Source organism: Sciurus vulgaris, assembly GCF_902686455.1.
Source record: "Sciurus vulgaris genome assembly, chromosome: 3".
In the NCBI taxonomy this organism is placed as follows: domain Eukaryota; kingdom Metazoa; phylum Chordata; class Mammalia; order Rodentia; family Sciuridae; genus Sciurus; species Sciurus vulgaris.
The window spans coordinates 162,624,306-162,696,394 of record NC_136463.1 but is presented as its reverse complement, the minus strand read 5'-3'; the positions used below and the strand labels follow the sequence as shown (position 1 = coordinate 162,696,394).

The window sequence follows — 72,089 nt, the reverse complement described above, 5'->3', positions numbered from 1 at the left end:
ATGCACTAATAAATAAATTAATCTTTGATACAGCCAAACCTGTAACTGCTGAGAACAGTGCTATTGAACTTAAAGGAATAAAGGAGAAAAGTCCAGTGTGTTTGCTCCTAGGTTTCCCTTATGTTAATGTTATTAATAAAGTGAGATTGAAAGTTCCTTAATAAAATGTTTTCTACTTTAAAAAACAATGTAAGACAAATCTGCAGAAAAATAATATAGGGACATAGAAGATAGTAGGAATAAATGGGTGCCATGAACATGCATTAACTTATTTACCAACAATAGAGAGACCAAAAGAACAATGAAAAGAACGAAAGCTAATATTTTAATAAATAATTGATAAAGAGGAAGAAAAGCCTAACATCAAAAAAGATAGTAAAGAAAGGAACTGGAAATTACTATATTAGAGAAAGAAAAATCAGAGTCTTTACTGTATGGCTGAAGTGTATCATTTAAAACCTTTCCCAATGAAGTGGCTTGAGTTGATTTTTGAAGGACAAGTAAGAGTGAAGAATGAAAAGCACATTGAAGATAGAAAGACTTGCATAACATTCAAAGGGTAATAATGGTAGAGGGTAACCAGGGTTGGAATCTCCAAGGGCTTTGTGCAGTAGAGTTTTGCTTTAACCTGAAAACTCCTGAAGAAATGTAAATAGAGAGGTGATACCAGATATGTAGAAATCACAAGATACGTAGAAAAATCACAAAAGAAGGACATACAGGAATGTGGTCAGAGAAGAGACAGAAAATAATATAAATGAGAACTGACAATGTTGAACTTAGGCACTAAGAAAGAGGGAAAGACAATAGATCCAAGAGGCATGAGGAAACAGACAGAGTGTGCCTTGTAATTGGATGAAGAGAGAGAGAGAGAGAGAAAGAGAGGCATATAAAATATGCCATCCATGTGTAAGATTTGCTCAATAGGAAGCTGGTTTTGTTTTCCTAAAATATGGTCACCAGGAGAAAGAAGAGGTCCACAGAGAAGACAGTGCATTCAGTTTTGATAATGCTCAATTTGAGCTGCCTGAGAATGATCAGCAATGTCAGAAGGCAATTGATTGGTGAATCTGCAATTCACCTTAGTTCATGATGTTATGACTCACATAGAATAAGACCTTGAGAAATACTTTAGCTGGAGGATTACATAAATGGGCAAAAATTGTCAAGAATTATTGAAATTGCAATATATAAGTGAGACTGATATACAAGGTAAGATATATACCCCGAACTGTATCAGTCAGTTTAAAGTTTAGTCAATTGCTCTTCCTCATTGAAGAATTTATATTGACCCTCAACCAGGATGGCTCCAGGAATAACTTGTCTAATAGTGTCTCTATTTGTTCTAGGCATAGCCCATTACTACCTTTTTCCCATCAGGTTTGACCACAGTTTGATATGAGTTTAAGTTTTGCTTATAGAGTCATAAAAATCTTTGAATACTGAGCCTACTTCATCAACTCCCCTGGAAGTCTGTCCAGTGATTCTGCTGTTTCCAACCTGAGCCTTTCTGGCTCTTGGGTTGTTCTATTGAGATTATCTTTCTTGTCTAGCACAGGCTGTATTCCTTCTCTTTTTAGTGGTTACAGTCTCTTCATGATATGTCTGCTGAAGGGCCCTCAAAGCCCTAAAGCCCTTATCTTCCTTCTCCATTCCCCATTTGCAACATTATAATATTCTCCTGGAAATAGTTTAATCAGAGAATGGTTGCTGTCTTCTTTTCTCATGGCCAATATCACATGAATTACATTAAGAACACATTGAACTAGGCAAAGTGAATTGTTGCCTCTTTCCTCTAGCCTTTTGTTGGCTAAAAGAAGTTAGGGTGGGCTGGGGATATGACTCAGTTGGTAGAGTGCTTGCTTCATATGCACAAGGCCCTGGGTTCAATCCCCAGCACCGCCAAAAATAAAAAATAAAAATAAAAAAGAAGTTAGGGCATGGCTAGTGGGAAAAAGCTCCCAAATGCCATTTGTTAGAGTTTGATATAGTGCCTTCAGTCCCCAACCCCTTTCAGGTAAATGCACAAGTTAATTAAAAAAAAAAAAAAAAAAAAGTGCTGGTTGCAGCAGCACATCCCTGTAATCCCAGCTGTTTGGGAGACTGAGGCAGGAGGCAAGTTCAAAGTCAACCTCAGCAACTTAGTGAGGCCCTTAGCAACGTACCAGGACCCTATCTCTAAATAAGTATTAAAAAGGGCTGTAGATGTGACTCAGTGGTTAAGCAGCCCTGGGTTCAATCACTGGTTAAAAAAAAAAAAAAGAAAGAAAGAAAGAGAGAGAGGGAGGGAGAAAGGAACGAAGGAAGAGAGGAAGGGAGGGAGGGAGGGAGGAAGGAAGGAAGAAACCGACAAGGATCATCCTTCCAATTGTTTGCTTCCTAAACTTATTTGGGATTGTGTAGTCACTGATGCCTGTCACAATTAGGAAGGGTGTTTCCCCCCACCCCCTACTCTTTATTGCTTCACCAATAAGAAGTATTCTACGATGTACATAGATCCCCCAGAAGGTGGAAGAGCGGAGCTTGTAGCATCTGCTCAATCTTATATCAAAAGAAATACAGTACATTAACAGGAAATACATCCTTTCTTAATGATTATTTAAGTGAAGAATCTATTCTTTTTTGTATGTGACTTCAATCCCTAACCTTTTAGAATCTAGATTTAGATTACCTGGACTCAGAGGGTTGGCCCAGTTACTTTTCAGCTGTGTGAACTTGAGCAAGTTGCTTAATTCTGGTTTTGCTCAATTTCTCGACTGTAAAATGGAGGTAATAATAGGACCTAGCTTTCGACATTGAAATGAGGATTTAGTGACATATGTCATGTACTTATGACAACACACATAGTAAGCACTTGATATGGAGTAAGTACTGAATAAACATTAGCTATTAATATAGAAAACACTGTTTCTTGTGGTTCTTGGGTTTTGCATGATTTGGAGTTGGGAGTTGGTTGTTTTGTTCTTTAATAAAATAGAAACCTGATGCTGCCAGATGGAAATCAGAGAAGAGTAAACGAGGGGTCTTCACGGGTGGACACACACCATGCTTTGCTCCACATTCCAGGCAGTGACCCATCAGTATATGTCACTCAGGGAGGAAGAAAACACAGTGGTATGTCCTGGCACCAAGAGCCTAGCATCTCCCTGAACCACAAACAGCTGGGCTGGAACAAAGCCAAGGGAGGAATGTAATCTCTTTGAAAAAAAAAAAAAAAAAAAATCACAACACATCTTCCTATTTTGACAGTCCAGGGAAAAGAGGCTGCTTTATAGAATAAAACTGCAAGTGTGCTTTGAGATCTTCCAATGAAAGGAGCAGAGAAGCACACCCTATTATCGTGCAAACCCCTACTTATGTGTATGCTAAGAGCTTTGGCCCTCACCCCAATTGTACTATAAAGAGTAAAGGATTCTGACTGTTTTTCCCTGATAGGGCATAAAATTCTTTCTTTCTTCCTGAATTTGGCTGGTGCTGCTTCAGCTGTTAAGAACAAACATAACATTGCAGAGCAAGTCCTCTGAATAAGAATTTCCTTTTGTGACCTGAATATGTTTGCTCTTCTCAGAATGTTGTATTGGAACCCATGATGGAATTCTTGACATTTTTATCAACAGGTAAGGAAATAAAATTTAACCCACACTTAGTTCATTATAATCAGATTAAAAATAATAGAGGCAGAAACCTAAAGGGGAGAAAGGAAGGAAGAGAGAGTCCACCAATAAAAAATAAGGGAGAGAGAAAAGGAAAGGGATACACACCAGGTGGAAGTAAGACGAAAAATGTGAACTAATATTTATGCAAGGGCGTTCACCTTCTCTCTCCCTTCAGACACCAAAACGTTTATTTAATGAGATTCTCTCTATCAACTTGTCAGGCATAACAGCTGCACCTTCTGAGTTAAAGTGTTATGTCCCCACAAAGCTTCCTAAACGGGGTATCTCAAGTATATTGCACAGGGAAAAGAAAATTCCCAAATAACCAGAATCTCCTCCCTACCAAAAATTGCCTGCGCCATCTAGTGGCAGAAAGTAATATAACCTTCGATCGGTCATCAGTGGAGTCACCAGATCTGTTGACTTTGTCTGCAGAGTGGGAAGACTTAGATCAGCCACCTCGTCACAGAATGTCAGAGTTAAGAGAGACCTTAGGGAAACCAATGATCACCACTCTGGCTACACAAAACAATCGCATGGGAAGCTTTTTAAAAATACATCAGTGCGTGGGTATCATGCCAAATAAAAGAAGTCAGAAATTCTAGAAGTCAGCTAAGGAATTGGGATTTTTTTTTTTTTTTTTTAAAGCTCTTCAGGTCACTTAAGGTTTGAGAAACACTGAGCTTCAACCTTTCCTTGTTTTAAAGTGTAGAAAGGAGGAAAGAGCAGCACCCTTTCTCACTCAGTTGCTGGAGGAACAGAGAAGGAAGCTAGTTCTCACTCAGATCTTGCATTCTCATTTAACCAAGGTGAAAGCCAAGAGACTGTGAAGGGGCAGGACAGGAGCCAGGCAAGAAGGACCCGTGACTTCCCTTTAGAGTAGAGTCCCTTTGCTCTTTTCCTTATTTCTTTTCTCCCCTGTCCTGAAAGCTACCCCCAAATTGTTCAATTTTAGTTTGATTTATCAACTTACTCATGCTATGTTTTTTAAAAAGAAAAAAAAAAAAAAGATGTTTTGATGTTTTATATTATAATGAAAAAGGTATAAAGCACCGAAGATAAAGAGAATGCAGGTCTTTTTGGAATTTGTTTTACATCTTACACATTATACTACTAAACATTTTGACAGGTTCAAATTTTGCTGGCGATAAGAGGTATAAAAATGAACTCTTGTTTATAACTTGCCTTAATTCCAAAAAAGACTTAGAAGAAAAGTAGAAATAAAACAATACTGGACTGAGGATGTGGCTTATCAGTGGTTGAGTGTTCTCTGAGCATGCATGAGACCCTGGGTTTGATCCCCAGCACCACACATAAATAATAATAATGATAATAATAATAATAATAACAGTAACAACACCTTTTTAAAATTTTAAAATCGGAGTGAAAAGTCAAGATGACCATATATTAAGATGAAATCAGGAAGAGTTAGAATAGAGGAACACATTCCTTTATTAAATCTTACACATATTTTGCTGAGCTTATAAGAGCTAATGAAAAGAAAAGGGGAGATATCATCAATTACAAGATTTTCATTCCCTATTTGGTAAAAACAGATCAGTTGCTCAGAACAAGAGTAGTATTCTTTGGCAGAAAGTAAGATAAATAAGTCACACATAGTATCAGATAGTGATAAGTGCTAGGAAGGAAAATAAAGCAAGGAAGATAGAGTTTAAGCATTAAGTAGAGTGACCAGGAAAGATGTTGCTGAGAAAGTGAGGTGCCAAGCCATGTTGTCCTGGGTGACAGGCATCCCATGCAGAGAGAATAGCAATTATCAAGGCCCTGAGGAAGGAACATGCCTGGCATGTTCAAGGAATAGCAAGGAAACTAGCTTGAGAGCAGTTGCAACTAGGATTAAATTTTATTTAGACTACATCACTTCTCTGTTCAGAATCCTCCAATGGCTTCCTGTCTCATTTTGGGAGATAGGCAAAGTACTTCCAATGATCTGTAGAATAGATTCTACACCATCTCACCTCTAAGAATTCATTGTCCTTCCTTATCTCCTGAAGGTTTACATGAACTGCTTATGTTCAGACATCTTTGCACAGGGTCTCCCTGAAAGAACTCAGTCTGTCTATTGGCTCTCATTTGTAGCCAGAGGAAAAGTAAAGTCTTATTCAAGGACACCTGAGGAACAGAAGCAGGAAATATTAATAACAAGATGTCAGCTGATCCTACACAAGAGAGTTTTTCTGAGAGAAGGGGAGCAGAAGCACACTCTCAATTATCCACCTCCTCCAACCACACCCTAACTGCCTGCAGTTACCACTCAGTTAACCCTATCAGGGGATTAAATCACTGGTTGAATTAAAGATCTCATAACCCAATCATTTTGCCTCTAAACTTTCTTGCATTATCTCACACATAAGTTTTTGGGGGGACAACTTATATCTAAACAGTAACACACATACCTTAAGTGAGTAGTGAATTCTACTCTTAGTGAAAAAGAAGAGAGGTAAGACAAAAGAAAAATTAAAGTTGCCAGAAATGTTAAAACACTGGGTATATCACTGGAAATTGCTTTCCTCATTTAATAATTCATGTTGAGATCTCTATATGTTCCTATTTACAAATCTGCTCATATTTTAACCATTATAGGGCATTCCATTGCATGAATGAATCTTCATCTATTTTTCCATTCCCCTTTTGATGGATGTGTAGGCTATTTATGAATGTGTAGTATTCTAGACACTGATATATTTCCTTTCAGATGTTTCCTTGTGCATAAATGCAAATATTCCTTTAGTGCAACTAATAAAAATGAAATTGCTAAAGAAAAATTGAAAGTTGCTTGCTAAACACTTCTTCATATATCTATTTCCAAAAGTCTAAGCCTGATTTGAGGAAATGAAAAGACAATTCTCCTGAGTAGATTAAGTATGCAAGACAGAAACATGAAAGGAGAAAGATTTTCCCTGGTTTGAGATTTCCCTAAAGTAGAAGAGATAGGCAGAAAAAAGTGGTCTGCATGTTACTGGAAATTTGTTTCCTACCACTACTTCCTGGTGATGCAGGGTGTTGTCCTCTTTTTATTTAAAATTTTGATATTTTGTTCATTGTGGATTTTTTGCATCAATTTGGATTTTGGTAATTTTAAATTAAAATACAAATTATGTGGTTACTGAGTTTCGTAGCTTACATTAATCCTGGTCCTAATCCCTGAGTAGAGACACATGACAGGAAGATGCTGGTTCTCCAAGTATACCATTCTTGTAGACCCAAAATGCCATACTATTAGGAGGCCAGACTCCTCAATGGAGAAATAACTTACAAAAGTGATTCACCTTTTCCTCAAAATTTTACACTGTGGTATGATTCAAATCTGAAATGAAATGTCCCCCAAAGTTTCCTGTGTTGAAGGCTTGGTCTCCAGTGCAGCAAGTTCAGAGGTGGGTTTTGGGGGATTGATTGAATCATGAAGGTTCCAATCTCATCAATGGATTAATACATTCATGAATTCATAGCTAAATGGACTATTAGGAGGTGGTGGGAACTATAGCCACCTCATCTCTGTCACCTTACTGGCTGCAATAGGGTAAGCTGCTTTCCTCCCCCACACTCTTCTGCCACTGGCCCAAAATAAGGGAGACATCCAAGCACAGTTAGAATCTGTAAGACAAATCAATCTTTCCTCCTTTACATTGTTCTTCTTAGGTGTTGTCACAGCAACAAAAATCTAACACACAATGTATAACAACTTTTCACTATAGAGTTAGGTGAATCATAAGAAAGAATGAGGTTAATAACAAAATTGAAGTTGGGAACAAAAAATTAAGTTGAGTTGTATTTCTTGCCAATTTGAGTTCATGGTCTGATATTTACATCCATTTTTTCCAAAAATTTTGAACCCTAACTGCACATAGAATCCCCTGGAGTGCTTTTAATTCATGGCAAATATAGCTTCTGGCCAATAATAATAACAACAACAGCAAAACATACCAAAGATAGAGCCCTACCCAAAGATGCAGCAACTTAACTGGCATATTTTACAAACTCATGAATTTATTCTAATGTACAGCTGGAGCTAAACTACATCATCTTATGCTATCAAACATCAATGCTGCATGCCATGTACACTCTGGCAATTGAGCCTAATAGAAACCCAACCATCAGGACAGCCTCCTTCACTACCTTCCCAATCTTCCCTTCTTATATGATTTCAAAATAAATTTCATTGCATACTGTAAAGAAATATAAAACAAAACTGAGTTCATTCCAAAAACTAGAGAGCATGGGAAAATAATTAACATAATAAATTATAGAATCCATTCACCTATAGCCCATACAGTGTCAATTCTTTAAAAAATAGGTTTGCATTTATGTGATCATTTTTTCAAGATGCCAAAACCATTTTATAGGCAGAAAAATGAGGAAAATGTGCTTTTAGAATAAGATGGCACAAAACTTATTTTGGTTCTTTATTATGAAATTAACTTATCATGACTTAAATATTTCCTTTCACTATTCAACTGCATGAAAGCAGCAGACCCTCTTTACCTCTCAAAGCATAGGAGTAAAGCATTGCTTTCTACCCTGTGTGGCTATAGACCTGGTTTAGATTAGGTTTAACCCTGGTTTTCAAGGTGCGTGTAATCTAATAGACTCTTAGTAGTTGAGTATTCAGCATCATGACACCATGATGGATGTCCCTGAAAGAGCCTGTGAACCAGTTTACAACTTCTGACAGCTTTATTAACCCATCTGTTCACTCCTATGAATGAAATCATGCCTCTATAAACTACAAATGACTATCACCTCAAATGACAACACTGCAAATGAGATGTTCAACTTGAAGGAATAGTTGCTTGTCCCCAGGGAAATGTTACTGCCAGGATAAGTAGAACCAGGAACAAACAGAAAAAGAACCACTTCCCCATTTGCCAAATAAAACCAACAGCTGACTTATGATAGTAAAGAGTCACAGCCAATCAAGAGGTGATTCAAAGGTTTCTATAACAGCTCAAATTATTCTTTTACCTATTAACCCAAATGACAAGGAGCCCCAAATCCATCATTGGCACTAGATTCCTTTAGTTTAAATAGTTCTGTCTTCCTGTAGAATACATGTAAATATACATAATATGCCTATGTGAAGGCAAAAATGTTGTCACTTAACAATTACATCCAGCTAACTTTTTCATAACACTCAAAAGCACTGAACACCTAACTTGGAGGAAGATTATTCAGAAAGCATGGTGAGTGTAACAGAAAAAAAAAAGTTACCACTTTATAATTTTATCTAGGATTTACTCAAACAGTGTTCTTACTGCGATCTTCTGCTGATTTCAATCAGTTCTCCTCCAAAGAACCCACCAGTTTGCCCCCATTTGAGAATCTATTCAAAACCACTATTAGAACACTACCTGAGAGAAGCAGTTGATGAAAAATGACTTGGAAATTCAACAAAGGAGTTCTTAATCTTGAACTCACAGAGAGGGATCCAGTGATTGAATTCAAGGAATCCATGAACTTGAATTTTAAAAATAAATTCCATTATTCACTTTCACTAACAACTGAAATTTAGTGTTCTATTCAAACATAAATACAGGGGTGAGAAAACCTTGATAGTATTAGCTGTACCTGTGACTTCGTCACAGATAGAATTTACAGATATTTTTATTTCTCATTGCAGTTACACACATCTTCAAAAACTATAAGCAATATTATTTGGGGTTTATGATGATTATTATATTCTGTTATGTAATATGTAACACTGGATTCTATAAGTAAGTACATATATTACTGTATCACAATATTTTGTAACTGTTTCAATGTGATATTTTTTCTTTGAATCCTTCATATATTGTGCATTTAAAAGTATTCTGAGAAGGAACTGACACGCTTCACCAGTCAATTGTGACACAAAAAAATTTAAGAAACTTTACTTTCAGAAGACTTCTCTTTTCATCCTACTTAGTGATAAATTTTTGTGTGGTCTTAATACATATCCTAATTACATAATTTTTCTCTGGGAGCTTGTAGATCCTAAAATTCATATTAGGAAGATAGGAAAGAAGCAAAAGTTTCTTCTACTAGATTCTGTGCTACCAGCCATCTGGTAGCACAGAAAAGACAGTTATCCTTTATGCTTCATTCCAAATAATACATTAAAAATTTATTTTCTGCAGATGATCAAGCTTCAATGATGTGAAATGCTTTCACCTACATTTCTTAAAAAAGAAAAGATACAGTATCCATTACAGTAGCTATCTGATTTCTGACTTGTATAGTGACTTGCTGGAGGACTATGGCAATTAACTTAAACTTTTGTAACCTCTTCTCTTCCATATATAAGAAGTATAAAGCTGTGGGTCATAAAACTGTGTATGTCTAAAGGTTCTTCAGCCATCAAATGCTACTATTGCTTTTAATGTCTTTTGAGATTTCCAAATGATGAATGTTATAAAATTATAAAGTGGTATTGCAGAGAAAAAGAATTCTGGACGTATAGTGAAACCTAATTCTTATCTATTGGTACATCATATCTAAACTCATATCTATCAATTAAACTCATATCCATCAACTTTGTGGTTCCTGCCCTGTCACCAAGTTCTTGGACTATCTAGCCACTCTTCATACCATAGTGTTGGTTGCAGACAATGGTTCAGTGGTACTCTGTTTCCTGAGCCTCAGTGCTACCCACTTAAATCTTCACTGAAGTCCCTGCTAAGTAATGGAGGTGGAACCAAGAGAGTGAAATGATATGACAATTCCTCAGGTTAACAGGTTCAAGGGAAAGCTTGGTTCTCCAACTGGCAGGACACCACCAAGCTCCCAGCAGAGGATTCCTAAGACAGAGGCATCTGCAACTCTTTTTATGGGGAAAGAGGTAGCAATCTGATACCTTAATAATGGAGGTGAGGCAGTCACTTACCATTATCACAAGACACTTGGAATGCCAGGGAGAACCACACAAATCCACAGCTCTCAAAAGCATGCTTTCACAATGCTCACGATTCTAAATATCCAACATCTAAATTGTTCCTGTAGGAACTCAATACAGGCGATAATTACATCTTACAAAGAAACAAAACAAAAACAAAACACTGTCTTATAACCAATTAAACTCATTCAAGTCAATTATTCAAACAATTCCTGCCAATATACAATTCAAACCTTCACTTCAAAACAATTTGTTTACAAACCTACTAATCGCCTCCAGAAATTAGCATCCCAGAAGCATCTGCAGTATCTCACTCTGAAGCATCACAGTCCTGGGTGGAATTGTCCATCTTTGTTCCCAGAGCATTCTGCATCTGACAGATGAGGAATCCAGGGACCATGGAGTTTGAAAGGACTTTTCTGAGTCAAGAGATTTCCAAGAATGAGACAGAAGCTAGGAGTCTGTGGACAATATTCTTATCTTATACAAATAAATATAAATTAGCCTTTTCAAAACCTACATAAATAACAAGTGAGGGGAGGGGTGGCATTGTTGAAAATGTGTGAATAAAATGTCTGGAGCAAATACTGTACTTATGAAGAGTAGAGAATAATTGACTAGGAAAATACGAAAAAATGACTTTCTAATTTAGGGGGGAGAAAGCCATCTTTGTGGTGATCCCAATGTAGCAAGTTGTAAAGAAATATACAATAGTAGCAAATAGCAGCTAAGTTACTAATAAGAAAAGGTGGGGTCTTGGAAAAGGAGGATGTTAGAGAAGGACAGGAATCTATAGATTGAAATGGTAGAGTATAAAATCAAAACCAGATAACTAAGGAGAGGAAGACAGAACAGGATGGAAGTTTCAAGAATATGGAAGACAGGGCATGGTGGCACACACCTATCATCCTAGTGACAGGAGACTGAGGCAGGAGGATCACAAGTTCAAAATCAGCCTCTGCAACTTAGCCAGGCCCTAAGCAAAATAGTGAAAACCCGTTTCAAAACTTGAAAAAGTTTATTTTAATAAGAGCTCAGTGGTTAAGTGCCTCTGGATTCAATCCCCGGTACCAAAAATAAAATAAAATGAAAGAATGTGGGAGATCTGGGAGTGGTGGTGGGTGCTTTTAGACCCAGCTAATCCAGAGGCTGAGGCAAGAGAACCACAAGTTTGAGGCCAATCTGAGCAACATAGCAAAATCCTAACTCAAAAAAAAAAAAAATATATATATATATATATAACACTGGGATATAGCTCAGGGGTAGAGCACTGACCTGGCATTTGCAAGGTCCTGGGGTTGGTCCCCAGCAGCAAACACACAAACATACACACACACAAAGTGGGACAAACCAGAAGGCTGCAGGTCTAGATGAGGTTGAAAATAACTGCACTGGGAGTAACTGAGTAAGGTAGCTATGAGGGATTGAAGGTGTAGTGAAAAAGTGGGTCACTGAATTTCTTACGTTGGAAAAAAATGAATTCTGAGTGATGTAGAAAGCTGTGGGGAGGACATTGGAGTAAATAACTTATGTGGAGTAAGAATAAAATTCATGGAGATGATATCAGATCATTAAAAGGGTGAGTTTTTTATAAATAATTCAGCAGACTTTGAATTAACTTAGAATTAGGGTTAACTGTACATTGCAGTTTGATTTGGAAACTTGTAAGCATTAATACTGAAGTATGCCTTATGTCCCCTCCTCTTTTCTCCTTTTGGCAAAGCAGAAGCTGGTCCATTTGATGGTGGCCCTCAGGTTGTTAGGCCTTCATTCTTCTCATTCTTTTTCTTTCCACTCCATAGACTGGAAGATGCCATTTGTCCTGACCACGTGTTCCCTCGTTCCACCTTCTGCCTGTCAAATCTGCTGTTGATTCTCTCTCGTGACTTTTTAAAATTCCATTTATTGTGTATCCAGCACCAGGAACTCCATTTAGTTCCCTTTGGCATTTCTATTTCTTGGCTGATATTATTATCATTATTATTTTGCGTAGACATTATTTGCCTTTTTCTCTTCACATTCTTTCTCCGTGTTTTCCTTTAGCTCTTTGAGTATATTTAAGGGAATTTCAAAATCTTTGTCTTAGCAACAATAGGTGTTGGCGAGGATGTGGGGAGAAAGGTACACTCATACGTTGCTGGTACAGTTGCAAATTAGTGCAGCCACTCTGGAAAGCAGTGTGGAGATTCCTTAGAAAACTTGGAATGGCCCCACCATTTGACCCAGCTATCCCACTCCTTGGCCTATATCCAAAGGACTTAAAATCAGCACACTACAGAGATACAGCCACATCAATGTTCATAGCTGCTCAATTCACAATAGCCAGACTGTGGAACCAACCTAGATGCCCCTCAATTGATGAATGGATAAAGAAACTATGGTATATATATTGTATAATATATATATATATATATATATATATACGTGCACACAATGGAATATTACTCAGCCATAAAGAATAATAAAACTATGGCATTTGCAGGCAAATGGATGAAATTGGAGAATATTATGCTAAGTGAGATAAGCCAATCTCAAAAAACCAAAGGATGAATGATCTTGCTGATAAGCAGATGATGTGACATAATGGGGGGTGGGAGGGGGGCAAGAATGGAGGAAGGAGGAACTGTATAGAGGGAAAAGAGGGGTGGGAGGGGTGGGGGGAAGGAAAAATAGCAGAATGAATCAAAAACTATTACCCTGTGTAATTATATGATTACACAAATGGTATGCCTCTACTTCATGTACAAACAGAGAAACAAGATGTATCCCATTTGTTCACAATAAAAATGAATTAAAAAAAAATCTTTGTCTTGCACTTCTGATGTCTCAACTTCTTCATGGATGGCTTCTGTCAAAACTGAATGGGCCAAACCTTCCTGTTTCTTTGTATGCTTTGTAAGTTTCTTATTGAAATGGACATTTGAATACTATAATATGTTAACTCTATATATCAGATTCATACCCAGAGTTTGCTGTTTTACTTTGTTTAATTGTTGAAGACTGTAATAGTCCACCTGTCTATTGATTTTCCAAACTATATTTGAAGAGATTGTATCCCTTGTCATGTGTCATCACTAAAATCTGTTTCTTGGTTTATTTTCTGATAGTTATTTGACAGAAATTTCCTTGGATGCTAGAAGCCAAAAATAAAAATCAAATACATTCTCCAGGTCTTCGAGAAAAAAAAAATTTATGCTAATAGACCAACTGAATCATGTATATGTACTGTATGGTCCAAATCTTAGATGCCAGTTTAATGGTAAAAATTGAATAGTACTATTTTTAATGTTCCAAGAACGTTAAATTGTAGTCATGGCTTGCCACCGAAAGAAGAGAACCTCTCTTCTAGTCCCAGGTTTAATATGCCCTGTCAACATTCACTAGGTCAGTCATTTCCCTTCCTCCTCTTCCCACCACCTTCCACAAACATGCTGGCATCCCCTTGTCTGCAGATGAAACGTACTTAACTTCACATCTGAAATGGGAGCTCAAACTGCAGTGGAAAGTCTAGATGTCAAGAGCATAGTGTTTAAATTTTCAATTTTCCAATTAAAATGGTATTTTAAAATCACGTAGGTCATAATTCTTGATTTATTTATTAGGGACATATGCATGTATCAGATGCAAAGTTATATCATACAATGCTGAAATTGATCTATTAAAATTGTGTAGATTCACACTGACAAACCCACCATGGCTGTGCAAGGGAAAAAAAAAAGAAGAAGTTATGTCTAATTAAAAACTATGTCAGATATAAGTTTAGGAGAATATAAATACATATTTCTATCATCTTGCAGAATATTACTGCTAGCACGAAGGCTCAAGCTCTATGAGATTCCCTAAATTGTGTTCCTGAGCAGCCACAGATAATGAGTCTCCCTCCAAGAGTGAAATATTTTTCTTCTTTTCTCTTTGTCCCTTCCTTCATTCTTTCCTTTCCTCTTTTCTTTTATTCTTAAGATAGCATGGATAAAAGCAGATATGACTTGCTTGTGGCTGTCACTCTATTTTATGATTTGGGGTGGGGGGGGCTTCAATTGCCATATCTTTGTTCCTTACCTAGTATTAATTTACTTGTTTCTATGACCTCCAAATTGGAAACGTCAGAATGCCAGCGGGTATATGAATCAGGAAAGGAAAATTCCCTCCTATTCACACATAAAACTGGGGTAGTCTTATTTCTGGGTCACTCCCCTACAGTAAAGTCGTTGTGTAAGGAGGAAAATATTAATTTCTGGGATGTGTTTGGTAAGGTCCAAGCACCAACAAATATCCACCTTTATTACACCCAAGGAAAAGCATTTCTATCTTCCAAAAGAGCTCAGTAGACAAGAATTCAAAACAAAGTCAGTAGCAGTTGACTACCTTACACATCAAATTGAACTGATTCTAGGTAAAAAAGAATATCTGTTGGGAGATAGAAAGGAGGAGCTGTTGCCCTTTAAGCCCTGGAATTTACACCCTTGAGAACAAAAGGTAAGTCAAATTCAAGATTTCTTTCTTCACAGTTGTTTGCCCTGACCCCTTTCAGACAAGTCTTTCCATCATCTATAAATTTGCAGTGTGGGTCCTTCAAAAAATTTTTCAGATATTAAAATAAATAGTTTCCTTACCCAAGCTCTGCAGTGAACAAATTTTAATAATTCTTTATAATCTCTTACATCTCTAATTTCCAAGATTCATATAAAAGTAAGCATATATATATATATATATCTACATATATGTACATATATATGTACTCTATTATATATATTTGTAAAATAGAAGGTGTTATGGTTTGTATGTGAGGTGTCCCTCAAAAGCTCATGTGTGAGACAATGTAAAAATGTTTAGAGAAAAGACTGGGTTTTGTGAGCCTTAACCCAATTAGTGAATTAATCACCTGATAAGATTGAGTGGTAATTGAAGGCAGGTAGGGTATGGTTAGAGGAGGTGGGGCATTGGGGAAGTGACTTTGAGGTAGATATTTGTATTTGACAAGTGGAATCTCTCTCTCTGATTTCAGATCAACATGTGAGCTGCTTCCCTCTACCACACTCTTCTGCCATGATGTTCTGCCTCACCTTGAGCCCGATGTATGGAGCCTGCTGTCTATGGATTGAGACCTCTGGAACCATGAGCCCCCAAAATAAACTTTTTTGCCTCCAAAATTGTTCTTGGGGTCTTTCAGTCACAACAGTGAAAAAGCTGACTAAAACAGAAATTGATGCCAAGAAGTGGGGTCATTGCTGTAACAAACCTAACCATGTGGTTCATACATTTTTAGATTATTTTGGAACTGGTTGGAGGAATTTTGAGATGCTTAGCAGTGCAAGCTAGAAATGCTTTGGATTGTTGTTAAGTGAAATTTAATGGCTGATTCTGGTGGGAACTCAGAAGACCAAAATGCCAATAGCACCATTGACTCTGAAGACAGGGCTCAAAGAGTTTAGAGGAAAAGTAGGACACTATTGGTAATTGGACTAGAGGCCACTTATGTTATGTTCTGACTGAGAAGTTATTCTCATTTTTCCCATGTCCTGAGACTTTCTGTGATGCTGATTTTAAAAGTAATGGACTTCTTAAACTGGCAGAAGAAATTTCTATACAGCATAGCATTCAGGAAGTGGCACCGGTATTACTGGCAGCTTTTAGCCAAGTTTATTGTGATAATCAGGAGCAAAAAGCAGAGCAGAAATGTTTGAAAAAATTGGACTTGAAAGGCAGGAGTAAAACTGGGCCTAAGGAAGTTGCAGTTGTTAAAGACATTATGGCCACTAAAGAAATGCTAAAGACACTCCCAAAGAGAGACATTGAGAAAGATGGCTTGAAGGCATCTCAGGAGTTGGTAAGACCACACCCATCTCAGGCTCAAGGGAGTAAAAGTGAAAATTCTCTTGAGATGAGACTAGCAGGGAATCCTTCTTGCACAAGGAAAGTTTTTCAATGTGCTCAGTCACCCAGACACTCAGAGGCTACTGCAGATAGGATCCCTGGAGGTTTTACTACTGCTGCAGATGGTGACAGACCTTGGCATCAAACACATGGTACTGGTTCTACAGGAATGCAGGATGCTGGAGTTAGGGGGTCATGGAGGTTTCTACCAAGTGTTCAAAGGGAGATCTGGGAGGCCAGACAAAGTGCAACAGAGTGGGAGTCCCTGTGGACATCCCCTGAGAGGGTGATGCATGGAGATGTGAGGAGGAAGCCAAAGCTGCAGTGACTCCCAAGATTAAGAAATGCCAGTACCAGGGAACGTACCCTAAAGAAGGCTGCAGGAATTGAGCTAAGCCAACAAAGAAGCCACTTGGGCTGCAACCAACAGGGCCACAGGGATGGAGCCACACAAGCCATTTGAACAGAATATCACCATGCCATGTGCCCCAGATGCTGGACAGGGAACTACAGGACTTGTTTACCCGACTGGATTTCAGTTTTGCTTTGGTCCTATCCCTTCTTTCTATGCTCCTATTTTTCTGAATGGAAATGTTTACTCTGTACTATTATATATTGGATACTTGAAAAAAATTGTTTTTGATTTTTATAGGAACTCACAATGCAAGTTTACCCTGAGTCTCAGAAGAGACTTTGGGCGTGAATTTTGAGCAATCTTGGAACTGTTGAAGTTATGAGGACTCTTGGGAATGGACTAAATGTATTTTACTTTGTTAGATGATTGTGAGCTTTTGGGGGCCAGGAGCAGAATGTTAAGGTTTGGATATGAGGTATCCCAGAAAAACTCAAATGTGAAACAATGTAAGAAGGTTTAGAGGAGAAATGACTGGGTTATGAGAGCCTTCACCCAATCAGTATGTCAATCACCTGATGGGATTAAGTGGTAACTGAAGGCAGGTAGGGTGTGGCTAGAGGAGTTAGGGCATTACGGGATTGGCTTTGGCGTATATATTTCTTTATTTGTTCTGCCTGACCTTGAGCCTGAGGTAGGAAGCCTGCTATCTATGGATTGAGACCTCTGAAACCATGAGCCCCGAAATAAAATTTTTCTCCTCCACAATTGTGCTGGTTGGGTCCTTTAGTCAAAGCAGTGAAAAAGATAACTAAAACAGAAATCTATTCATAAAGAGCATATAAATCTGCAGTACATTAAAACTTCTGGACTTCCTAGAAAAATATCAGTAAACCTACTAGGGGGAAATTCTCACTTTTTTTTCCTCCTGTAGTTTATTTTAGAATAACCTCTCTACTCTTTTCCTGGCTGTGGAATGCAATTATAAATCAAAAATAGAAGGAATAAGGCAGTGGGAAAAGGGTGGTAGGCAGTTATAAATATAAGGTTTTAGCCCACAATTCTCAGAAACCAAACGACAACAAAAAATTACTTTCTCAAGAGGGATTTTTCAGTTATTGTCCAAAAGATGGGTGGAATTTGTGTAGTTTTTGATAAATCCATTGGTTTATTTCTGCTCGCACTGAGCCCTTAATCTCTGAAGGCAGTGGTACCTATATACACAAAACATTCACTATCAGAGCAGGTGCAGTGAAAGCAGATAGAGGGGGCAGGCAGCATGCTAATAAGCAGACAGCTGAAAAACCACAATCTGTCATGGCCTGGAAAAGAAATGTGGTCATGAGCAAATTCAGCCTACAATCAGACAGTTTTCACAGTATGGGTCTGAATGATAATCATGGACCCAGATGTATGTTATCCTTTCTTGCTTTCGAAATAGAAAGGATGTTTTAGATTCAACTGTGGCATCGGAGATGTAATAATATTTTGCATTGACAACTCGCTTGCCTCCCTTCTATACCAGAAGAGGTGTGTTCGCTCCTCTAATATAAAAGGAAAAGTTACACCCAGGATCTGAAAAGTATGATTTGGTTCTAGTTTCCTCTTCCTTTTTTCTTTCTTCTCATTTAAACTTGGTGAATATCCAATTTCTGCAGCTTTAAAAAAAAGAATAATGCAAGCAAGGCACAGAGAAAGGATGTAGAGCAAAACAGAGATTGAATAAAAAAAGGAAAAGGCCATTGCAATGCAGATTCAATTAGTTTCAAGTCCAAAGGTTTCCCATAGGTCCCCAACACAGAGTTATACTGAATGAGATGAAGATACCTTTTTTTTTTTTTAAAGAACTAGGACACATCCCCATGGTCCATGACACAGGCAGGAAAACTGATTTAGTGGCCTAATTCCATTCTCAAAATTTGAAGCTCAAGTATTGCATTGGTGCCTTCTGGGCATTTTCCTGACATTTCACTGATGCTAAACTGTTCTCTATTTCACTTTCCACAAATTGATACATATGGCTGGGAGCACAAACATGTGTAAAGGTAAAGTTACTATCCAAATGCTTGAATGAGAAAAACCAAACTGTGGGGAAAAGAATTCATAAAAGAGAGATATCAGATTTAGTTTTAAACCAAAAAAGGAGTATCACAATGCAATAAACAGCCTATAAAATAATATTAAACATAAAAACAAGAAGTCATTCAAACAATACCAATGTCAAGGGGTGACTTGTAGAACAATCCTGTAATTTCCATCAACTTCCTTTCTCCTCATTCCTTAATATGCACAACTGATGCTTTTCTATCTTAGGTGTTTTGCAAATTCAGGTTCAGACAACCCCATTGGGTTCTCCACCCTATAACAGCTGCCTGAGTCATTCCCATTTGTAAATTACTAAACTGCCACAAAATTCAGATGAATCAGATTGAATCTGTGACATATGAAGTCCATCTATCATTTCTATTCTCTAGATATAAGACAGCAGAGAACAATTCCTCCTGCTGAATATCAAAAAGTTTGAGGCCAAAAGGCCATAGGGTAATACAGAAAAGATAGGGTGGGGACACCACAGATAGAGTCATGTGAATAGAAAACAGTAGAATGCGGTTACTTAAATCCTTCTAAGAAAGTTATTCATAGCTTCTTTAAGGAAATGAGAGGATAGAAGAATAAGAGCATTCTTAATTTAGACTTCATTTTCTAGAAATGGTATTGAGGGACAAAATAAATATGTGCTTCTGTATACATTTTTCTGTGTATAGAAAGCAGAAATTTTGAAGCAAACAAAAATAGACACAAGTCAACATTATTGGCTTGGCTCCTGGAAACTGACTTGAGGTGGATGCTTGCATGGAAGAAGTCATGGTAGAGCATCCTCTGGTATGAGAGCCATTAAGAGGCAGATCAAGTGAATGGAGAAGTTGATCCTTAATGCATTTGCACAAGAGTTCCACCCCATCCCATGAAGAACATTGGACCTAAGATGTTCCTTCAGAGTGGTTCCAGACTGAAACAAGGGACCTACACACTTGCTATTCTGTAGAGGAACAGTCATTACATCCTATTCAAAGGCAGAGTTAATCAAATGAAAAGACAAGCCACAGCCTTTGGGAAACATTTACAAATTACATCTCTTAAGACTTATGTTCAGAATCTGTAAAGAATTCTCAATGTTATGATGGAAACACATTAGTGGAGTGGGAAGGCAAATGATTTGAATAGACATATCACAAAAAAAAGGATATGTGGTTGACAAATAAGCAGTAAAAGGGTTTTAATAGCATAGGAAAATAAAGATTAAAACCACAGTGAGGGGGTGATCCGAGATGGCGGACTAGAGGGTGACTGCATCTCTAGTCGCTCCAGAACCCAGGATTCAAGAAGGGGAGGCATTGAGAGACGCGGACTAAAATAGAACCACGGGGTGAATCTCACCCACCCAGTGAAGCTCAGCTGGGCGGCAGGCCTGGATTCGGGCAGCTTATTAGAGTAGGACAGGGCAGATAGAGTTTCCCCCAGGCAGCTCTGAGCACTCTGGCGGTGGGCTCCTCCCACAGGGCCAGATTCTCCAGCTTCATGGAGCAGGCCACAGTGAGAACCTTTCTGCACAGAAGCAGCATGTGGCCAACTCCAGCCCGCCCCGCAGGTTGCTTCAGAGACCAGCACAGGGCAGCCAGGGACTTCCCCAAGCAGCCCAGCCCCCGCCGGCGGGAAGAGTCTTTCTAGGCTAGCTTCTCCGGGCAGACCGCCCAGTGAGAGCCTGTCTACACAGAGCCAGCTACAAGTCCACAAGCCAGTGGAGACCTCCAACCTGCAAGCAGCCTCTGGGACCAGGGCTGGGCAGCAAGAGACTTCTCCAGGTCTCTCTCCCTGGAACCAGTAGCGGGCTAGGGGCAGCATTCTTTGGAAGCACTGCATTATCAAGTTAATCCAAGACTTCAGGCTACTGAAGGCTGGTAGGTGAGACACTGGAAATCTACAGGGACACTATAAGCCAATAGAGGAAATCTACAATATCACAGAGTCCCACTGACATCTGACCAATATGAGAAAACAAGGGAAGAAAATGTCCGAAACAAACCTAGATACTATATCAATAAAACCCAATGACAGGAGGTTTCAAGATGGTGGCCTAGAGGGTGGCTGCATTTCATGTTGCTCCAGGACTCAGGATTCAAAAGAGGAGGTACTGAGACACTTGGGACCAACTCAAAGCAGCCCGGTGACTCTCACCCATTGGGAAGGCATCCCGGATGGGACGGTGGTCCCGGAACGCAGGGAACTTTTTGAAGTAGAGCTGCCGGCGAGACACCCCTCCCCCGCTGGAGCAGTGAACGCGGACAACTGGGAGCGCCGTAAAGGAGGCCGCTTTGGCACAGCGCTGGGACTCGGAGCAACCACTGGGGCTCCAGCGGCTGCCCAGGGGAGGAGTGGCGAGGAGAGCACAGGGGAGGTGTGGACTCAGAACACCGGGGTCTGCCCTGAGGAGGAGGAGGAGGAACGTGGCCACTTGGATTCGGAGTGACTGCACCAGAGCTACAGGCGGTTGCCAGAGGAGAAGCTGCGCGGCGAGCTGTTTGGACTCTAAGCGACCGCTTCTGAACACCGGGGCCTGCCCTGAGGAAGAGGAGGAGGAAGAGGAGCGCGGCCGCTTGGATTCGGGGTGACTACATCAGAGCTACAGGCGGTTGCCAGAGGAGGGGCTGCGTGGCGAGCTGTTTGAACTCAGACCACTTCTGAACCCCGGGGCCTGCCCGGAGGAGTAGGAGGAGGAGGAGGAGGAGCACGGCGGGTCGTTTGGACTTGCAGTGACTGCATTAGCGCTCCAGGCGGCTGCTCAGAGGAGAAGGCGAGTGGTGAGTTGTTTGGACTTAAAGTGACAGCGCCTGAACACAGGGGGGCTGCCTGGAGGATAAGCGTGGTGGGTCGCTTGGTCTTGAGTGGCCGCACCAGAGCTCCGGGCGGTTGCCCAGAGGACCCGTGCAGCGGGTCACGTGGATTCAGAGCCACTCAGAGCAACCGCTCTTGAACACCCGGGGGGTTATCTGGAGAAGGAGGAGGAACGGGGAGGGTCACTTGGACTTGGAGTGAGTGATTGCCCAGGGCTACGGGTGGTTGGTGGGAGGAGGAGGCACGAAGTGAGTTTCTTGGACTCCTAGTGACCACACCAGAATACTGGGCGGCTGTCTGGAGGAAGAGGCCTGTGGCGGGTCTCTGGGACTCAGAGCAATTGTTCGGGGCCCCAGGTGGCTGCTCAGAGGAGGGGCCACATAGCCAGGTGATTAGGTGCAGAGCAGGGTCCCAGGATCTAGGAGGCTTCTGGGTGGAAGAGCCGCACAGAGACAGGCTTAGAGGGGAGTGAAGGTTCCAGGCCTGCAGGCAGATTCTCTGAGGAGGGGCAGCCTAAGGAGATTCATCTGCGAAGGGTGAGGCTCCCAGGCCCAGGAGGCAGGGCCCCCTGGGAACTTTGCAGAGGAAGGCAGCCCAGCCCAGGTGGTAGCTGTAAATTGAGGGGAACCTCTAGGAGGGAACTGACCAACGAGACCTCCCCACCGGGTGAGTCTTCCCTGCTGGGTGAGGTTTCCCCACAAGGACGGTAAAACCAGAGACTCAGGCCCAAACAGGCCTTGCCTCAGCCCGCAGCCTAGGTCCCCTTTGGATGACCATTGGTCAACAAGTGGAGGCACCTCTGCCCACTAGCAGGGATTATACCCCACCTGAAGGACACCACTCCTAGAGAGGCAGCTTCTTTGTGGAGCACTGCATTATCAACTTCCTCCAAGACTTCAGCCTACTGAAGGCTAAGGGGGGATATATATAGAAATCTTCAGGGACATTGTAAGTCAATAGAGGAAATCTGCAATATCTCAGCAGTCCACTGATACCTGAACAATATGAGAAAACAAGGAAAGAAAATGTTGTAAACAAATCTAGATGTTACATCAATAAAACCCAATGACAGCATGGCAGAAGAAATGACAGAAAAGGAGTTCAGAATGTACATAATTAAAATGATCAGAGAAGCAAACGATGAGATGAAAGAGCAAATGCAAGCATTGAATGATTGCACCAATCGACAGTTAAAAGAGCAAATACAGGAAGCAAAGATCATTTCAATAAAGAGTTAGAGATATTGAAAAAAAAACAAACAGAAATCCTTGACATGAAGGAAACAATAAACCAAATTAAGAACTCCATAGAAAGCATATCCAATAGGATAGAACACCTGGAAGACAGAACCTCAGACATTGAAGACAAAATATTTAACCTTGAAAACAAAGCTGAACAAACAGAGAAGATGGTAAGAAATCATGAACAGAATCTACAAGAACTATGGGATATCATGAAAAGGCCAAATTTAAGAATTATCAGGATTGAGGAAGGTCTAGAGAAACAAGCCAAAGGAATGAACAATTTATTCAATGAAATAATATCAGAAAATTTCCCAAATCTGAAGAATGAAATGGAAAATCAAGTTCAAGAGGCTTATAGGACTCCAAATACACAAAATTCCAACAGACCCACACCAAGGCACATTATAATGAAAATACATAACATACAAAATAAAGACAGAATTTTAAAGGCTGTGAGAGAAAAGAACCAAATTACATTCAGGGGGAAACCAATACAGATATCAGCAGATTTTTCAATCCAGACCCTAAAAGCTAGAAGAGCCTGGAACAACATGTTTCAAGCCCTGAAAGAAAATGGATGCCAACCAAGAATCTTATACCCAGCAAAACTTACCTTCAAATTTGACGATGAAATAAAATCCTTCCATGATAAACAAAAGCTAAAAGAATTTACAAAAAGAAAGCCAGCATTACAGAACATTCTCAGCAAAATATTCCATGAGGAAGAGATGAAAAACAAAGAAGCAAATCAGCAAAGGGAGGAATTATCCTAAAGGAATTGTCAAATAAAGGAGGAAACAAGTTGTGTCAAACAAATAAATAAACAAAATTTTAAAAATGAACCAAATGACCGGGAAATCAAATCATTTCTCTATAATAATCCTGAATGTTAATGGCCTGAATTCATCAATCAAAAGACATAGACTGGCAGACTGGATTAAAAAGAAAGATCCAACAATATGTTGCCTGCAAGAGACTCACCTCATAGAAAAAGATACCCATAGACTAAAGGGGAAAGGATGGGGAAAAACATACCATGCACATGGACTCAGCAAAAAAGCTGGAGTATCCATCCTCATTTCAGATAATGTGGACTTCAAGCCAAAGTTAGTCAGAAGGGATAAAGAAGGACATTTCATACTTCTTAAGGGAAGCATAAATCAGCAAGATATAACAATCATAAACATCTATGCCCCAAACAGTGGCTCATCCATGTATGTCAAACAAATCCTTCTCAATTTCAGAAACCAAATAGACCATAACACAATAATACTAGGTGATTTTAACACACCTCTCTCACCACTGGTCAGATCTTCCAGACAAAAATTGAACAAAGAAACCATGGATCTCAATAACACAATCAATAATTTAGACTTAACGGACATTTATAGAATATACCATCCAACCAAGAGCGAATACACTTTCTTCTCAGCAGCACATGGATCCTTCTCTAAAATAGACCATATATTATGCCACAAAGCTAATATTAGCAAATACAAGAAGATAGAGACACTAGCATGTATTCTATCAGATCATAATGGATTGAAGTTAGAAATAAATGAAAGAGTAAAACACAGAAACTATTCCAACATCTGGAGATTAAACAATATGCTATTATATGATGAATGGATAACAGAAGATATTAGGAAGGAAATTAAAAAATTCTTAGAGGTAAATGAGAACAAAGAAACATCATATCAAAATCTCTGGGACACTATGAAAGCAGTACTTAGAGGGAAATTTATTTCATGGAGCGCATTTAATAAAAGAAGTAAAACTCACCAAATAAACGACCTAACACTACAGCTCAAAGCCCTAGAAAAAGAAGAACAGAACAGCACCAAAAGTAGTAGAAGACAGGAAATAGTTAAACTCAGAGCTGAAATCAATGAAATTGAAACAAAAGAAACAATACAAAAAATTGACAAAATAAATAGTTGGTTCTTCGAAAAAATAAACAAAATTGATAAACCTTTAGCCACACTAACAAAGAGAAGACGAGAGAAAACCCAAATCACTAAAATTCGGAATGAACAAGGAAATATCACAACAGACAGGATTGAAATACAAAACATAATTAGAAGTTATTTTGAAAATCTATACTCCAACAAAATAGAAAATTTCGAAGACATCAACAGGTTTCTAGAGACATATGAATTGCCTAAACTGAACGAGGAGGACATAAACAATTTAAATAGACCAATTTCAAGTACTGAAATAGAAGAAGTCATCAAAAACCTACCAACAAAGAAAAGTCCGGGACCAGATGGGTTCTCAGCCGAGTTCTACAAAACCTTTAAAGAAGAGCTCATTCCAATACTTCTCAAAGTATTCCATAAAATAGAAGAGGAGGGAACCCTCCCAAACTCATTCTATGAAGCCAATATCACACTGTTACCTAAACCAGACAGAGACTCATCAAGGAAAGAAAATTTCAGACCAATATCCTTAATGAACATCAACACAAAAATTCTCAACAAAATTTTAGCAAATCGCATACTAAAACATATTAAAAAGATAGTGCACCATAATCAAGTGGGTTTCATCCCAGAAATGCAAGGTTGGTTCAACATCAGGAAATCAATAAACGTAATTCACCATATTAATAGACTTAAAGTCAAGAATCACATGATTATTTCAATAGATGCAGAAAAAGCATTTGATAAAATAGAGCATCCCTTCATGCTCAAAACACTAGAAAAAATAGGGATAGTGGGAACATTCCTCAACATTGTAAAGGCCATTTATGCTAAGCCCATGGCTAATATCATTCTAAATGGTGAAAAACTGAAAGCATTCCCCCTAAAAACGGGAACAAGGCAGGGATGCCCTCTTTCACCACTTCTATTCAACATCGTTCTTGAGACTCTGGCCAGAGCAATTAGACAAACCAAAGAAATTAAAGGGAAACGAATTGGAAAAGAAGAACTCAAACTATCCCTGTTCGCTGATGACATGATTATATATTTAGAGGAACCTGGAAATTCCACCAGAAAACTCTGAGAACTCATAAGTGAATTCAGTAAAGTAGCAGGTTACAAGATCAATGCCCATAAATCCAACGCATTTTTATACGTAAGTGATGAATCTTCAGAAACAGAAATTAGGAAAACTACCCCATTCAAAGTAGCCTCGAAAAAAATAAAATACTTGTGAATCAATCTCACAAAAGAGGTGAAAGACCTCTACAATGAGAACTATACAACACTAAAGAAAGAAATTAAAGAACACCTTAGAAGATGGAAAGATCTTCCATGTTCTTGGATAGGAAGAATTAATATTGTCAAAATGGCCATACTACCAAAAGTGCTATATAGATTCAATGCAATTCCAATTAAAATCCCAATGATGTACCTTACAGAAATAGAGCAAGCAATTATGAAATTCATCTGGAAGAATAAGAAACCCAGAATAGCTAAAGCAATCCTTAGCAGGAAGAGTGAAACAGGGGGTATTGCAATACCAGATCTTCAACTCTACTACAAAGCAATAGTAACAAAAACGGCATGGTATTGGTATCAAAATAGAAAGGTAGATCAATGGTACAGAATAGAGGACACAGACACAAACCCAAATAAATACAATTTTCTCATACTAGACAAAGGGGCCAAAAATATGCAATGGAGAAAAGATAGCCTCTTCAACAAATGGTGCTGGGAGAATTGGAAATCCTTATGCAACAGAATGAAACTAAACCCATATCTCTCACCATGCACGAAACTAAACTCAAAATGGATTAAGGACCTTGGAATCAGACCAGAGACCCTGCAAATTATAGAAGAAAAAGTAGGTCCAAATCTTCACCTTTTTAGTCTAGGATCAGACTTCCTTAACAGGACTCCCATAGCACAAGAAATAAAAGCTAGAATCAACCACTGGGATAGATTCAAACTAAAAAGCTTTCTCTCAGCAAAGGAAACTATCAGCAATGCGAAGAAAGAGCCTACAGAGTGGGAGAATATCTTTGCCAATCATACTTCAGATAGAGCACTAATCTCCAGAATCTATAAAGAACTCAAAAAACTCTACTCCAAGAATTCAAATAATCCAGTCGATAAATGGGCTAAGGAAATGAATAGACACTTCACAGAAGAAGATCTACAAGCAATCAACAAACATATGGAAAAATGCTCAACATCTCTAGTAATAAGAGAAATGCAAATCAAAACCACCCTAAGATTCCATCTCACCCCAATTAGAATGGCGATTATCAAGAATACGAGCAACAACAGGTGTTGGCGAGGATGTGGGGAGAAAGGTACACTCATACATTGCTGGTGGGGCTGCAAATTAGTGCAGCCACTCTGGAAAGCAGTGTGGAGATTCCTTAGAAAACTTGGAATAGACCCTCCATTTGACCCAGCTATCCCACTCCTTGGCCTATACCCAAAGGACTTAAAATCAGCATACTACAGAGATACAGCCACATCAATGTTCATAGCTGCTCAATTCACAATAGCCAGACTGTGGAACCAACCTAGATGCCCTTCAATTGATGAGTGGATAAAGAAACTGTGGTATATATATACAATGGAATATTACTCAGCCCTAAAGAATAATAAAATTATGGCATTTGCAGGCAAATGGATGAAATTGGAGAATATCATGCTAAGTGAGATAAGCCAATCTCAAAAAGCCAAAGGACGAATGATATCATTAATAAGTGGAGGATGACACATAATGGGGGGAGGGAAGGGTTAGTGTTAGGGTTAGAGTTAGGGTTAGGGAGGGGGGCAAGTATGGAGGAAGGAAGTACTGTATAGAGGGTAAAGAAGGGTGGGAGGGGTGGGGGGAAGGGAAAAAATAACAGAATGAATCAAACAACATTACTCTATGTAAATTTATGATTACACAAATGGTATGCCTTTGCGCCATGTACAAACAGAGAAACAACATGTATCCCATTTGTTTACAATAAAAAAATTAAAAAAAAAAAACCCAATGACAGCACAGCAGAAGAAATGTCAGAAAGGGAGTTCAGAATGTACATAATTAAAACAATCAGGGAAGCAAACGAGGAGATGAAAGAACAAATTCAGGCATTAAATGATCGCACCAATCAACAGTTAAAAGAGCAAATACAGGAAGCAAAAGAGCATTTCAATAAAGAATTAGAGATACTGAAAAAACAAACAAACAGAAGTCCTTGAAATGAAGGAAACAATAAACCAAGTTAAAAAACTCCATAGAAAGCATAACCAATAGGATAGATCACCTGGAAGACAGAACCTCAGATATTGAAGACAAAATATTTAATCTTGAAAACAAAGTTGACCAAACAGAAAAGATGGTAAGAAATCATGAACAGAATCTACAAGAATTATGGGACATCATGAAGAGGCCAAATTTAAGAATTATTGGGAATGAGGAAGGCTTAGAGAAACAAACCAAAGGAATGAACAATCTATTCAATGAAATAATATCAGAAAATTTTCCAAATCTGAAGAATGAAATGGAAATCCAAGTACAAGAGGCTTATAGGACTCCAAATATACAAAATTACAACAGACCTACACCAAGGCACATTATTATGAAAATACCTAACATATAAAATAAAGACAGAATTTTAAAGGCCACGAGAGAAAAGAATCAGATTACATTCAGGGGGAAACCAATAAGAATATCAGCAGATTTTTCAATCAAGACCCTAAAAGCTAGAAGGGCCTGGAACAACATTTACCAAGCCCTGAAAGAAAATGGATGCCAACCAAGAATTTTATACCCAGCAAAACTTACTTTCAGTGTTGACGATAAGATCCTTCCATGATAAACAAAAGCTAAAGGAATTTACAAAAAGAAAGCCTGCATTACAGAACATTCTCAGCAAAATATTCCATGAGGAACAGATGAAAAACAACGATGTAAATCAGCAACAGGAGGAACTAGCCTAAAGGAATAGCCAAATAAAGGAGAAACCAAATCATGTCAAAAAACAAAAATGAGTCCAATGACTAGGAATACAAATCGTATCACAATAATGACCGTGAATGTTAATGGCCTGAACTCATCAATCAAAAGACATAGACTGGCAGATTGGATTAAAAAGAAAAACCCAACAATATGCTGCCTACAAGAGACTCATCTCATAGAAAGAGATACCCACAGACCAAAGGTGAAAGGATGGGAAAAAACATAACATGCACATGGACACAGCAAAAAAGCTGGAGTATCCATCCTCATTTCAGATAATGTGGACTTCAAGCCAAAACTAGTCAGAAGAGATAAAGAAGGACATTACATACGGCTTAAGGGAAGCATAAATCAGCAAGACATAACAATCATAAATATCTATGCCCCGAACATTGGCTCATCCATGAACGTCAAAGAAATCCTTCTCAATCCCAGAAATCAAATAGACCACAACACAATAGTACTAGGTGATTTTAACACACCTCTCTCACCGCTGGATAGATCGTCCAAACAAAATTTGAATAAAGAAACCATAGATCTCAATAACACAATCAACAATTTAGGCTTAACCAACTTATATAGAATATACCATCCAACAAAAAACGAATACACTTTCTTCTCAGCAGCACATGGATCCTTCTCTAAAATAGACCATGTTTTATGCCACAAAGCTACTGTTAGCAAATACAAGAAGATATACTACCTTGTACTCTAGCAGATCATAATGGACTGAAATTAGAAATAAATGACAGAATAAAAAACAGAAACTTCTCCAATACTTGGAGATTAAATAATACACTATTATATGATGAATGGCTAACAGAAGTCATTGGGAGGGAAATTAAAAAATTCTTAGAAGTAAATGAACACAAAGACACATCATATCAAAACCTCTGGGACACTATGAAAGCAGTACTTAGAGGAAGATTTATTTCATGGGGCGCATTCAACAAAAGAAGTAGAAATCAACAAATAAACGACTTAACATTGCAGCTCAAAGCCCTAGAAAAAGAAGAGCAGACCAACACCAAAAGTAGTAGAAGACAGGAAATAGTTAAAATCAGAGCCAAAATCAACGAAATTGAAACAAAAGAAACAATCAGAAAAATTAACAAAATAAATAGTTGGTTCTTTGAAAAAATAAGCAAAATTGATAAACCCTTAGCCACACTAACTGAGAGAAAGAGGGAGAAAACTCAAATTACTAAAATTCAGAATGAACCAGGAAATATCACAACAGACAGGATTGAAATACAAAACATAATTAGAAGCTATTTTGAAAATCTATACTCCAACAAAACAGAAAACCTCGAAGACATCAACAAGTTTCTAGAGACATATGAATTACCTAAACTGAACGAGGAGGACATACACAACTTAAATAAATCAATTTCAAGCGATGAAATAGAAGAGGTCATCAAAAGCCTACCAACAAAGAAAAGTCCGGGACCAGATGGGTTCTCAGCCGAGTTCTACAAAACCTTTAAAGAAGAGCTCATTCCAATACTTCTCAAAGTATTCCATAAAATAGAAGAGGAGGGAACCCTCCCAAACTCATTCTATGAAGCCAATATCACCCTGATACCTAAACCAGACAGAGATACATCGAGGAAAGAAAATTTCAGACCAATATCCTTAATGAACATCGATGCAAAAATTCTCAACAAAATTTTACCAAATTGCATAAAAAAATATTAAAAATAATAGTTCACCACGATCAAGTGGGTTTTATCCCAGGGATGCAAGGTTGGTTCAACATCCGGAAATCAATAAATGTCATTCACCATATCAACAGACTAAAAGTTAAGAATCCCATGATTATTTCAATAGATGCAGAAAAAGCATTCGATAAAATACAGCATCCCTTCATGCTCAAAACACTAGAAAAAAATTGAGGTAGTGGGATCATTCCTTAACATTGTGAAGGTCATCTACACTAAGCCCATGGCCAATATCATTGTAAATGGTGAAAAACTGAAAGCATTCCCCCTAAAAACTGGAACAAGGCAGGGATGCCCTCTTTCCCCACTTCTATTCAACATTGTTCTTGAGACTCTAGCCAGAGCAATTAGACAAACCAAAGAAATTAAAGGGATACGAATTGGAAAAGAGGAACTCAAACTATTCCTGTTCACTGATGACATGATTATATATTTAGAGGAACCTGGAAATTCCACCAGAAAACTCTGAGAACTCATAAGTGTATTCAGTAAAGTAGCGGGTTACAAGATCAATGCTCATAAATCCAATGCATTTTTATACGTAAGTGATGAATCTTCAGAAAGAGAAATTAGGAAAACTACCCCATTCACAATAGCATCAAAAAAAACCAAAATACTTGGGAATCAATCTCACAAAAGAGGTGAAAGACCTCTACAATGAGAACTACAGAACACTAAAGAAAGAAATTAAAGAAAACCTTAGAAGATGGAAAGATCTCCCATGTTCATGGATAGGAAGAATTAATATTGTCAAAATGGCCATACTACCAAAAGTGCTATATAGATTCAATGCAATTCCAATTAAAATCCCAATGATGTACCTTACAGAAATAGAGCAAGCAATTATGAAATTCATCTGGAAGAATAAGAAACCCAGAATAGCTAAAGCAATCCTTAGCAGGAAGAGTGAAACAGGGAGTATTGCAATACCAGATCTTCAACTCTACTACAAAGCAATAGTAACAAAAACGGCATGGTATTGGTATCAAAATAGAAAGGTAGATCAATGGTACAGAATAGAGGACACAGACACAAACCCAAATAAATACAATTTTCTCATACTAGACAAAGGGGCCAAAAATATGCAATGGAGAAAAGATAGCCTCTTCAACAAATGGTGCTGGGAGAATTGGAAATCCTTATGCAACAGAATGAAACTAAACCCATATCTCTCACCATGCACGAAACTAAACTCAAAATGGATTAAGGACCTTGGAATCAGACCAGAGACCCTGCAAATTATAGAAGAAAAAGTAGGTCCAAATCTTCACCTTTTTAGTCTAGGATCAGACTTCCTTAACAGGACTCCCATAGCACAAGAAATAAAAGCTAGAATCAACCACTGGGATAGATTCAAACTAAAAAGCTTTCTCTCAGCAAAGGAAACTATCAGCAATGCGAAGAAAGAGCCTACAGAGTGGGAGAATATCTTTGCCAATCATACTTCAGATAGAGCACTAATCTCCAGAATCTATAAAGAACTCAAAAAACTCTACTCCAAGAATTCAAATAATCCAGTCGATAAATGGGCTAAGGAAATGAACAGACACTTCACAGAAGAAGATGGACAAGCAATCAACAGATATATGAAAAAATGTTCAACATCTCTAGTAATAAGATAAATGCAAATCAAAACTACCCTAAGATTTCATCTCATCCCAATTAGAATGGCGATTATCAAGAACACAAGCAACAATAGGTGTTGGCGAGGATGTGGGGAAAAAGGTACACTCATACATTGCTGGTGGGGTTGCAAATTAGTGCAGCTACTCTGGAAAGCAGTATGAAGATTCCTCAGAAAGCTTGGAATGGAACCACCATTTGACCCAGCTATCCCACTCCTTGGCCTATACCCAAAGGACTTAAAATCAGCATACTATAGAGATACAGCCACATCAATGTTCATAGCTGCTCAATTCACCATAGCCAGAGTGTGGAACCAACCTAGATGCCCTTCAATTGATGAATGGATAAAGAAACTGTGGCATATATATACAATGGAATATTACTCCGCCATGAAGAATGATGAAATTATGGCATTTGCAGGCAAATGGATGAAATTGGAGGATATCATGCTAAGTGAGATAAGCCAATCTCAAAAAACTAAAGGATGAATGATCTCGCTGATAAGCGGATGAGGACATATAATGGGAGGTAGGAGGGGTTAGCGCTAGTGCTAGGGTTAGGTTTAGGGTTAGGGATAAGGAGGGTGGTAAGAATGGAGGAAGGAAGGACTGCATAGAGGGAAAAGAGGGGTGGGAGGGGTGGGGGGAAGGGAACAAAATAACAGAGTGAATCAAACAACATTGCCCTATGTAAATTTATGATTTTTAATAAAAAAAGGAAAAAAAATAAAATAAATGGGAAGATAAATTTTAATCTCTCTTCAACATTAAATTTCAAATTAGTAGAATATCAACACATTTCTTGAAGAACAAATGTCAGTGAATTCTTTAATAAATTTTATTTTATTATAAAAAAAAAACCACAGTGAGATACTACTACAAATCCACTAGGTGTCCAAAATTAAAAGAACTGAACACAATACATATTGGTAAGCATGTGGAGGAACTAGAACTCTTAAATCCTGCTAGTAAGAGTATGAAACGGTACAATCACTTTGTTAAACAGTTTATTAATTTCTTAAAGTTAACATACAGTTGACATACTACCCAGCCACTTCTGAGAGAATGTGAATCTCAAGAGCAACAAAAGCATGTAGTCATGCAAAGACTTGTACGCATTACAAGAAGTTTTTTTGATAATGGCCAATGACAGGAAACAACCTAAATGTTTAATAATGGGTGATTAGATAAATTGTGATATACCCATACAATGGGAACAACTAAACATTAAATAATGATGGCTTGTTCCCTAACTCATTAGGTGAGCAATTTGTCATGATATGCTCTCTCTCCAGTGGCCTAATGCTAGTGGGTTCACTTAATCATGGACTAGAATCTTCAAAATCATCAGCCAAAATAAAGCTTTCCTATCTGTCAGTTAAAAGGGTCAGGTATTTCACTATAGCAATAGAAAGCTGACTAACACAAAAGAATTGGTGCCAAAGAGAGTGACAGTCTTTGTGTTATTATATACCTTACGATGTGGAGGAGCCTTGTAGATTTGGTTTATGGAAGGAGTTTGGAAGAGTTTGGAGAATCAGGCTACAGAAAGCTGGGAATGTTGTAAAACAAACTTAATGAGGGATTCTGATGAGGACTGAGAAGACCAGCATGCTGATAGGAATGTGAACAGTAAGCATCTTCAGATGGAAATGAGGACTCTATTGGAAACTGGACTAGAAGTCATCATTACTAAGCCATGACCAAGAATGTGTCTGCATTTTTTTTATGTCTTGAGACTTTGTAAGAGGCAGGAGTAAAGGTGTTGGGTAAGTTTATTGGTGAGTCCCACCCTAGTGACATACTTCCTCCAACTAGGCCTCACCTCCTAAAGGTTGTACCACTCCTAATAATGTCACAGGCTGGCAACTAAGCCTTTGGCATGTGGCATTCAATGATATTTCAGATCCAAACCATAACAACCATGTACCTCTCCATCAGTTTATTTGAATTCTACTCAAATATTAAGAGCAAGGGAAATACAGCTTTAAAGCAGAAAGAATGACTAAGGAATTTGTAATGAGTGATGGCAATTGTGGGAGGTCCTATGCAGTGGCCCAAGAGCCCCGATGTCAACAGGGGGCCTGAATGGGGAAGGGGACATGGAAGGTCAGAGCCTTCTGGACTGAGACAGGGGGATAAGGACTATTACACATACTAGTTCTAAAGTCAAAAGGTCTGATGTCACCACTTGCATGATGGTGACATCACATGTAAAAGTAGGATAATACATGGTGCTACTCAGGAGACTTTCCAAGGATGGAGGGAACAGTGGTATAGTGCCTGGTGACCGTTAAGGCCCTCTGAATAGTAGATGCTGCCCGTGGGAAGAGGCTGTGCACCAATCTCACATTCTCAGTCTTTTTGTGTTCCCATCAACTACATCAATTGCTCTAGAAGGTTTCTGAGACTCAGAGTGACAGCAAACCTCCTGGTACCCTCAGCGTCTGTCTGCCTAGCCACTGGCTAGATGGTGTACAGTTTTATTAAAGAGATTTGGCCCATTGAGAAAAGGTGTAAAATAAAATTATTATATCTGAAGATCAAATTTAAGTTTGAAAATTTATAAAAGACTTGTCCTGACTAGTTGCTCACTGTTTTAGTCCGCTTTTTCACTCCTGTGACTAAAGAACCCAGCCAGCACAATTATAGAAGAGGAAGGATTTATTTGAGAACTAACAGTTTCAAAGATCTTAGTCCAAAAAAGGCTGACTCCATTCCCGAGGTGAGACTGAACATCACAGTGGGACGGGGTGTCAGAAGGAGGGAGCTCACATCACAGTGATCAGGAAGTAGACAGAGACTCCACTCTCCAGATAGAAAATATATACCCCATAGCCACGCCCCAATTTCCATATCCTCCAGTCACATCCTACCACTTCAATTAATCCCATCAAAGGTTAATTCACTGATTGGGTTAAGACTCTTACAATCCAATCATTTCTCCTCTGAACCTTCCTGCATTGTCTCACATGTGAGCTTTGGGGGGACACCTCACATCCAAACCATAACACTCACCCTGCTCAAAACGTATTTAAACTTGTAGTTGAGAGACATTTAAATCAGCTCTAAGAAAGGAATCCTGGAAAATGAGGGTCTATAAAACATCCTAATTGGTTGCCAAAAGAGTGATGAATGTTGTTTCTCTGAAAATATATGGACAAAATAGCTACACATTGGCTTAGGTAGAGTGGACAGATATTTCTTCTTATTTTCTTATTTTTTTTTAATTGTAGTCGAGAAAGCACTTGAGGAACTACAATGTACTAACTGTAAATTGGAAGGCATAATAATTCACAGAAGTTCAGTCTGTTATCACTTAGAGTCATGCGTTTATATTAAGGATTTTTTTCCTCCCTCTCTAAAACTAACATATATCAAACTCTAGTCTGCAAGAGAATCATACAAAGATTCAACCTAGTCTGCAGGACCCTAATCTGAAAGAGAGTCATATGAAGATTTTTTAAATGTAGATTCAACCCAAACCTTCCCAAATCAGAATCTCTAGCAGTGAAGTGAGTATATCTGTATCTTGAATAAGCTTCTGAATCAAAATAATATGTGCGTATCACTGGTCTGGAAGGGGGAATTAACCAGGAAACAACTTTTGTCTGAGTCCTAGGACTACAAGTCCTAAACTTCAGAAGACAGGAAATCAGATCTGAGAATTTCATCCTCACTCTCCCAGCCAGGTCTGAAGACAGGCTGGATGCAGGCTTTGACACTCAGCCCAGGTGCAGTAAAGACAAAGGACGCAGTCCTTCCCTGCAGCTGTGACCTAGCTATTCCTTCCTCTCCCTGCACTGCAGACAGACCAGTAATGTGTTCTGTTCAAGATGATGCCACAGCGTGGTAGCAGGCTGAACCAGCTGGATTCCAAGTGCCCTTCTAGATCTGTAAACTCCACCACTAAATCCATATTGCCCTGGTGAAGCAGCTTCTCCCACCTCTTATTATAAACTATTATGGACTCACAGATACTCACCTCTACATTTGAACTCTCTCCTCTTGTGGCCAATGAAAAAGAAACATGGAGTACTAATAATGTGGCTACGAGGCAAGTTGGAAATTTTTGAAGGTTCTCTTTTAAACAATTGAAAATTACCTGATGTTAGGCAATTCCAGTACTCAGGAGAAATACCATAAGGGCCAGTGTCTCTGTTGGCTACTTTTCCCTTCCAGAAGACTGGACATCAATACTGAAGAACTCCTCCAAATGGACAGAACAGGGCTTTGCTAAGACATCATCTATTCTGTGGGTGAGTTCTGTTAGGTTGGGAGGGGTGCAGAAACAAATGCAATCCACCTCAGCACACATGTGTTTCACATAAGAGTGGCTTTCACCCAGTGTGTACATTTAGAGAAAGGAATCTGTCAGCACACTAGTCACATTCCTGAGAAGGCAAGGAGGAAATGTTGCCAATGCCATGGGAAACACTGTCTCCAGAATATTAAAAGTGCACCGTAGTGTGCTCAGGCTATGTCTGTTTATGCTCGTTTCTCCACTGGCAATAGCTCCTGTGGGTTCATGAATACTATACCGTGAAAAAACCAGAGTTCCCTCAATAGTACACAGTCTCAGCTAGATGGTAAAACAAGATGGTGGTATTAAACTCAGGCTCAGATAACTCTTTCTTTACACCTTTTTGAGCTGAATAGAAAATACAATGCCCTCTACAAGAAGATAAAGACATGATACTCAGAAATGTGCATGGGGGGGGAGCTTAAAAGGCATTTGCTTGGGGTGTGTGTGTGTGTGTGTGATGTGCTTGTTTGAGAGAAGAGAATTTTCAGGAAAAAAAGAAAGACTATGTAGTCTCATGGTCTACCTTCTACCATAGGTCAACGATCCAGCTGCTAAAAAAGTTCAAGAGAATAAAAGGAGGAAATAGAAGGTGTGGCTGCTATGAGATCAGGGAGAAAGGAAGACAACAGAAACTTAAATATGTTGCTGTTTTGTTAGCATGCAAGTAGTATCCAGTACTGGAACGTCTATTATGTGTTAGAAACCACTAAGTGCCCATCAAAGTCAATCCTACCCTTCTTCCACCAAAGCTAGACATGCAGTTGCTCAGAAGACCATTTCACAACCTCCCAGGCAGCAAGAGGTGGTCATGTGACTTAATTCTCACCTGTGAAAGAATGAGATGGAAGGACGCTACAATCCTGAATGGTCACATGGAACAGAAGCCAGCCTAAACTAAAACAAATACAGATTGTGTTTTGGGGCTTCTTTATAAACATAATTTATATTTTACCTGAATACACCTTATCACATTTTGAAACTGAGGGCTCTTAGAATGGAAATAAAGAGCCCTAAGATGGTATTTGTTTTCTCTGTTTAATATAAACCTATGATGATGCCTTGCTTTCTCTTTGAGTCTTAAGTGTACTTAAATGTTGAAGAAGGAGAAAGGGTTAAAATGAATAGGCAGGAAACTTAGGCTTCTTCAAGTTCAGGTTTATATTCAGCAGGGATGAGAAAATACAGACTTTACAAGTCAGGCCTCATCAGGGTCAAGCTGACTCCTGTGTAGGCAAAAAAACAAAAAGAAAAAAAAGAAGAAAGGAAAAAACTGATAGTGGTATATCTGCTATCTGGTACCCAGACTCCCATCAAAAAGGAGAGGGAAATACAGTAACCCATTTGAACCAAAGTAAAAGCCAAGAGTTCATGGACACTGAGTGTCTTATATAGGATTAGGGAGGGGGCTAGCTCCCTGAGCCCTGTGTAGATCCACATAAACCCTTAGAAAACAGCCACTCTTTGGTATCCTGCTCTTGGGTCTCCTCCCCTTTGGGAGCTCTGCTTCCTTTCTATTACTCTAATAAATCCTGTTACTTTGCTCTGTGAATTTCATTCGTTGAATTCACAAGACAAAGAACCCAACCCCATGCTCCATGCTACAATAGGACATGCTTTTCTTTCCTTTTTCTTTCTTTTTTATTTTTTTTATTTTTTTTCCCATTTTGCAGTACTGGGGATTGAACCCAGGGTCTTGTGTTTGCAAGGCAAGCACTCTACAAACTGAGCTATATCCCCAGCCCTGCGACACTGATTTTAATTGCTCATATAAAGGCCATAAGTGAGATAAATTCATTCTAAGCTCTTAATGATTAATGAAAACAAATTGACAAATGCCTCTAATTCCTTTTCCTTTTCTTTCTTGTGAGTTGCTCCTCCAAACAACCATTTTTTAAGATACGAACAATATCCAGCTTAAGATTCACTAAAAGCCTCTACTAAATCTTAATGAATTTGGTGAGGTAAAGGAATTTACATGTTTTTCTGGGAGAGCAACAGTTAAAATTTAAAAGTTCTGAAACAGAGCTTAGGATGGCAACCACAGAGGGACAAACTTGGGCCAAGGTGTGCTTCAGTGGATTGGGAGCTGAACTTCAACAATTGAAGGTAGGAGGCTAAGATCCTTCACTGAACAAGAGAGGAGGAAAAGAAGTGTCTCTGCCATTTCAACTGATCCAAAATTCTCTGTACCAACAGAATGGGCCTAAAGTGTACCAGGTGGGGTTTAAATTTAAAAAAAAAAAAGAAAAAGAAAAAAAAGAAAATCTTTCAGACAATAGAAACTATTAAGACACTGATATGGTGTTTTGTAGATCTCTTGGTCTTTTTTTTTAAGGGCTCTAGTATCTACTGTTAGAGTTCCATTTTGGCTAAGTAACTGATTAAATTTTGTAAGAGCTGTCATTCGGGTTCTTATAAAGCAGTTTCCTGAAGTTTTAACAATTGTCATTAGATACCTTGTCATATAGCCTCTGGAGTGCCCTTAAGTATAAATTTATCCCCAAAGGGCATGCTATTCCTCTTTTCAACACCTCTTTTTTTTTTTTTTTTTTTTTTTTTTTTTGGTTGATGGTGACTCTGGTAGTACTTTGTTTCTTCTTTCTCTTAAATATAAAGGTTGAAAGGGTCTCTAGAAAGTCATTATAATGCCAATTTTATTTATTCAGAGCAGTAGTAATACTGATATATGTTCAGATCTCGAAACAGTCTGTTTTCTCCAGATTTATTTTCAAAACTAATAATTATAAATCTGGATTTGAATTTGCTTTTAAAAGAAGAGTAGAAAATACTGGGCACGTGGGCACCTTTTTTTTTTTAAGGTATGTCCTCACTGCGGTTACCCAGGAATTAGAAATCTGCATTATCCTTTAGAAATCTGTCTTGCCCCTTTAATAAACTGAAAGCAAGGGGGCGGTCCTCCGCAGCAACGAAGGCTCTGATTGGCCCTACTGGCAGGAAGTGGGCGGTGAACGCGCAGCTTCTGTTGTTGTCAGCGGCTGCGTGGTGTGAGCCCGCCGCGGAGGGACGTTTCAGGCCTCAGGGTTTCCCATTTGCTTTTAACCACGGGCTTGGAGACGTGGGGTGCGAAACGGGGCCTCTTCATTTTGGTGGGTTCCGGGCCCTGGCAGCCTTTTCGCGAAGGCGCCTGGCTACTGGGCCGGGGGCCCTATTTCCACTCGGACCGCCGATACCGCCCGGTGGCCCCGGAGCTGCTGGGAAGGAGCTGCCAGGAAGGGGTTGCCGAGGCGCCGGCTGCCGCCCTCGCCACTCGCGAGGCCCCTTTCTCATCCTAGGATCTCTTTTTCCCCTGTTCTGCAGGCTCGCTTCCGGCGGCATGGCTCAAAGGGCCTTCCCGAATCCTTATGCAGATTATAACAAATCCCTGGCCGAATGCTACTTTGATTCTGCTGGGAGGGTGAGTTTGGGGTGTTTCTGCCCGCATCTCTACCTGCCCTCACGCCATCCTCCAAGCGCTGGGAAAAGAATTCGTTTTTGCTTGGAAGGGATGACATTCCCCGTTTAAAAAAGTGATTTGAAAACAAATATAAAAGATAACTTTAAAATCTGTAAAATACTTGTTAAAGTATGCTCTTTGAACATGTTGGCTATAACATAAAGTTATTAATGTTATTAATAAAGAAGTAACCTCAGTCTTTGAGAATACAAACTATTAAAATTGGTGGTTGCACTGTTCACCCTATAATTGGCACCTAAAGAGAGGCGAGGAATCCTAACGGTGTTCATTGGTGCCATGTTATTCCTTTATGATTGTACACAAGTGTGGGTGGGGTAATAATGAGAGCCAACTGATTGTGTGGTAAGGACGTCTTTTAAACTGATAACGCTAAAAGAAAGGTGGAAAATAGGCCTGAAATTATTTGTGTCACTGTTACCCTTTGCAGGACATCTCCACAGCTGGGGGAAAAAAAATGTTGAAAGCAATTGGAGATGAAAACACGAGTACGGTATCAGAGGCCCTGTTTTCTCAGGCCTCTGTTTAATAATGCTTAAACAGGGAATTCTGGGAAATCCTCATTAGGTTAGACACATTTTTTTTATCATCTTATTTCTTCAAAAGTTATCAATCACTTACATACAGAATTTCATATAATGACCTTACAGATTTCATATCTGTCAAGTTAACTTTATGTGTGTCTGTTGGTTCCTCCCTTAAAACACTTGTCATTAAAGATTAATTTGGGTCAGTAATGCAGATAAGAGGGATGAAAGAGATGGAGAAGAGGTGTAGTATAGAAGGCTACCAATATGTGTATAGAGTTAGGATCAATCTGATTTTTTAAAAGCCAATATTGAGCTGCTCAACAAAGCTTTTCATCATTATCTTGAAGTTAGATGGATTCTGGTTGGCCACATAGGCCTGCCTTCTGCCTAGCTCTGCAGATCTGGAAGCTGAAATATATGTCCTGTCTTGTTAGAGGAGGATGTGTTGCTTCATGCTGGCTTGGCAGAGAAAACACTGGAAGATATGCCCCAGCAATAACAACTTTCAATAAAGTAACTTGCCATTATAAATTAGATACTTCTTATAAATTAATTCACTTCTAAGGGAGAAAAGAAACATCACAAATCTAAACTCTGGCCCCAAAATCATAATATAATTTATTGTCTAACATAATTTTTGGACAGATCCTACAAAGAAACTAGCATACAAGTTCTAAAATTATTTAATGTTGAACACAAAAGATGAGACCTTTGAGATCTGTCCTCCTCAATTCGTTAACACAAAGATTTCAATAAGAAACTCTTCTGTTTTCTGGCATCTATCAGGAAAAAAGGGCTTTTAGAGACTTTTCATGTAATTGCTAGAGTTTGAATAATTTGGTGGTCTGCCACAGCAATCAATACTGTCAGGCAAGTCACCTTTATTAAATGGGGTATGTGCCAAGTAGAAAGTAACTTCCCTTCCTCAGACTGAGGCAGTCTCATTATTCTTGCCCCCTCCATGTAAGACCAGGCAAGATGATAAATTATACATGATCTATGTACAGAAGGTGGCATGTTCTCCTGTGGATGTACTCTTCTATCTACTTCAGATTTATAGACCTTTTATGATAATATTGAAGTATATTTTATCTTACTAAACGTCTTCTCAACTCTTGATGAAATCTTAACCTTTTGGCAGAAATCATTAAATAATGGGAGTATGTCTGTCAGTGTGGTTTCATCTTCAGAATAAATCCAGATATGGTTGAAAGTCTGATCTGCCTTTTCAGGAGTGCTCCTAAGAAGTGAATCTTAATGTCTTCTTAAATTATTATTATTAACTTGGATCCTGCCTTTTTACCTCTTACAGTGTTAAGATGCACCTTTTTAAAAATAAGATTCTGATGACAATAGGTAGTAGTTAGATTTGTTTGTACAGTACTTACATAGTGAAATAAAATATATGTATCTTTGTAGTGTTCCTTTATATTATTTTGAAATTATATTGCTTTGTGAAATCCAAATCTGAAAATCACAGGAAGTTCCTAAAATGTTTGATACTTTAAAGTGACTTTTTAAGACACTTAATGATTCAGTGTATATATATAAAACTTTAAAACTATTTTTCATATGCCTTTAGGAACATTGTTGCCCAACATCTGTAAGCCTTCATATGGATGTTAACATTTAACCCCAGGCCCCCAGCTTTAGTGTACTTTCAATCCATATCCAAGTTATTACTTGTCATATATCCTTGACCTACTAAAAAAGTTGTAAAAATGTCAACATTTACGTCTGAGGAAAAAGTGTAACACATGATCTCATTTAATCTTTAAAATACCTTTTGAAATTGGTAGGGCAGGTGTTATTGTCCTGACTTTATAAAGGTGATTGAAGCATAGAAAAATTAGGAATCGGGCAAGATTACTCAGCTAATAACAGGGAGGATATAGCCAGGTTCATTGATTCAGCAGTATTTATGAAGCCCTTCCTTTTTGCCAGACATTGTTCTGGGTGTGGGTTTTGATGGTAGGTTTGACAAGTGCTTTCTACTTAGCTTGAGGTTCCTGATGAGCATGAATTTGTTTTGCTTTCCTTACACTTCTTCAAAAAAAATTTTTTTTTAATTTTCCATTATTTAAAGCAACAAAAACACAGTTTCTTTGGGGGATTAATGTTATTGCTTATTGAGTCCAGTGGCTTAAAAACAGTAACATCTTTAATTTGTACTTAATTTAATAAAATTACTTTTTATTATAATAAAAATATTGGTTTAAATAATAGATGATCCCTATTAGGTGGAAAATTTTATGAAAACATTTAATTTAAAACAATATTTTTTTGTCTTGAGTAGAAAAATGTAGTAGTACTTTTAAGTTTTGTTAACATGTTATTGTTAGTTGTAAAGTTCTCCCAGGTAGAAAATGTGGTCTAAGTGGAAATGAGGTGCCCTCCAGGAGGTTGGGTGGCCCATGTTTATAAAGTTTTTTTAATCTCTATCCCCATCCCATACTAGAGATTAAACAGTGGGATGCTCTACCACTGATCTACATGCCCAGCCCTTTTTCTTTTATATTTTGAGAACAGGGTCTTACTGATTCGCTCAAGCTATCCTCCAGTTTCAGTCTACCAAGTTACGGATTACAGGTGTTGCTACCACACCCAGTAGACCTTATTTTTTGTTTTTGTTTGTTTTTGGGTTTTCTTTTTGTTTTTTGTTTTCTTGGTTTTTGGGGTACTAGAGATTTAACCCAGGGGCTCATTACCACTGAGCCACATCCCCAGCTCTTTTTATGTTTTATTTTGAGACAGGGTCTTGCTAAGTTGCATCGGGCCCCACTAAGTTGCTGAGGCTGGTTTTGAACTCACAGTCCTCCTGCCTCAGCCTCCTGAGTTGCTGGGATTACAGGCATGCACCACCACACCCAGCTCAGATCATGTTTTTTAATATTTGTTTTCCCTTAATGTCTACAGTTGACTCCTGAGTTTTCACAGCGCTTGACCAATAAGATTCGAGAGCTCCTTCAGCAAATGGAAAGAGGCCTAAAGTCAGCAGACCCTCGGGATGGCACTGGTTACACTGGCTGGACAGGTAAGACGTGCTAATGAGCTGGCATGAACATTGTACTTGAGAGCCAGAGTGCTACCTTTCATGTGCTGTCTGGCCAAATGGCACACCCTTCAGTGCTTCCTGCATCTGCCTGTGAGTCACTGCGTTTAGGAGATGCCATGCTCTCAGCTCAGGCTTGACATCTTCTGGGTTGTTAACCAGTGTCCAGAATTTAGGGCATAGTAAGCATACTCCCCCTATTCATGCCTGACATTTGGATGGCTAGTATATTTCTGAAGTGAAAAACTGATTTTAAGCATTACATAGTTAGTTTGGAGATGGAATTTCAGTGGGAAGAGGTTAAGGAGAGTTTCAAAGCACAGTGCCTGTAACAAATAAGGATTTATTCTCAGGGAGTAAAATATGTCTAGAAGCATCATTTATCAAATAGTTGTCCTATAACAAAAATCTCTGCAGGAGCACAGGATAAAGTATTGATTCCATGAACTAATTCATATGATCATTGCTGGTTGTTTTACATTTGCTGTATACCATTGTCAATCACCTAGAGCTTGGAAAAAGTTTAGAAAGAAATAGTACATTGGTGTCAAAAAAAAAAAAAAAAAAGAGAGAGAGAGAGACCAAGAAGGAAAATTGTAAAACTAAAATTAGTTGACCTAATTTAGAGAGACAAAAAAAAAAATCAGTCTATGTTATAATCTTGAAGAAACCATAGTTTAGAGACTCAGTGTTTCCCATTTATTTTGATGAATGGACGAATAAGTGTGTATTCCAGGGCTTTGCATTTGAACACACAATGCTTTTCACTAAAATACAGGTTCCTGGGTCTTACAGCAGATATTTTGATTTACTAGGTTGTGAGTAAGACCCAGTAACTTCCATTTTATAAGCATCAGTGGTCCTGTTGCAAATAGTAATATATGAAGTGCATTTTGAGGACTTCTTTATGAAAGAATCTATAACAGCAATTTCTTAGCAATCCTTTTTAATAATAAGTGATTCTGGCTTTCCTGACAAGGATAGGGAAGGCAGATAAAATCAGTAAAATGATAATTTTGGGAAGCTTTAAGATCAGTATTTTACAAAATAAAAAGAATGGACTAGATAATGTTGGACCATTCCTCTTCCTCTTAAGTTTAATGATTTTGTGGTTTTTAGAAGCTTAACATAGGAACTGTTAAGTTGAAAATAAAAATGAAAGTGTTGTGCTTCAAGAAAGAAGTTATCACAATTCATTTGTTATCTGCTGTTTTCCATGTGTGATTGTAATTAGGAAATTAATCTCATTGGAGAACATTACTGTTCTTTATTTAAAATTACCAGTATTTGAATAAAATAGGACCAATACAGTGCAAGTTATTTTTAACTTTCTTTTTGATTGTCACATTGTAAGAATATGTAATGCCTAGACTTACAGATCTTTTCCAAATATATATGGAGTTCCTGTTATTATCCCTGGCCAAAGAGAAAGAGAGAGAGAGAGAAAGGCTGAGATAGATGATTAGACTTAATTCCAGGACTGAGTATAAAAAGAATGACTTAACCCCCTAAATCAGCCATTCAATTGAGCTTATATTGTTACTTATTACAAGGTGTCTGTCTTTAGGGGGAAAAGAAGTGGGGATTGATAGTAATAGTTTGAAGTAATAGTTGGACAATGTTAGGAAAAACCACTAGTTAGATTCCCTAACTGCTAGAGGTAGTTAAGAAACTAATTGAAAGTTACCCTGTATGGCATCATCTCCTTTGTATTTCAATGTCTTTTATCCTTGAGGATCTATGACACTCGTTACCAGTTCCTGAAAGCAGCTTATATGGCAAGTATCTGGAGCACATTGGCATACTAAGCCATTTAGGATGTCTTCAGTTGCTTGTTGTTTTATGATGTAGCATAAAATCTTCTGGATAAATTTGCTAATGGCTTTCAAAGCAAGGCTCCTAATGTCCCCTTATCGGACACTTAAAAAGCCATTATTCCCACATAAAATAGACCGTCGCCTCTAGTGTTTTGATAAGTTAAATGCTGCCCTATGCCAGTGTTCAGACAGTCTGAATGACAAAAAGCTCCAACTTGCACAAGAAACTAAAGTTGATTTGGCCACCATAGATCATAATGTTAATGTCTTCTCCCATTATTTTATAGCTTACCAACTACTATTTGTAACTGCAGTTTTATTACCAAAAAATGCATTCACAAACAACACAATCAAAATACTTGGTGTTCAGTGTCAAAGCAATGTTTATATAATGATGTATTTGTATGTTGCTTTCTACATGCCCATCTTCTTTCTAAAAATGATCCTTTTTAGGAAATAAGGATTATAGCTTTTGAACTTTGTGCAGCATCAACTTTGGCACCATATTTTTATAAATATTACCTTATTGCTTTTGACCTGTCCAAAATTACAGTATTTGGGGAAACATTAACTTATTGTAGAAAACCTTTACAACTTTCTTTCTTCAACATTGATATTTATTGAGCATTTGTTGTCAGTGTGCAATGACAGCTTTTGCAAGTTATCATTAAACATAGTTTGCGAGAGAAAATTACATGATTATACTTAGGACTTTATCATCTTATTGTGTTAAATTTTCTTCTCCAGTAGAAATATGGTCTAATAGCTAATGCTGGTTCAGGTAGGATTCAGACTAGGAGTACATTTGGTTCAGCTGCTTATGCCCAGAAAAATAAAACAAAATTATGGTGGTTTAAATAAGTTTTTTTTTTTTTTTTTCTTTTTTCCTCTCAGGTAAAAGGAGGCCTGAGAGAGGGCTGATATGATACCTTAGGATGTTAATGGGAACACAGGCTTCTTTCTTTCTGCTTCATCATCCCTCAGCCACTAGCTCTACCTTTTGGTTAAGATGACCACTAAGCCAGATGTGGTGGTGCATGCCTGTAACCCCAGCAGCACAGGAGGCTAAGGCATGAGGATGGAGAGTTCAAAGCCAACCTCAGCAACTTAGTTAGGCCTTAAGTAACACAGTGAGACACTGTCTCTAAATAAAATACAAAAAAGGACTGGGGATGTGGCTCAGTGGTTAAGCGCCCCTGGATTCACTCCCCAGTACCAAAAAAAAAAAAAAGACCACTAAAGATCCAGCCATTATATCAGCCTTTCAGACTGTTGGAAGGAAGAAAAGGTAAAGAAGAATGCATTCCCTATCCTTAAAAAGACTTAGTGGAAGTTCCACTCATTTCAATTCTGCTTAGCTTGCCTTGGCTGGAATATGGTATTACTTTTGTTAATAAGGAAAGAAGGTAAATGTAGTCTGTTAACCAAGGTTTTGTTACTTAAAGGAGAGATAAAATGTAGTCATCTCTGCTGTAAGTCCTATATGTGGCAAGAAAAATGATCCTCTTCTTTATTCCAGTGTTTTGCACAAACAATATAAACAACAGATCTCGATTTTTCCATCTGCAAAAGAATCTCTAACTTCTATTTGGGGGGTATTTTTGTAAGGATGAATTTATCAATGTCATGAAATAGTTTGAAATGTGCTAAGCAGTATTTTGCCTGCTCTTTGTTTCCTGACAGACTCATTTTGTTTCAGAACACCTTTATTCTTTTTTAAGTTCTTTTCTTCAATTCTAGTCTTTTTTCATAAAGCCTGTTATAGAAAGGAAGTATTATAGGAATGCCAAATCATGAATGATTTTTCTAGAACTAAGTATCACTTAAGTTTAGAAGGAACCACAACTGACTCTAGACTTAATACTGCAAAACATGCTATTTTCTCAGCTTGACTAAATAGTTATCTATTGTGCTTCCTTTCAAACTCTTGTTGTTGCGGAATTCTAAAGTCCTTCATTTGCTTGTACCATTGCATCAGTCCATATTAAATCCTATAGTCGCACATCTGTATTTGGACTTCATAACTCTAAAAAGTAAGCTTCCAACTAGGATGCCTATCTTCACAGTACTTTGTTCATGCTGTGTCTAGATTTATCTTTACTGTTCAGTTGATCTTGAAGAGTTCTAGTGAAGAGATGAAGCAGCCATTGGTACTTAAAACCAAAAACCTTGACTCTCATAGTTTTTCCCATTTTCTGCCTTTCAACCAAGAAGTTAAGGCCAACAATGTTTGGGGTTAACTTATTACAATTTCGGTGTGCTATGTGCCGTGGAAAATAACTATTATGATTAGTTAGAATTTTACCATCTGGTTTGTTATGTTTACTTCCAGTAATACTGTAGTCCCATAGCTAATGCTGGTTCAGTTCAATAAGATTAAGATTTGAAATAGGAATAATCCATATATACAAAATACTTGGTTGGTAAGGGTGATATGTAAATAGAAATTTAAAAGAAGCAAATGGTCGTCTTAGAAAGTACTTTTACTCTCACTTTACAAACTATTTGACAACTGAAATTATTTTGGCTTTTATTTTAAAATGGAAACAGAGAAGAAGATACAGTGATAAAAGTAACTAACATGGTAAGTTATTGGAATTCAAACATCTCTGCCACTGAAGCTTACATATTTACACCTATAGGTTATCTTTGTGCAGTATCACAAGCTGAGTCAGGTTAACTTGCAGATAACCTGATTCTTACCTTTTTCTCTTTCACAACAGAGAAGTATAATGCCCTGAACCTAGGAAAGAGAAAAGGGAAAATGTTTGAAAACCCCAAAGCTGTCTCATATTTTCAGGTGAGGCAATTATTGCCACAAATCCATCTGATCTCTCCTACTCATCCAGGAATAAGGCATTGTGATTAATCAAATTTTCAGACACTGTTGAGAGGTAACAAAGTATTACTGTACATTAATGTTCAAAAAGGATTCAGTAATTTAATAATAATATATATTTAATGAATTTTTGTTTTCCAAGGGAATGAGGATTATCAGTATGCAGTTTCATATCATTTGACTGTTGAAGGATAGAGTAAAGATCAAAACACAGTTCCTCTCAAAAGTTACTAAGATTTTTAAATGAATGTGTGTGAATATACATCAATAACTAATGTTATATATTAGGTACAATCCTAATTGTTTTGCATTAATTCATTATTCTAAACCTCAAAATACCTCCATGGCATGGGTCCATCTCACAGACAAGAAAAATGAAGAAAACAAGGTCAAGGGCTGGGGATATAGCTCAGTTGGTAGAATGCCTGCCCCGCAAGCACAAGGCCCTGGGTTCAATCCCCAGCACCGAAAAAAAAAGCAAGGTCAGGTACCTCTCAGGGTCACATAGCTAGTAGATTACAATGCTAGGGTTCAGCCTATCAAGCTTGGCTCTTAAGGCCTATTATATAACTTTCGAATGAGTATATGTGTGCCTTTGTTTATGTTTACTTTCAGCTTCTGCATTTCAGTTTATTCTGTACATTTCATAAGCAAAGATTATTTACTTAAGCTATGAAATGGAATAATCTGAGCAATGACAACCTGATACTCATGTTTTATAAACTTTAGAAATGGTTAATGACTGGTCAGATTTAAATGTTTTATTTAAAAATAAACATAAGAATAAGAAAGACCTGGTAAAGCAAAAAAGGAATTTGGAAAGAAAGAAGAAAAGAAGGCTTATTGAACAGGCAAGAGGAATTAGTATTAAGTTTACAGGAAAGAAGATTATTTACAAGTTATTTACATGAAGTAAATCCTGGAAAAAACAGATGGGCAGTTTGCAGCTAGAAAAATGAAATTTCTGGCATTCTTATATAGGTGTTTTTCCCCATCCCATAATTCTGTGTTAATATATTCAGCATGGTTTCAAAATGTAAAATGAATTGGTCCAAGATAAGACTTTTCTCATAATTACTTGTATTGGAAAAGACTTGAGGATCTTCTCAAATGCATTATCATCTGTAGTCTGAAATCAATCAGTACTTCTTGCAGCTATTAATAATTGGCACTATAAACGAACAGCCTCAGTTCTTTTCACCAGGATCCTCTCATAAAATTTAGTACACTGAAGTATAATGTATCATTATATTGATATATGACACATGCCAGCAGTAAGCATGAGTTGTTCATTTTTAGCCTTAATTCTCCTCCCAGTAGATTTACAAGAGTTCTTTATAGTATGTGCTTTCAGCTTGAGCAACAGGGGAAGCATTTTGGTTATGTAGGTACTTCATCAAGAACTTCTATATGTTACTACGCATAACAGCACAGAGTGCTGAAAAATAGCAGGTGTGGAGGCCCCGTAAAGTCAAATCCCATCAGCTACTGAGTCGTCCTTGGTATGTCCAGAGATCTGTGGCATCTGTGGCACAGAGACTAGAACACTACCTTGTCATGGGACTGGGTTTTGTTGCAGACTGTGGGTTCTGGGGAGTGGCAAGGAGAATTTTTAAAATGCTTTATATGATGAAAGGCACAAAATACTGGTAAGGAATTGTTATTATAAAGATGAAATGAGCAGATGAAGTGTTCTTGAATTAGAAATAAGCATTTACTGAGAAAGATTGCTCCCCTTATAGATAACTTAGTAGAGACGTTAAGTAAACCCAAGGGATGGCTTATCTCACTAGGGTCTTTAAGAAAAAATGAGGGAAAGTGCTAGCTCTCATTTAATTTCATTTTTCCCCCACTCCTAACTATGATGATTCCAAGGGGAAATGATGATCAGCTTGCACTTCAAAAAAAAAAAAAAAAAAATCCAGTACTTCAGGGGTTTTTTTTCTAAAAGACATGACCCGTGTTTCTGTAACCAACTCACAAAGTTAATGAGGCTAAGATTGGCATATATTTCCTCTTTTCAAGTATTCAATAACATTTTAAATAAGAGGCTATGCAGCACAATCCCTAGAGTAATATTAACTTGCACTCTAAATGCAAGTCATTATAGTGTTTCAAGATGCTGTTCCTCTGATCTGCCAAATATATAGCCTTTGAGCTATGGCTTTAACATGTGGCTCTTAGTTACTGCTGACACCAGATTTATTTGAAAGGAATCACTCTGGCCAGGTGTCTTCTCTTTATAATTTGATCTTATAAGTAGCTCTGCAACACAGCCTGCATTTCAGTGTCTAATTTGAGCCCTGAGCAAATGTCCTTCACCTTCATGAGAGGCACCTATCCCTCCCAGCCAGAACTGTTAAGGCACATGGAGGGAATCAAGGATGTGAATCCACCCCGAGTTTATTAAAGCCCTTCACAGCAACCACTAGATGGATTACTGGGCCAAGAACATTGCCTGCTATCTTTCTAGTTGTGCCGTGCATAATGTTCATGTCATTGCTCCGTAGGTTACCTTTAATTACTAAGACACAGTCTTGAAACAAGTGTAGGGTTTAGATCTTACCAGTGTGCTTGAGTGAAGCACAAAATGCATGATGAGAGTATAGACAGATCAAAAGAAATGGTGGGAGGAAAGGAAGACATATCTAAGCAATTTGACTTGTACAGACAACCCAAAGAAAGCTATAGCTGTGTCTGTCTTTTTCTTTCCAATAACTTCAGCCCTAAGTACATTGCCAGGTCCATAGCCAGTGTTTAATAAATATTTGTTGAGTGAATGAATGAATGCATAAATGGGAATACCTTGCCATTGTTACTCCAGCTACTACTACCTGTGCAGTGTAAAAGCAGTAAAGATGTGCATAACAACATGGAGAACAAGAAAGAAAGAAAGAAAGAAGTCCATAGCCAGTGTTTAATAAATATTTGTTGAGTGAATGAATGAATGGATAAATGGGAATACCTTGCCATTGTTACTCCAGCTACTACTACCTGTGCAGTGTAAAAGCAGTAAAGATGTGCATAACAACATGGAGAACAAGAAAGAAGAAAGTGAGAGCCTGAAGATAGCACAGACTTTCCAGAAAACTAATGAGAAAGACCAGGTAGCATATGTGTAGGGAACACTGTTCTACCTTACAGAAGAGAAGAATCAGGGAGAGAGGAGAGAGGTAGGAACATGGGAAGAAAGAGAGAGTGGTTTCCTCCACACAGTCCCTTTAAATCAGGGATCAGAAAGAGGACAGTGTGACTTAACATCTAATGGGGTTGGCATTTATTATTGTTATATGCCAGGGGCTATGCTGAGTGATTAGCAAGATTCATAGTAATTGTGTAGAGTAGTTACTATTATTTACACTTTACAGATGAAAAATGCTTGGGTACAGCAAGGTTTAGTAAATGGGTTAAGATCCCTCAACTAGAAAGTGGCAAAAGGCAGGCTTCAACACCAGCAGAAAACCCATGCTCTTAACAGCTGTTAGGGTGAGGGATTTATCACCTATTATGGCAGAATAAAAGACCTAGTGCTTCCAAATTTGACATATACAAAGCAGTGGCCTTCAGATACCAAAGGAAGGAAGAGGAAAGTATAACTCTTTTTTTCTTAAATCTTTTCTCCTGCTGCACAGTTAGCTCTGTAAATGGATAAAGGACACCTCTTTAGAGTGAGTCTTTGTCCTCTGTTTCTTTTCCACGCCTTTGTTTTGAATAATATTAAAATAAAGGCACAGAGTCATAACTAGTACCTGTACTTCAGTCACTGGAATATTTGGAAAGCCTGCAGCTCATAATGCTCAGCTTGAATCCAGCAGCTGAGCAAATGTCCTGGTCAGTGTGCAGTGTTCACACCCAGGCTTGGGGCAAGTATGTTACCCAGTCTCAACAGTGACAGGGAATGGAAAACTGCCTAATGACAAGTGTAATTTTCTTCATGAAACAGAAATGAACATATCCAAGCATTCACACACAATTAGAAAACAGTTCTAATAACAGATTAGAAAGTACCATCCTGACATAGAAAAGCAGGTGATCATACTTTATACTTCTTATATGCGCCCCCCACAAGTGCAAAAGGAAGAAAACATAATAATTAATTGACTTTTAAAGTTTCAGTAAAGGAGCAGTGCATTTGAACTTCAATTGTAACATCCTCTCCTTTAGGAAGTATTTCTTTCAAAACCATTGGGTAGTAGTTGAACACCACCAGTGGCTCCCACAGAGGTTATATCTGACCTGATTTTTCCTACCAGAGTACATGAAGGGAATTTTTAAAAACCTCTTACCTGCAAGGAATTATCTTGCAGAACTGAAGTACCTTGGCAAAGGTTTTTATACCACTGTAGGCAGGTTGTAAAACAAATGGAAAATGTTAAGGAGTAATCTGTAGGATGCAGAATTAAAGTGTTTTGAGAGATTTCATCTATCTGTGAGGATTTTTATCATCTCCATATCATTTGAGATATAGCAAGGTCTTGATTGGTCAAGATGAATAGGACTAATGATCCCTCAGAAATTCAAAGGCTTAGTATTAATTACCTCCCAACAGCTGGCTGTATTTATAGTACTGCTGGGGATAAGTAGCTGAGTAAGGAGATTGCAGATTTAGAAATGTCCCTAAACAATTTACCCTCCCTTCCCAGAGTAGTAGCTGTACAAAGAAATGGAAGGTTCAGAGCTTCTACCCTGACAGCCAGGACCAAAGCCTGTCACAGCAGTCCCACTGGTCCTCACACAGTATTTTTTTTTTTTTTTTTTTTTTCCAAGTTAAACTAGTTACGAACATTTCAAACCAAGAGATTCCTAGGATGAACCATGAGGCAGTGCCAGACTTCATGAACTTCTTGTACAGAATGACATCTATCCCTGGTCTTCAGAGCACTAGTGTTCTTAGAACATTCTTCAAAGTGATGGAAATGCACCTGTGCTGTCCACTGCAGCCGCTACTTGCCACATGTGGCTATTGAACATTCAAATATAGCTAGGGTGAGAAACTGAATTTTATTTGATTTGATTTTTTACTTTTTTTGAGAAGCTGAATTTTAAATTTTGTTCATTTTAATTAACCAGTTTTTTTGTAGCCACTGATGAGTAGAACCAGTGGCATTGGACACTGCAGTTCCAGCACAGCCAAGGAGGCTCCAGGAGTCCTAAAATCAAAGTAATAAGTGTCTGGCTTCTCTCAGCATCTGAGACCACAAAGGAAGTGATAAGCAGGTTTTCTTTGTTTTGTCTAGTTTTGTTTTTAATGAGAAGCAACTCCCACTTGCACAGTCCTTTTTAGAGCTGCTCCTTAATTGCATTGGGAATCACTGACTACTTCAGTTAACACAGAATTAAGATGGTATCCCAAATACTTTATTGATCACCTTTAATGACTTGAGGTTTGATGGGGAAATAGTGTCCAGTTAGATTTTGCTTTATTTATTTCCAGCATATCGCTCTTCTTACAGATTACTTTCTCTTAAAATATACCCACATTTATGTCACGTGTAAATCTAACAAGATAATAAAATTCAGGCAGAACACCTTAGTTTTCATAGCTGAATGACCAACAGCAACAATAAAGAACAATATGTAACTTAAATTTTATATTAATTAAAATATCAGAACTTTTCAGTTTACAAAAGGGAGGCTTTTAATTTTTTAAATAAAAATAATTCTAAAAAATTAAACAATGGTGTTTATAATTAAATGTATTCAAAATTTAAATCTCACTTAAATCTTTTTTAGTCTAGAAGAAAAAGTATAGATAGAAAAAGGAAGCCTATCTCCACTATTCAAGTTTTTGCTTAACAAATAGTATACAAGGAAATTTTATCTGACATTCAAACTTAAGCCCAAGAATACACTTAACTAAAGTTGACTTTGGCATGTTTTAAAGAAGTAGAATATTCTGCGATACAAAGAAAAAAATATTAATGAATCTCTGTTCATCATTCTGTATATTACCTGGTGATGGCTGGTGTTACTCTCTTTGGAGGATGACATCATTGCCCATTCAGCTGTGGAAGCTAGACATTTGGGAGACATCATGGTATCTCTCTCTTTGTTATTCCCCACCCAGGTGCTGTTGATTTTTTACCTTTCAGACCAATACCTTTTCAAAGTTCATTCTTATGACATCTCTCCTACATCCACTGTTCCAAGCCTTTCAGTGCATAAAGTGAATTTAAAAGAAAACAAATCTCATGCTCTTCTCATGATTTAAAATGGTGTGTTTCAAGTAACAGCCCAAATCTTTAACTGGCTAAAAGACCCCACATGATCTAGCTTTTGTTATTTCACTAGCTGTGAAAAGAATCATATTCTTTAGGGTTAGGCTTACCAAGTGTGATAGTGCACCTAAAATAACAAGGACTTTAACACAGAAGTTTATATCTCAGGTTAGTAGCAATCCAGAGACTGGTGTGATAAATTCACAGTCCTCTGGAATCTAAGCTGCTTTCATCTTGACATTTTGCCATCCTCATAACACAACTTCCAACTCAAGGTCTAAAGTTGCTGATCTAGCCACACCATCACACCTTCATTCCAGTTAGCAGGAAAACAGAAAGGGGAAGAAGTGGTAAGTCCCTTGAAAGGGGATCCATAGGGTAAAATATACTGATAAGTCATGAATATCTTTGACTTATACATTTTATCTTATTTTCCTGACCTTGACTGATTTGTAAGTATGTCCAAAATAATTTTTCTAATTCTTCAGTTAAAATAGTCTTCATTTAAAATCTTTTCACCCATGGGTGCTTTTTGACAGAGAAGGTGAACACTGAACTGTGGCCTGCAGAAGATATTTAATTAAATCTAACACCAGGCCCAGAACAAGAGGGAGAAGAGAAATTAAACCTGAGTATATGGAATCTCAGAAACTTAGATAATTCTCTACTGGTCAAAAAGAAAAAGAATAAATGAAACATTTTGAGACTCAAAAAATGACCTTATGTTTTTCATGAGAAATACTTCAAATCTTAAAATTGCAAGCCTTAATATGTTTTGTTTGTTAAATGTTGAGGCCAAGAGGAATTGTTGATCATGAGAGACAAAGGTCTGAAAAGGAAAACAATCACTGGACTTGTATTTAATCACTTTTTATTTTCTCAGATCTCGGTCATGTCATTATCTGGCTTTTGTGCTTACATAACTTAATTAAGCAAGTTCAGGCATCAGTGGGAATAGGAGGGCAAGATGAAAGGGTAACAGTTTAAATGGATTGCCAGCAGATGCGTGATATGGATGGAGATGAAGCCTATTAAGGACCTCATTCTGGAAGAAGCTCTTGACATTGATCATTTGTGAAAAGGGATTTTTTTTTTTCTTACTCACATACTTGGTTTTGTACACTTGTCTACAGACCTTAAGCAGTGGTACATCTGATCATCAGCTTGTGGAATTACTAACACGAAGCCACTTTGAAAGAGCAGACAAGGTTATTAACTTTGGCAGGAAATGAAAATTTGTCCTTAATATACATGTGAAATTGAATTGTCTGTAGCACAAAGCTTTGGAGATTACCCATGCAAAATGAGAAAACTATCTAAATTTAAAATTGTCCTCAGTACAGTGAAAAGTAATTTTGCAAACCACGTTTTTACTGCAGTGAAATCCATGAAGAGATTGGCTCTATTAATTTAGATTTAAACAGAGGCTCCGTGTCTTCTAAAAATGGTAAATGAGATGGAAAATGTACTTTAAGGGGGAAAAAAGAGTTTGTGGAAATGCTGCAGGCAGGCAGGCAGGCCTACTCCATATCTTTGAGTCTGCTCTGAAACCAGTTGGCTTCACAGGAAAGTCTTGATCTACTGTGACAGGTACTTGGAATAAGGACATGTAGACGACATCTCAGTTACATGTAGCAGGCATCAGAGTAGGATAAGAAGCAAATCAAGTAAAACCCAAAGCAGAAGTCACTGACAGCTTTTACTTAATAGTAAGTAGCTGGGTCCTTGACAGAAAAGAAAAAATTGAAGAGAAATTGAATGTATTTTCTCAAATGTCAAGTAACTTTTTTATAATCCCCGCCTAGAAAGATAGTGTAGGGTAGGGAATTTGATGACACAAACTACCTTCTTACACAAAAAGCTTTTTGTATGAAGAGAAATTCAGGTTTTCACCCTACTTTGAATTTCTTTAGGTCACAAGGACAAAACATCTTATTAATTAAATAAATCATTAATTGTTAAGTAGATTATGATTTATTTGGAATCATGATTTCATTTAGCCATCAGGAATACATACATGCCAAAATAATAAAATTAATTACCCTTTCCTTAACTTGTTCTTCTTGCTTTCAAGGTATTGCAGTGCTTTACTTACATCTCTTTGAGGTGTTCGGGGACCCTGCCTACCTCCAGATGGCACATGGCTATGTGAAGCAAAGCCTGAACTGTTTGACCAAGCGCTCCATCACCTTCCTTTGTGGCGATGCAGGCCCCCTGGCAGTGGCCGCTGTGCTGTATAACAAGATGAACAATGAAAAGCAGGCAGACGATTGCATCACACGGTAAGCATGTTTCCTTGTAAGGATTATTACCTAGACATCATTATGCATTCTGCATATGTCAGCAGAAGAACATTCTAGTGAATACTTTTCTCAGCAGATATATTTAATTCCTGCATTTGATCAGTTCTCGTGTGTATTTTTCCTGTGTTCTAGTTAAGGAACAACCATTATAATCCCTATTTTATTGCAAGATACAAGACACTGTCATGTCCCAGATAACATCAGTTCAGCAACATTTGTGAGATCAAAAGCCTAATCATGGGCTTGCTAATCCAGCATACTACCCAGGATCAGAAAGAAATTCAAAGAAATGTAGTTCAATTCTTGCAGGTGGGCTGGGAGAGGCATCCTAAGGGACCATAACTAATTCAAGACTGCCTTTCTTAGGGATAATGCCATGCAAATCCAGATTTCTAGTTTTAATATAAGTCATGGCAGTACACTGGAAACTTGTGAATTATGAAGAATTACTAAACTTTTGTATCAGTAAACTTTGTTGCTTTATTAGAGTTTATTGAGCATACTTTTGAATTTACTAAGGAATCCGGATGCCATGCAACTCCATATGGGGCACTTAGGCTCTCACTGAGCATGGTCACACTAACAGGAGAGTTGCAACTCTAGAAACATTTTAATCAGTGATCATACCTGAGTTGTCCATTGTTTTTTATTCCCACTATTCTTTCTTATAAATTACTACCAAAATAGCATTATCACTACCAGTATAGTTTGTTGAGGTTCCCTTAGTTAATCTTAAACAGTTGCCTTCCATATCTGCAGGTTCACATCCACAGATTCAACTGTGAATCAAAAATATTAGAAAACAAATTTGCATCTGTTACTGAATAGTATGGACTTTTTTCCATATTGTTACTCTTTAAACAATACAACCACTTATATATAGCATTTATATTGCATTGAGTATTGTCAGTAATCTGGGGATGATTTAAAGTAGATGGGAGGATAAGCATAGGTTATATGCTACTATACCATTTCATATGAAGGACTTGAGCATCCACAGATTTCAGTACCCACCAGAGAACTGGGAACCAATCCCTGTGAATACTGAGGGGTGACTGGACTGTGTGGTGGTGTATATTTCATCATCAGGCTTTTTGGACATTTTAAAAGATATAACTAGGTTGTATTTAAAGAAGGAAGCATTCACACCCATGTTATTTAACCATACACATACACAGACAAATTGGCAAAAGCATACACAATTTCTCCCTCTTCCCTCAACTTTTTTTTATATTTTTCTATTCTTCTTATTTCTTGTTGATATTTTTATATTGTAACTTAACTTCCACTGGAATTTTTTTTTTTTTTTTTTGTCCTGGGGATTGAACCCAGGTTTGCTTGACCACTGAGCCATATCCCCAGTCCTTTTTTTTATAATTTATTTAGAGACAGTTACTTGGGGCCTTACTAAATTGCTGAGGCTGGCTTTGAACTCACAATCCTCCTGCCTCAGCCTCCCGAGCAGCTGGGATTGTAGGCATGTGCCACTGCACCTGGCTTCTGCCCGAAATTTAAGAGGAGGAGGAAATGAGTAGATCAAGAAGTCTTTTACTCTAAAGTGCTTTCTTAATTATTATATTAAATATTTCCTGCATTGACATATGTTTTAGTGAGCTCTTGCATCACTGTGACCAAAATACTTGAACAGTGTAGAAGAGGAAAATTTTATTTAGGAGCTCATTGGTTTCAGAGGTCAAAGCCTGTGGGTGACCAACTCCAGCTCTGAACCTGATGTGAGACAGAACATCAGGGTGGAAGGGCATGGCAGAGGAAAGCAGTTCAAGACATGGAAGTCCTGAAGCAAAGATCTTTGCCCACCAATGACAAAATATCAATCCCAAAGGCAGACCCCCCCCAGTAACCTATCTCCTCCAATAATACCTCTACCTGCCTACAGTTACCACCCAGTTAATTTATACCAATGGATCAATCCACTGATTAGGTTAAGATTTTCATGAACCCAATTGTTTCATCTCTGAAAAGTCTTACATTGTCTCACACATGAGTTTTTGGGGGACTCTAAACCACAGCAAATATTTTTTATGTATAATTGTGTTACATATATCAAAGACTATAAATTTTGTAGTATAACATGATCAGAAACCACATTACTTTGCATATGTGGAAGAAGAAACTCCGAAAATTGTATTTCAGGGCTAAGAAATATTTAGGATAAAACATATTTACCAAGCTTGACCAAAATGGCATTTAGGGAATAATTTCCCTAAAGTTTAAAGTATGTTCCTTCCAAAGCAATTGACTTGTATAAGACTAGCCAATACAAAAGCTATTCCATACTTAAGTTTGAAACACAGAAACTATTTCCCTTTTTGCTTGGCCAGTTTAAAAAGCCACACAAGGCTCATAAGATAGTCTTACTTAGTGAATTGCTCTTAAATACCATCAACTTAAATTGTAGTGTTCCCAATATTTTGTAGTTAATGCCACCATTCACCAATATTTGTGCAGCCAAATAGTAATAGTTTGCTGTGTGAGGAATGTTAATGGTTTTAATGAAAGCAGGGTATTCAGATTGGGGATTATATTCAAACACTAGTTAAACAAAATTAAATATGCATCTTTATTGGCTGCTCAGAACCTTTTGTAGTTTATGTGCATAGGGAAACACTGCAACTCTAGGGAGCAACATGTACCAAACTTACATAGGCACCTGTATTCCCTTGTCTTGAAGACCCAGTCTAGGAAACATTCTGTGGGAAATGGTACCAAATATCATTGTTAGTTTACTAAAATTAAAACACTCAGAAGAGTGAGTTAAGAGTTCATTTTTTTTTTTTCCTTGACACCTTGGTAATAAAGATGTTTTTATTTTTTATAACTTTCTAAAATTTTTGTGAGATTTTCAAGAATATTTTATAACCAGAAGACTTCTTAAGGTTGAAAATATAGAATACAAATATGTAACAGAAAAATATGCTATTTAGATTTTTGAAGTTCATGGCACAACAGAAAGAATTATTTGTACATTATAGTGCTTGCTTCATCTTTCAAATCTCTAATTTGTAATTTTTTATGTTTTGATTTTAGAAGACCCAAAATTATTTGGTATTATGAGGTATTTAATAAACCTACATGCTTGTTTTACTTTTTTTGGTGGGGGGCAGTACCAGGGATTGAACTCAGGGCACTTGACCATGGAGCCACGTCCCCAGCTCTATTTTGTATTTTATTCAGAGATAGGGTCTCACTGAGTTGCTTAGTACCTCGCTTTTGCTGAGGTTGGCTTTGAACTCACCATCCTCCTGTCTCAGCCTTCTGAGCCACTGGGATTACAGGCATGTGCCACTGGGCCTGGTGCTTGTTTCACTTGTTTTCCTTCCTCTTGTCATACCCCTTTTGGGATATCACACTCAGATTCTCTGTAGAGGCTGTGTTGCGCTCCACTGCCCACCTCATATTGCAGCTCATCTTTTCTTTCCTACATTTTTTTAATGTAATGATCTTTCAAAATCTTATTTTTGAGCTTTAGAATCAAAAAAGGGCTTTTGAAATTATCAAAAGCCTAATTCTTAGACAAAGAAACTGAAGTTCAAAGAAATCAGTGTTTTCCTTGGAAGAAGATCTTAACCTTAGGCCTCTGAGAAAATCTGGATTTTTAGTTCATTTGGTTTTGGGGTTTTGGGTTTGTTTTTGTTTTTGTTTTGTATCAGGGATTGAACCCAGAGACACTTAACCACTGAGCTATATCCCCAGCCCTTTTTATATTTTATTTTGAGACAGTGTCTCACTAAGTTGCTTAGGGAACTCTCCAGGTTGCTGAGGCTGGCTTTTGAACTTGTGATCCTCCTACCTCAGACTCTTGAGCCACTGGGATTATAGGCATGTACCATCGTGCCTGGCTGAACATTCGCACTTTTCTTGGAGTTGGAGGGGTCTTTGACTCCCCAAAAGGAGTGTGTGTGCATGTGTCCTTGTTCAAATTGTCCTGTGGAATGACTAAGGGATAGGGGAGTGGACAGCAGTACATAGTGCCATAGTGGTAGTTTTTTCTACTGCCTGATATATATATCATGTCTGTTTTTACCCTTTTTTCTATACCAAGGTATTAGTACCACAGCACAAATAGAAAGCATAGCCCAATTAGTGACCAACCTGACATATATAGTGCTTTGGGCCAGTACTTAGAGTGATGAAGATAGGTCAGAAAGAACAACTTTTTTTTTTTAAATACTGTTACAAACCTTTTGATACAATACAAGATCAAAAAGACTCTCCCAGTAACACCCTGGGGAAATATTGCTAGTTGTGGGATAGAAGTAGCCTGTTTTGAAATGTCTTTTTTTTTTCTTCAGTGACATTTCAGTGACTTCCTTATCTCTTTTAAAGATTGGTTGCTATTAATATCAACATAATCAAAACAAATAAATGGAACTGGAACAATATGCTTGGAGGTTTGAGAGTTTATGAAAACACATAAAATAACCATTATGATTTATGAACGCTATCATTATTTTATCTTGAGAGCATAGCTTGTGAAACGTGTAGTCAAAAGTCCAACTGTTGGTAACCTCTGATCCAACTGGTTTAGTGATTTGAATTAAAATCCAGAAAAAAAGATACTTTTCTTATTACCCTAAACTCCATTGAATGAGACACTTACTTTGAGCATATTTTTCATTGAAGTATTTGTAAGGTATTTGCTACTACTTTGAACAACCCAAATCCAAGTGAGTTTGGTTGTAAAATTAATTAAAATGCTAATTTTATATCGCCATCTAATGGTAGTGTAGGTGATAACATTGGCAAAGAAAGGAATGGCAATTTGTAATGCAGTGGCTCATTTTATTTTGACAGGAACATCATTAGCAGTAAAAGAATAATTGTTTTGAGTGATAATGTCTGTAGATCATGCTTGCTTAAAAAAGTAACAAATTCTCCCTTTTGAATAGTTCTTTGACTTCCTTTGCAAAAATAAATCAGAATGCTTTTTTAAATCTAAATTCTATATAACCTGATACATTTATATTAAAATGATAATAGGTTCTTATCTAAATGCATTCATTTTGTTTACTGCAATAGTTGAACTTGTACCTAGTAAAAGATTTGTTTTCTTATAGTCTTAGTGATACTGAAGTACCAATTGTGACATGAGGAAAAGAATTTTTCTTAATGGATGTTTTCAAATTCTTTAAAAAATTAGGGGTGTGTGTGTGTGTGTGTGCCTATATATATGGCACTGAAATAGAAAACATAGTGGCCCATATACCACCCACTTAGCCCTGTATAATGTTGATCAAAGGTTAAACAAGGTATTACAAGAAAATAGAAAGAAATGTTTGACTATGGTGACCCTGTTTCTAACATAACTCCTGTTCCACTGTAAGTTGATTACTTATTTGTTAAAGGGAAAAAAAATACATGAGCCATTATTTGCATATTTAACTAATTTGAGATGCCTCAGTTCTCGAGGTACAATGTGAAAAAGTTGAAACTTTTCTAATAATTACAACTAGCCATGCTCTTTTAAACTATTTCCTATTGAGGAGTAAGTTCCCTTCAAATAAGTTCCTTTATACCTTTTTCTTAGCCTTTGTTTCATAACTGTTAGCTGTTTTCAATCACTGAAATCACCTAATTCTGGTTTTTTGAAATGTGTCCTCTTCATTTTAAATATTAAGTATTCCTTTCCCCTCAAAGCTTGTGGAAGTAGTAGAGAGGAGGATTATTTTCTTTTTCACAGGTACACTCACTGTGGAACTGAGACATCTTCACTCTCCCTTTTGGTATGCAGCCTCGTGATAGCAACTGACAGATTTTTGTCTGCTTGGGTTTCTTTTATTCTTGTTTTTTGGTTAATATTGGTGACCTCCAGAGATTAGCCGTGGAGGCTTTATACCTTCTCAGCTATACCCTGACTGCTGAGCATGTTAAAATGAAAACATAAGTAGTTGTACATTCTGCCAAATGTGAAAACATTTGTTAGAAAAAAGATCTACATACATACCCACATGCAGATAGTCCCCTATGCTGTTCTTATAGCTCAGAGAAATCCACATTTTCCTCAGACCCTTCTTAGATTTTATATAAAGCCTGTTCCAGGTTGTACCTAAGGGGGTATATACAGCCCCTGCTGCACTTTCAAAATTCCATGTGAATAGCAAAGACATTCTCTATCACATTTGCTCCTCCACCATTCCTGCTAAAAGGAAAAAAAGATTCATTCTCAGAGTTCAAACTACCAAATGTGCTTTCCTTCCCAATCTTATTTACCTCCCTCTTTGACCACCTCCTTCTTTCTGATTCCCTGAGGCTTCCCTCTTTGGTCCTCTGGCAAGAAAACTGAGACTTTAGTTATCCCGCTCTGCCATGTACTTCCCATGGCTGCCTGCTCTGGGGATAGGTGATGTGGAGGATAGAAAGAGGAGTAAAGCAGTGAGGTTCACCCTTCCCCCAGGGGAATACAGCTCCTTAGCTCTGTGACAAAGTTTTCTTCCTTTGGAGTTCTGGCTCCTGTGAGTTCCATTGCATTCACTTGTGCTGACAACGTAAGATTTCTTGTGGACTGGGCACAAGAGAACAAAGAAAAAACTACCCACCCTCTCCAGGTATTAGGATCTCTCTTTCATGTTCATCATTGAGACAGAATTAAAGGGCTCCTTCTGGGTCTATGAGCCCCCAGGTGTCCACCTCTGGGCTTTGGGCCAGGGGCACAACAGAGGGGAAAACATGACAAACTCACCATCAGTTGGGTGGATCTTCAAATTCTGGTCTTCTTCCCCATTCTGCCTTCTTATGTTTACTTTTCAGAGTCCTCCAATAGCTGCTTCATGTTTTCTGTCCAGCTTTGGGAGTCTACATTTAATGGGAGAGTATGACTGAGTGTGCTTACTCCATCTTACCTGGGACCTGTAACAAAAACAAGCTTATCTAAGAAGCTGGACTGAGCCTGTCAATAGGGAACTAATAAATTGTAATACATCCACTTAACTCAATAGTCCTCTGCAGCTGTTACAAGAATGAGACTATGTGTGCCAATATATAATGGTTGTAAAGATGTGTTACTCAACAACTGTGCAGAACATGTGGGAGAATATATTTATATTCATAAATATGTATATTTATGCCTATATGTACATAAGATAAATCTAGAAATACACACAAAAAAACTGGTGACCAAGGTCATTTCCCAAGATAAGAACTAGAAGGCTGAGAGACTGGAAGACAGGGACAATGACATGATAACTTTGTGCCATCTGCATGTGTTATCAATGGCAGTAGATCAGGCTGCCATACAGATTCTTCACATAGGCCTGTTGACACATTAGGGAATAAACCAAGAAAGGGGATGAGTGGGATGCAGCAAGTCTTTCATTTTAAGGAAAGAACTGGCCCCTTGAGTGTTAACTCAGTCCTTTCTCCAGACTGCATGCTCTGAGAGCCAGCAGTTTGGTTTCCCTGATGCTAGCTGCCTAAGTGCTCATCTTAGGACACAGTTCTGTGAAGAACTAAGGAGGTTCCAGGCCGCCTCAGCCACTCACCTGCATTCTTTTTCTTTGATTTTCTTTTCTTTTTTTTTTTTTTTTAAGTTCTATTGTAAACTGAAGAAAAGAAATTTAATTGAGGGCTAAATCTTTGAACCCTGATTGTATACATGTATATACCTTTATACAAACATGTTTTATATGCATAAAACATCTATACAGTGTATATATATTTTAATGTAACAATTTTAAGTATTCACCAATAATCCCTGTCAGATTATTTTAGCCATGTGTTTCTATTCCTAGGCTAATTCACCTAAATAAAATTGATCCCCATGCTCCAAATGAAATGCTCTATGGACGAATGGGCTACATCTATGCTCTTCTTTTTGTCAACAAGAACTTTGGAGTTGAAAAGATTCCTCAAAGCCATATTCAGCAGGTACCACAATTTGATGCTTTTGAGAAGTCTTTAGAAGTCTTGCTCATTGCCTAACCTATTATCTTTGTCTCTCCAGTTAGCATATCCCAAGTAGAAAGAGAATGTATCTTGACCTCTAGAGGTGAGACACAGAAGGACCAACAGTAATTCACACTGAATGCTGGGAACATTTAGTGTGGAAACACTGTGGGAGGGACTTGAATCAGAAGGCCACCTGGTCCATTTGAGAGTTTAGAGACCCTTTCAGAGGAAGGTCAGGGCCAGACATCTCCTTTTGTGCTTGGAAGTTTGTGCTTTCCTTTGACAAGTGAATTCTTGTGGCACTAGTAAATAGAGTTCAAGGTTCTCCCTGTCTTTCCTCACTTCACTTCTCACTTCTTTTCTCTGAGTCACACTCATTTCTGCTGAAGTAAACTGTGCCCCTCCCTGGCCAGAATATGATGTTTAACATACATTTTTCAGTACCTCATAGCAAAAAGCTCCTTGCCTCCACCAGAAAGATTTTTATTCTAATTGTCTTGTTATTTCGGTTGGCTTTCTCCCTATAGATTTGTGAAACAGTTTTAACCTCTGGAGAAAACCTAGCCAGAAAGAGAAACTTCGCTGCAAAGTCTCCACTGATGTATGAATGGTACCAGGAATATTATGTGGGGGCTGCTCATGGCCTGGCAGGAATTTATTACTACCTGATGCAGGTAAGGGCCAAGTATGTGGAGACTTTTAAATGTGCCACCTGACTGACATGCACTGCCTTGGGTGGGAAGATAGACCCTGCAGCTCTGTTTTATCCTTCTGTCAACTACAGCATCATGCCATCATTTGACCTGGACAAACAAAGGTAACTTTGGCCACGGTGCATTTTAAAGAGTATAAACATAAAGACACTGTGCTTTGAGATGACATTTGATTTGTAGTTGACTGTACCTTCCTACCTATTGCCACTCATGGTGACTAAAGTATTTTGACCTGTAATTTTGTATGAAGTACCCTTTTGCTCTTCTCTTTCAGCAAATGCCTTGAATTAATATATTCCCATATTATAAGATACAGTCCATTAAAACAAATTCCAGGAGTAAGAACAAAGTCAGTAGAAAACAAAGAAGCATGTGTTATCTAAAGCTCACATAGAGAGCAATGCCTAGGAGAATTTTCAAGAATAATATACCTGAACAGCATCTGAATGTACTCTGCCCATCGAGGCACAGTGGTGCACACCTGTAATCCCAGCACTGGGAAGGCAGAAGCAGTGAAGGTCAGCCTCAGTAACTTGATGAGACCCTGTGTCAAAATTTTAAAAATAAAAAGAACTGAGGATGTAGCTCAGTGGTAGAGTGCCCCTGGGTTCAATTCCCAATAACAACAACAACAAAAAGTGCTGTGTCCAACAGTCCTTAAGTCCTTTTAATATTGGGAGACATCAACCAAAGTCAGATAAACTGAGAACTCACTGTGGTAACATGACTTAAAGAGAAGAGGTCCAAAGAAAACTCAGAGAATGTCATTTTAGGGGACTTAGAAACTGCCCTAAAGGAGAATTGGCACTTACGAATAAGAATTTGTGTCAAAAAAAAAAAAAATAGATTCTTAATGGCAGCAGCAGGCACCCCTCATCTTCCCAGAGCACAATATGGTGTAAAGAAAAATGTTTTGGTCCGAGCACAGTGGCACACACCTATAATCCGAGTGGCTCAGGAGACTGAGATGGGAGGATCGCAAGTTCAAAGCCAGCCTCAGCAATGGCAAGAAACTAAGCAATTCAGTGAGACCCTGTCTCTAAATAAAAAACAAAAAAGTTAGGGTTCAGGTTGTGGCTCAGTGGTTGAGTGCCTCTGAGTTCAATCCCCAGTACCCGCCCCCCCCAAAAAAAAAAAAGAAAAGGGTTTCGATATGTTCAACATGAGTGCTTGGCTATACATATTATCAGCTGGTTGAGTAGCCAGCTATAATAATACAAAACCATTGTCAAGCCTGCCTTCTCTGACTACATAATGAAAACAAAACTGAAAAATTCAAGGTTATTATTGCCTTTGAATGCAAAATCACACTTTGAATGTTAGTGACTATCAGAGATCAGCTGTAGTATTCTGCACTTCTCAATTAGAAGTTTTGTAATTAGGATTTTTGACAATTCAGACTTTAATTCCTTTGTTTTTCTGGCACACTCCCTCAGTTGCTCTTTTTTTCCAGAAGTACATGTAGATTCTTAAATGTTTTCAGGAAAGGAGAGTTCATGTCTTCTGAAATTCAAGGTGAATTAAAATCATGTGTCAGTGACTGGATGGCCTAATTGACCTTTCATTAAAACAGGTAATCAGAGGACATCTACTGTGCCTGTTTTTTGTTAGTTGTAAAAAGAAATCTGAAAATCTTAAGTATTGGTTTTTTTCATTTGCAGGTTTATTACCTATTTGAAATTATTTTGTTTTTAATCCTGAAAGTTCATTCTAGTAGAAACCTATGTATCAACATAAAATAAAACAATATTACTTTTAGGCCATGTTGGACAAGTTTACTCATTCTACTGTAACACTTTAAATTGAGCTTGATCACTGTTCCTTATGTAAAGTATAATCTATATGTCCCTTGAAGAACCTTAAGAATCTTGTGAAAGATATAACATCAATATTGCTTCATTCCAGCACTGTCTCCTGCCCACCCCACATCACCACCCGCTGCTTGGTAAAACAGCTCTTAAAAATTGTTTAAATAGTGAACAGTGCATTGAATTAAGAACAGGATACAAAAGGGAAGCTAAAAAATTGTATCAAGAATGGCAATTCATATGTCCTGTATCAATATGTCCTATAAATCTGTATGTCATTTTATGAGATAATACTATATAGATGAGTTTCAAATTCTCAAAATAAAGATGTGATCTAAAGTCATGCCGTAGTTTGGCAGCAGATTCCATGTCTCCTAATTTGTTAGTGTTCTTTTCTATTGAAAACATTACCTGCTACTTCTCTGAATATAATAGTAAAAATTGTGCTTGATTATCTAATGATTTCTTTGTGAATTTTAAAGCATGTTAAAGGTATTGAAACTTCAGGAAATTTCTTCTACACTCATTCTCAAGCATTTACTTAGGAAATTCATATGTATGTAGATGACAACAAATGCTGAAAAATAATACAGAAGACTGTAAACACTAACTGATGTCCTAGTTTTAGTTTGGTCCATTACCTAAAAATTGTAAAGTGAACACAAAAGATTAAAGCAAAGCAATGCAGTAGGTGAAATTCAAAGCCTTTTAATGACTCTCCAATTCCCTTTGGTCATGTTTTTCTACTGATTTAAAACTCATACTGAGTCCTAGGAAAGTCTGTTTGCTTCGGCAAAACTAATAATTTTCTTTCTCATTTCTAGCCCAGCCTTCAAGTGAGCCAAGCAAAGTTACATACTTTGGTCAAGCCCAGTGTAGACTTTGTTTGCCAGCTGAAATTCCCTTCCGGCAATTATCCTCCATGTGTGGATGATAATCGAGATCTGCTTGTCCACTGGTGTCATGGAGCTCCTGGGGTAATCTACATGCTCATCCAGGCCTTTAAGGTACAATGTACTTTCTCTTTTGAGAAAACATTAGAAAAAATAACAAAAATTTTTATGATTTAAAATTAATCTTAGAATCCTTAAAGGAGTAATACATAATTCATTTGTTAGACTTAAAATCACTTTGCTAAATGAATTATAACTCATTCTCATAGTATCCATTGACCATAGAAGACATTATTTCATAGAACAAGGAGACTGCTTCACTGACAGGTAGAGTAACCAAGATTATGACACCAGTGAGAGAGCCAAAATAATATCCCAGAAGCTGAATTAAAAATAGAATCCTCAAATACTGCTAATGGGAATGTGAAATGATATGACTGCCATGGAAAACAGTTTGGTGGTTCCTCACAAAATTAAACATTTAATTAACACATAATCTAGCAATTCCACTCATAGGTAATATATCCAGAAAAAAACAAGAATTCAAACAGAAATGTGCACCAATGTTCATAATTGTTCCTCAACTGAAAAGTGAAAATTATCCAATTACCCAACAGCAGATGAATGGATAAAGAAAATGTGCTACATATCAGTATTAAAAAAATATTGAAATTCAAATACATCCTGCAACATTTATAAACCTTGAAAATATGCTAAATGAAACAAGCCAGATACAAAAGAATAAATACTTTATGATGCCACTTATATGAAGTGATAACTAATATGAAGTGTTGCCCAGGTTCTGGGGAGAGAGAGTAGGGAATGGGGATTTATTGTTTATGGGTACAGAGTTTCTGTTGGGAATGATTTAAAAGTCCTGCACATAGATAGTAATGATGGTTATATAACAAGGTGAGTATAATTAATATCATTGAATTGTGTGCTGAAAAAAATTTAAATGTACATCTTACCACAATTAAAATAAAATACAAATATCACTTCTAAAAAGGCTAATATGGCATAGCCACAATCAAAGAAGAAAAGATTTTTAATTGAGGAAAAATAATAAAAGTAAATTAATACATGTATGACCATTAGTCCAAGTCAAATTGTAACTCTATAGGCTGTAAATGGCCATTGGCATCTCATAACTAAGCAAGTTTTAGTATATCAAATTGTACATTTCAGAAAGATATAATGGAAAAGCATTTAAAACTACCTTGTTCTGCTTTGAGGACACCTGATTTGCAATGAAACATTAAAAATACCCACTCAGAAATTTTTTTAAGTCTCTTCTTGAGATATATGAGGCAGTAAAAGATTATGAAGGTCTACCTATACTGTTCTGATAAAGCTATGTTATATAATCAGTTTTCATAACTAATAATTTCTTCTCCAGGATTTAAAGAAAGTTTCTGTTTAATAATGGCAGTATCACTTACAAAAGTTAGCATTTGTACTTTGGAGAGTGACTCATGATAACAGCAAGTTTCAAGTTAAATAATGCTGCTTAATTGATCACATCCTTATACACAGACACATGCATGTAAAGCAAGACCTTTCAGACAAGGTTAGGCCCAATTAATTTGGGGGGAAAAAAAAGTCAATTTTAATAGTTTTTCACTACCAGTATAACACATCTCTGTCACTAAATCTCTTACATTTCTTGTCAAGCCACCTCTGTTTTCTTCCCCTACTGCTCCTGCTTTCATAGCAGGAAGGAACCTTCTTTTATATCCTGTATAAGAATACTCACAACCCTTGACTCTGCAGGTGTTCAAAGAGGAGAAGTACCTCTGTGGTGCCTACCAGTGTGCAGATGTGATCTGGCAATATGGTTTGCTGAAGAAGGGATACGGGCTGTGCCATGGTGCTGCAGGGAACGCCTATGCCTTCCTGGCGCTCTACAACCTCACACAGGATGTGAAGTACCTGTACAGGGCCTGTAAGGTAGGGCTCAGACTGCCAGCTCCAAAGCATCGCCAAAGGATTGAGGGAAGAGTTCTTGTTCATCTCTTTAAATTAATTTAATTTTTAAAGCATGAGTCATCTTATAGTAATAAACTCGATGTTTAAGAAAAAGCCTTCAAAAGCTATTTGGTCGAATTAGCATTCCTTTAAAGGGCATAATTCTATTCAAAAGCATTTATGGGAGAAAAAAAGGTGTCAATGATCTCGTTCCTTTCTTCTTTGATAGCTTTGGTAATCTGTGGCTTAGACCACTCCTTAAATTTCCTTCCAAATTATATACTTGGGGCATTTATCCCTTTTCTTTATCATGATAGTTTTTGACTTTTCAGAATAACACTTAGGGACAGTATATCAACCTCTAGGGTCACTGGAAGAAATCACTGTAGTGACTTAACTTGGTCTCATTTCAGTTTGCTGAATGGTGCTTAGATTATGGAGTACACGGATGCAGGACACCAGACACCCCCTTCTCCCTCTTTGAAGGTATTTTTCATATATTACTTATTTGCCTTATAATATCAGCAGCTACTTCTCTGCTTGGTAATGTATTTGAATTTGAGATATATCAACCAATTAATTTGATGGTCATTTCTTGAAGTACTTACAAATACAACAAATCAGTATTAAAATTCACTACATGTTCTAGCTCATACCTAATACTAGTAGTCAAAATGGTGACTACCATTTACCAAGCCAGGCACATGCTGAGCATTTTGCAGATGCTGTCATAAATCATTTTGGCAAAAACATAAAGGCATGTTATCCTTAAGTCACAGATGAGGAGACTGAGACTCAAGAGAAGTATGATGCTATGGGGAAAGAACTCACGTGGTAAATGACAGGGCAGGGACTTGAACTTGTATGGCTCCATATTCTCCTCTTCCCCTGTCTTCCCTCTGAATAGAAAGGCTAGGCACCTCACAGAGAACTCCTCTAAAGTTGAACTGGAATGCATATAGACTGTTTCCATTTCCTTTAAATTTTTGCCATTAATACTGTAATGTTGTTGATGCTTTAAAAAAAAAAAAAGTCAATAAAATGGAAGTCATTTGGTGTAATAACTTTCATCTCCTTCTCTCCCTTCAGGAATGGCTGGAACAATATATTTCCTGGCTGACCTGCTGGTCCCCATGAAAGCCAGGTTCCCTGCATTTGAACTCTAAAGGAAATCATGCCCATGCCCTGCACCTTACAAGCATGACCCTTTCTGTACATTCAAACCTGGGCTAAGTGCTTTCATTGCTTTTCAAGGAAACAGAGAACCAAACTGTGTACTTGATTGAGTTGATTTTTTTTTTTCCAGAATTTGTCTTTAGTCAATTCCATTTTTTATTATGTACTTTTATTTAAAAGTATGCAAGGACATGTGTTAAGTTTCTTCCAAAAGGAAGGATGGATGATAAATACAGTATTTTGGGGTCATTTACATGTATTTCAGAACTTGGAGGAAATCTTATTTAAGGTAGACAGCTATATGACTTATTCTTTCTCTAAGTGGTTGGTTATGAAAGGGTACAAAACATGACTGTATGCTTCCAGATGAAAAACTGCAAGAATTACAAACTTGACTTGGGACCTAAGTACCTTTTTTCAAATTCTTGATGCCTTTTTGATCTAGAGATAAACATACTTTCAAATTTACCTCTTTATCAAAGTAAGGCATCCAGGCGCTATATGCTAGCCTTTTTATAAAAATCTTAAAATGTGACAGTTGTCATGAGCTTTCTGGTATGTAAGTTCAAGATAAGCTAATAATAGCAGTTTATGGTTTTCTCTAAAGAAAAAAAAATCTAGTGTATTTTCAAACTATTAACTGAAATTTGTTTGTTCTTTGGTATTCACATGAGATCACGAAGCCCATTTTCTGTGAGAATGTGTACCTGTGACCTCAGAATCTGGTCTGCCATGTTTGACTGACCTTCTAAACTTTGACTTGTGTTTTACTTTACTTACAAAGACTCTAGTTGTTTGGTACAAGCCATAAAATATATTCCTATCAGTTTATCTGAACATTGGTCTTTTCACTGAAGAATACAGCATTCTACTTCTGCTTAAAAAAGGGGGAAAGGGCATTGTTCTGTAGCCAGTAACTTGAAAA

The 72,089-nt window shown here is 37.8% G+C and overlaps 1 protein-coding gene across 2 annotated transcripts; it reads left to right on the top strand.

Annotated features, from left to right (window-relative positions):
* Nucleotides 1-39,436: 39,436 nt before the first annotated feature.
* Nucleotides 39,437-71,447, top strand: LANCL1 (LanC like glutathione S-transferase 1). Of its 2 annotated transcripts, none has more exons than XM_079133863.1 (10): nt 39,437-39,551; nt 39,789-39,885; nt 43,389-43,506; nt 56,473-56,680; nt 64,450-64,585; nt 65,134-65,280; nt 67,952-68,134; nt 69,794-69,970; nt 70,402-70,474; nt 71,078-71,447. In XM_079133863.1, the coding sequence occupies exons 2-10, from the start codon at nt 39,805-39,807 to the stop codon at nt 71,152-71,154; spliced, it is 1,200 nt and encodes a 399-aa protein (XP_078989989.1). In that variant the 5' UTR covers nt 39,437-39,551; nt 39,789-39,804; the 3' UTR covers nt 71,155-71,447. The 2 variants fall into 2 exon arrangements, with proteins under 2 accessions (XP_078989989.1, XP_078989988.1); XM_079133862.1 differs by having other exon boundaries at nt 39,453-39,577.
* The last annotated feature ends 642 nt before the right edge of the window (nt 71,448-72,089 follow it).

Coding starts and splice junctions, on each gene's coding strand:
- LANCL1 (XM_079133863.1), top strand. CDS start 39,805: ATGGCTCAAAGGGCCTTCCCGAATCCTTATGCAGATTATAACAAATCC. Junction 68,135..69,793: donor TGCTCATCCAGGCCTTTAAG/GTACAATGTACT, acceptor TTGACTCTGCAG/GTGTTCAAAGAGGAGAAGTA. Junction 69,971..70,401: donor ACCTGTACAGGGCCTGTAAG/GTAGGGCTCAGA, acceptor GTCTCATTTCAG/TTTGCTGAATGGTGCTTAGA.